General features: G+C 37.8%; 2 protein-coding genes across 2 annotated transcripts in view; both read right to left on the bottom strand.

Moving 5' to 3' along the window:
* Nucleotides 1-20,123: 20,123 nt before the first annotated feature.
* On the bottom strand, nucleotides 20,124-44,783 carry Yeats4 (YEATS domain containing 4). Its single transcript, XM_003476085.5, has 7 exons — nucleotides 44,488-44,783; nucleotides 41,888-42,007; nucleotides 39,641-39,707; nucleotides 39,456-39,550; nucleotides 33,459-33,551; nucleotides 33,286-33,373; nucleotides 20,124-20,770 (listed from the first exon to the last, which is right to left on the bottom strand). Exons 1-7 carry the CDS (start codon nucleotides 44,536-44,538, stop codon nucleotides 20,601-20,603), a joined length of 684 nt encoding a protein of 227 aa, XP_003476133.1. The 5' UTR covers nucleotides 44,539-44,783; the 3' UTR covers nucleotides 20,124-20,600.
* A 24,416-nt stretch (nucleotides 44,784-69,199) lies between these two features.
* Nucleotides 69,200-72,089, bottom strand: part of LOC100722469 (lysozyme C) — a 6,293-nt gene continuing 3,403 nt past the window's right edge. Inside the window, exons 3-4 of the mRNA XM_003475928.4 lie at nucleotides 71,164-71,242; nucleotides 69,200-70,121 (exon numbers count right to left, since the gene is read on the bottom strand). Of these exons, the coding sequence (XP_003475976.3) occupies nucleotides 70,055-70,121; nucleotides 71,164-71,242 (146 nt within the window). The 3' untranslated portion in view covers nucleotides 69,200-70,054. The remainder of the gene's footprint in view (nucleotides 70,122-71,163; nucleotides 71,243-72,089) is intronic.

The following is a 72,089-nucleotide window of genomic DNA, read 5'->3' as shown; positions in this document are numbered from 1 at the left end:
AGAAAGAGCTCTTGACATGGAAGCAGGATGCAGAGAGACCAAGGGAGGAAGAAGGTAGATGTGCCCTTGAGAGCACATCCCCACTAGCCCAACTCCTCCAAAGTCCCACCTATAAGTGTATGAGTCTTGATGGTGCAGACATCAAGGTATAATCCCTAATAAGATCAAAAGGTAGAAAAAAAGTCCAAGTGGAAAGAGACAATTGAATACATAAAATGTATTCAATGTGGCCTATCCATAGAACAAAATGTTATTTTTTCAATTAAAATATAAAGTATTAAAAAACAATGTATCAACACACTCTGCTAGGTGAAAGATGCAAAGGACTTCACAAGTCCATCTATGCCAAGCATCTATACCAAACTCACAGAGCAGAAGGTAGACTGGCGACCACTTAGGGTGAGGATGGGGAAATGAGACTGGGGGGAAGGGGAGTGAATGCCATGTCCAGTGCAGCTCTCAGAGTTGGGGAGTAGTGGCAGGAGGATGGAGAAATACAGATAAGGGACAATACACAGAAAGCAGAGGTCAGTTGGGTCCCTCTTCACTTGAGAGGAAAGGAGCTGTTCAACCTCAGCAGTGCATTTTTATTGGTACATTTGGCAGATGGCTGTCAGGTGACACCCCTTTGCTAACTAGCTCACCTCTCAGGCCCTCTGCTTTTGGGACTGGAACACCTGTTCCCCTGGGGCGCTCCATGCCCTCAGGATGTTCCTTGGCTCTGTGCTCTCAGCTCCTCCAGCTGTGAGCGATCTCCAGCTCAAAGGCTCCCACTAGTGAATGTTAGCCTTAGGACCTCTTTCCCTCTCTTGTCAATTTAAAAAAATGTATTATGTTAAAATTCGCATAGGCGGGCTGGGGATTTAGCTCAGCGGCATAAGCGCCTGCCTTGCAAGCAGGCAGACGCGAGTTCGATCCCTGGTACCGATAAAAAGGAAAAAGAGAAAAAAAAAAAAATTCGCATAGGATAAAACTTACTAGCTTGACTTTTTTCTTCCCCAGTGCTGGGCTTTGAATCTAGGACCTTGAGAACACTGAAGGTACACATTTCCACTACTGAGCTATATCCACAACGCCTATATTGGTCATTTATATGTAAATACTTCAGTATTATCCTAATACGAGTTTTGCTAGTTGTTTTCCTTACCTTTTAAGGATTTTTTTCTAAATTTTAGATTTAAAAATTCTATGTAAATGGGCTGCAGATTTAGCTCAGCGGCCTAAGCGCCAGCCTTACAAGTGTGAAGTTGTGAGTTCAATCCCCAGTACAAAAACAAAAAATTCTATGTAGGACCCTGACCTGCATAGACCAAGTGGAGTCACACGGCTTCTGCCACCCGTCCCTTTATGTGAAGAGCTGCCAGATCTCAGTCTTCAAAGTCTCTGCCTCATGTTTTCTTCACATATCCAGAATGGTCTGCCAGAAATATCGTCCAAGATGTGTTTTGAGCATCTCAGAATTCATAGATCTGAGACACAATTCGTCATCTTGCCTCTCACCTTCTAACAATGACTAAATCAGGTTTCAGCCAACTAGTCAACAGTTTTTGCATCTCTCACGTTGATCCAAGGTGCAAATCACTTTGCTTTTCCCTTTTTTATGAACCGCACAGCATTTCCTCAGGTTATTTTAACTCCCAGTCTCCCAGTTTGTCTCTTTCCCTATTGCCCTGCATCTAAATCTCATTCCTTGTACCCTCGTAATCTCAACTACGCAGGAGATTGAAGCAGGAGGGTCATGAGCTGGAGGCTAGCCTGGGCAATATAGTGAGACCTCTGCCTCAAGAAGCCCCTATTTCTGTGATAATACCTATCGCTCTACATTCAGTAGCTGAGGGAATGAGACACAATTAGACAAGAATGATTTTCCCGTTCCTCCTTAGCAATTCAATTATATTTAAACCTTAAAGCAATGATAGCTCACCTTCCCCATACCATTCTTTGTACATAGGAGATCGTTCTCTGTCACTGAAGAAAACTCAAAACCTGAGACATTCAACCCTGCAGGCCCAACCAGGTTTCAATTCTTATCTCATCATTCCTTGACAACCCACCCAACAACCACTGGACAAGTTAGTTAACCAGATAACTTTCTGCTTTTGCTGATACAAAGCCCTTCTCCTCTTCTTCTTTTTTTTTTTTTTTTTTTTTTTTTTTTTGTGAAAAGTCCTCCCAGCATCTTTTAAAGCCAACCTCAAATGTTGTACTGATAATGTCACCTATCACCTAAAGTCATGCATTAGCCTTATGGCTGGATCTTCTGTGATCTGCTACACTGTATGTTCTTTGAGAGCAGGCAGTAACTCTTTATTTTCAATTCCATCACAGGGTCCTGCATAGCACCTTTCCTTTCAGCAAATACTCACCTAAACTTTCTGTGATTGTAGGCACTGAGTCAGGTCCTGGCATACAAAGATAGAAGATGCAGAGCCCTTCTGATTGGGTTCTCATTCAAACTGGTGAGAATGACACACAAACACGTGACCAACTACGAGGAGCACAATAGAGCATACAGAAGTATAGAGAAGATTTACTTACAGATGGTAACAGAGTGGGAAGGTTTGGACTTCGGATGTGGCATTTGGACACTTCAAAGAATGATTAGAGTGGGGGACAAAAAAAGATTATTTATTTATTTAGTTTTTTGGTCCTGGGAATTGAACTCAGGACCTTGTATTTGCCAGGCAAGTGCTGTGCCACTGAGCTTTATCCTGAGCCCCACAAAAAATGATTAAAGTGAAACATAGGCCAGATGTATTTATAACTTTTTGGCAGTTACAACGATAGAGAGGTAGTGAGGCTGAAGAATTGGCCCAAATGTATTAAGGTTATGTAGTTTTCAATTTGGTATGAAATAGGTAACAATTAACTTTATTACACAGGGATGGATTCTACCAAGGAAAATATGTAGGGGCAAAGCTTGACTCCTAATTCTTGGTTGTCAACTTCCTTCAATACATACATCACTTTGTTGATGGGCGAATGTTTTAGACAAGCATTTATATATTATAGACATTTTGAAAAGAGGGACAGAGACTTGGACATCAAGGTTTGGTGCAGACAAGAAAATTTGTTAAAAAAAGAAAAGTAACATACATTATAGTGTCTGCTGTCCAAACACGACTTAGGTTTTGGAATTCCTATCCAAGGAACATGAACAGCACTATCACCTGCCAAGGTTGCAGTCACTGCTACAATAGCTTTCCTGACACCAGGAAATCTCCAGAATCTGTCCCTACCAGGAGAATGACCTTTGATTCATCTCTGAAATACACAGCTCTGTTTGACTAAGATAAACAATAAAGCCAGAAAGTTTAAATATAACTTATTCATCTTGATCATCTTAACTGAAAATCTCTTTCCACATGAAACAAGATTTCCCCATTGGCAGTTGTTTTTTTTTAAGAGACATCTGGCATCAGGAATTTTTATTGCTTTTTTTATTGTTAAAAATATTATCTCCAGCACTTACAGGGAAGCATGCAACAAAAAATGCCAACATCAAACAAAGCCCTGCTGATTTCCAGGGGATTCTTTTTTTTCAGTTTTTATTTTTTACTAGTACACTGTTTGTAGTACATAATTATTAGTCTTTGTGGGGAGTTGGTACAAGTACACATCTCCATTATTTTTCATCCCTTTTTTCCCTCTCCCTCTGCCTCCTTCCATCTCTTGATCTCCTTTCCATTTGAGAATGATCTCTCTCCTTATTTCCTATTATCTATCTTTTATTTTTACTTTTTAAAAATATTTTGGGTTTCTTAGAGAAACCATGTAATATTTGTACATCTGTGTCTAATTTATTTCACTTAACAGTGTGGGTCTCAAGGTACATCCATTTTCGTACAAATGGCTGGCTCAAGTTTATTCTTCTTTATGCAGAGTGCACTCCACTGTGTATAAATAATTTCCTTTATCCATTCATCTGTTGGTGGACATATGTGTTATTTCCAAGATTTAGTTATTATAAATTGTGCTGCTATAAACATGAGTATTGTGTACCCATCACTATAATAGGTCTTTAAATTTTCTGGGAAGACACCTAGAAAGGGGATAACTGGGTCAGGTGGAATTTCTAGTATTAGTTTTTTAAGGAATCTCCATACTGCTTTCCATCACATTGTTCTACTTTATATTCCCACCAAGAATGTAGAAAGTTTCTTCCCTTTTCTTCCAGCCTCACCAGCATTTTTCTTATTTGACTTGAGTAAACTGGAATCTTACTCTTATAATTTGTATTTCTCAAATGGCCAGAGATGTTCAACATTTTTTTCAATTGGTACTTTTTCTTTCTTTCTTTTTTTAGACAGGATCTTGTTATACATTTTGGGCTGGCTTTGGCTCACTCTGGCTGGTTTCAGATTTGCAACAATCCTCTTGCCTCAGCCTCCCGAGTACTGAGATTACAGGCATGCGCCACTGTGCCTGGCTTGTACTTCTCTGAGGACTTGCCTTTTTATCTCAGCTGCCTATATTTTGATTGAGTCTTTTACTTTTCAGCTCTAATTTTTCTGCATTCTTTATATATTCTAGATATTAGTCTTCTGATCCTCCTACTTCAGCCTGGCAAAATTTTTTCCGATTCTCTAGGCTGTAGCTTTACTCCACTGGTCATTTTCTTTGCTGTGCAGAAGCTTTTAAATTTGATATGATCTCACTTGTTGGTTCTTGATATTATTTTTTATGCAAGTGGCGTTCTGTTCAAAAAGTCCTAACGTACACCTATGTCTAAAAAAGTCCTATCTATTTTATCTTCCAGCAGATTGTTTCTGGTTTAACATTTAGATCTTGGACCATTTTGATTTTAGTTTAGTACATGATGAGATATATGGGTCTAGATTCAACCCTCTGCTTATGATTGGCCAGTTTTTCTAGCACTGTTTATTTTCTTTTTTTTTTTTTTTGTCTATTTTTTTTTTTATTGGTACCGAACTCATGACTGCCTGCTTGCAAGCACTGTTTATTTTCAAATCCATTTTATTTCAAAGTGAAAAAAACCAAAATTTCAAGACAATGTCAATCAGGGGGCAACAATGGTACATACACTGCACATTGTCATCCCCAAATCATTCATCCAGAGCTCAGGACATCTCCATTCAATTGTGCAAACAATACCAGCACCAATCTTTCTCTTCAGTGAACTTAGAGAAATCAGTAGTATAACTATCTTAACTACTTTTTTATATACATACATATATATATATTCATACACACATATTTTGTTTCAGCTTCTCACACTAGTGTGACAATATGGTATTTACACATGTGTCTGATTTACCTCACTTATGAGTATGGTCTCAATGCATTTATCTACAAAAGGCTCCAGTTTATCTTTATTTATGGCTGAGTAGTACTCCATTGTATAAAAATACCACATCTTTTTTATCCATTCCTCAGTTGATGGGCATTTAGGTTGTTTCCAAGACCTAGTTATTACAAATTATGCTACCACAAGTATGGGTGCACATATACCAGCTAGCACCATTTATTACAGAGGCTGTATTTCCTCAGTATGTTTTTGCCCCTTTGTCAAAGGTCAGGTGGCTGAATGTGCCTGATGTTGTTTTTGCATCCTCTATTCTGTTCCATTGATCACAAGCAGGAAATCGTTTCCACAAGTGGTTGCTGTTTTTTTACAAAACACTAATAAAAAAATCCAATGAAGCCAGTACATGGATAATTATCTACACAATTAAGTATGTATTAATTTGCAAACTAGTTCTAAAACATTCAGAATTACCAGTGGAAAGTAGATTTGAAAAACGAAGAGTTTGTTTGCTTTCAGTCTTTTTGAGACAGGGTCTTGCTATATATACAGGCTGGCCTTGGGCTCACTTTGTAGCCCACTGGTCTCGAACTTGCAAGGATCCTCCTGCCACAGCCTCCTGAGTGCTGGGATTACAGGCATATGCCACCAATTCCCAGCTGAAAAACAAAGAATTTATAGTCGGGAGATTTTTATTTCCCACCCAGAAGCTTTTATGCATAGTAGCTGGCCATGCTTTTTCTCTTTTCTTTACTTTTGAAGACAGGGTCTTGCTATGTAGTCCAGGCTGGTCTCAAACTTGCATTGATCCTCCTGTGTCAGCCTGTTGAATACGGGGATTACTGTCATGCGCCAGCATGCCCTTTCACCAAATGCATTTTTCCATCCAAATTAAGCATTACACACTGAAAGGAAATCAGACAGTTACAGAGGCCTTGTCATTTTAAATCCAAACTCTAGTGAAGGCACCCCAGTCATGGTGGTAAGAGGGTTCCAGAGAGAAAAACATGGACTGTGACCCAGTGTGCTTCTTCAGCTGTCCTTTGAACTAAATCCAGGGCAATCTCACCTTGCTTGTAATAAGTGCCTGTGCACTAATCAAGTACCATTTGAAAATTTTCACTATTTTGATAACCATCGGTAGACCACAGTATTACTGAGCTTTTCCCTGGGGCCAATTACTCTACCTTATGTCTCTTGAGCAGGCTCCAGTCCCCTAGCTAGAGGACTATAAATATATATTAAAAATCAGACAGAGACACACGTGCACTCCTGCCAAGAAGTGAGACAGCTCAGGGGACCTTGCCAGAACCTGTGCCTAGACCCTCTACCTGCAGAGCTCCTGTAGAGACTTCATTAAAAGGAGAAATTGCTTTTGATTCCAGAGGCACCCATTACTTGTGCTTTGTGATGGATTTTTGTGACGGTGGAGATATGAATGAATATCTGTTGTCCAGAAAACCTAATCTAAAACTAGCACAGCTTCATGCTTCAGCTGAGCAGTGCCCTGGATTTCTTGCATAAAAACCAGATCATCCATCAAGATCTAAAGCCTGATAACATCCTGACTTCTCAAAGCAGGCTGGATACAAGTGACTTGGAACCCACATTGAAAATGGCTGGTTTCTGAGGCTGGGGATTTAGCTGAGAGGAATAGGCACCTGTCTGGTGAACACAAGGTTGTGCGTTCCATTCCTGGTACAAAAAAAAAAAAAAAAAAAAAAAAAAGCTGATTTGGGTCTAAATAAAGTTTGTTTAGCCTCTGTGCAAAACGCAGAAGAACCTGTCAGTGTAAAAAGTGTTTCCTGTCCACTGCCTGTGGAACTAATTTCTACATGGCTCCCAAAGTGTGAGAAGGTCACTATAGAGCAAAAGCAGGTGTCTTTGAGCTGGGGACCATCATCTGAGCCATGCTGGAAAGGATCGCATTCAGAGACACAGAGACAAAAAAGGAACTCTTGGGAAGTTACATAAAACAAGGAACGGAGATCGTGCCTGCTGGGGAGGCACTTCTGCAAAATCCCAAAATGGAGCTTCTCATTCCTATGAAGAAAAAAGCCTATGAATGGGCAAATGAAGCAAGTGATTAAGGAAATGCTGGCTATAAACCCTCAAAATTGCCCAGATGCTTCTGAATTAGAACTCAGATTAGTACAAATCGCATTCAAGGTAGAAGCTGGGAAATATGACATATTATTTGCAAATATCTTGGTTGACAAGCTGCTTATTTAAGTGATGCAACACTATGTGGCTGAAAAACAAACGAACAGCTAACTCTAATGTGCTAAGGGCTTAGATTTTATTATGGGCTGTTTCTTTTTATTTTTCTGAATTTAAACTGGCCATTTTATATGTTTTAAATGTGTATTACCAATGTAGGTATAAACTTTTTTTTAATGACCACTGGTACAAATTTGGCAGGAAAAGAGCCAAGAGTCCAGTTTTCTGAAAATGTCTCTTAAATATTTTAGACATTCTTGGCAGTATTAAACATTTCCATGGAAGAAGAGGTTTGCATGCTGGTAATCCAACCTTTGAAGCTTTACAAAGGAAATATATATGTATATATTTACATATATGTATGTGAATGTGTGCATTTTGCATTCCATCTGAAGAAAATGCCACTTCTGTTTAAATTATTTTACAGGTTTGAGTTTTTGAGATTTGCTGATGAAATCAGTGATGAAAAATAAATTTCTCTCAAAAAAATCAGGAATTTCTTTTTCTTGCTTGATAAAAAAATTAAGCACATAAACAGACTGAAAAGCCTTTGTTGGTTGATTTGCTTTTTTTTTTTTTTTTTGTCTTTTTCCTTTTTATCGGTACTGGGGATCGAACTCATGATTGCCTGCTTGCAAGGCAGGTGCTTATGTCGTTGAGCTAAATCCCCAGCCCCGATGTTGCTTTTTTTTTTTTTTTTTTTTTTGTCTTTTTCGTTTTTTTATCGGTACCAGGGATTGAATTCACGACCGCCTGCTTGCAAGGCAGGTGCTTATGCGGCTGAGCTAAACCCCCAAAATGTTGCATTTTTTGATGGGGTAGGGAGGACAACTGATTAACCAGGCTGAGTTCTTTGTGCTTGTTTGCTCTTTGAAGCAGTTTACAGGTGACTCACTGACTGTGGCAGAAACCTAAAGTTGAAGCTGGGATGCATCAGCATTTTCCACTCTTCTCCCACTGAGGTGACACCTGTGGCCTGGGAGATGCCAGGCCTGGAGGATTTGAGTGCCAAGGCTAGTGTAATGGTTCTGTTCTCACAGAAGGGCTGACAGAACATGACAAATAGAAAACAGATGTGAAATGAACTTCCAAAGTATATTTCCAGGCTTCTTCTTCTTTTCCTTCCTCTTCTTCTTTCTTTCTTTTTTCTTGTTTTTTTGTTTGTTTGTTTTTTGAGATAGGGTTTCACTAAGTAGTTCAGGCTGGTCTTGAACTCACTATGTAGCACAGGCTGGACTTGAACTCACAGCACTCTTCCCATCTCAGTCTCCCAAGTGCTGGGATTACAGGTGTGTACCACCACACTTGCTTTGAAACTGTCATCATCACTGTGTCCACTGGAAGCTCCAAATATAGGCGAGCACTGCTAAACACAATAGGAAAATGTCCTGAGAAATGCACTGTTAGGTGATTTCCTCATGCAAACATCATAGCATACTAACACACATCTAGATGGCGTGGGTCAGACACATGAAACAGCCTCTTAATGGTATCCAAGAACAGTGAACCACAGCCCTACAAGGCTACTGCTGACAATAACGCAGCACGCTGTTTTATGGAAACTTTTTCTCTTCTATGAAAAAGGGTGTACTCTAATGATTAAACGAATAGTAAATACAAAAGCCAGTAGCAGTCATTTATTACCAGGAGGTACAGTGTACTGTACATAATGGTATGTGCTGTACTTTTCTATGACTGGCAGTTCAGTTGGCTTGTTTAACCAGTATCACCACAAACACATGAGTAATGCATTTTGCTGGGACATTACAATGGCTGTGATGTTACTAGGTAGCAGGAATTTTTTAAGTTCCTTTTAATCTTTTGGGAACACTACGTACTATATGCAATTTGTTATCGAAATGTTGTAATGTGGCATATGACTGTACTTTTTAACGTTAAATGTTGGGTTGAAACCACCGAGTATACTGGATTTATGCCCACTTCAGTTAAAATACTGAGGGGTACAAAGCCCACTGGGAAAATTAATCCCATGTTCCCTCTTACTGCTTTCTTTTCTCCTGGCTCCTGTGACTGCTACACTGGCTTCTGTTCCTTTTATATGTGTGTTTAAACTGTGCCTGAGTCTACATACTGCTTTTGAATTGCTCTTTCATTGCTCTTGATTGCCCGTATGCATCCCAGAATTTGAGTGGGATTTCTGTTTTATTCTCCCGAACTCCATGACTATGACACTTTACTGAAGGTAATCTTCCTTGCCACGTTGTTGATATTCCCATAAACAACTGGTGGTAATACTTTCCCAAAAAAGAAAGCTATGTAAGTACAATGCATTCCCAAAGGCATGATGAGCAATCAACTGTATCACCCTGGTTAATTCCAAAACACTCTGCCTTCAAAGTCTGGGCATTTACTCAGTGGGCCAAGCCAGCACTCACCCTCGAAATCCTGAGGATTCTCTGTTTAAGAAGTTGGGGCATTAGCCTATAATGCTAGCGCTCAGGAGGCTGAGGCAGGAGGATTTCTGCAAGTTCAAGACCAGCCTAAGCTATACTTTGAGTTCAAGGCCAGCAACTACATAGTGAGATCCTGTTAAGGTCTGTGTCCAGATGTCCCCCGCAAAGCCTCATGCATTTTTAGATAGGGCTTTTTGGAGGTAGCTGAATCTAGAGTTTGTAATTGATTCATGGGTCAATGGTGAGATTAAGGGTGCTGGGTGAGAGTGGGTGATTGCCTGATCACTTCACTGATTGGATCGGCACTGCCCTAATCACAGCAGTCTGGGCAAGATAAAAGGGAAGAACGAGGCTTGTTTCCCTCCTCCTCACTTGCCACTTTTGCTGTCTTCTGTAGCCATGAACGAGATGCCCCTCCGCCACACCACTCTGCTTTGGAGACAGCTGATCATGGACTGAAACTTCTACAAACCGCGAGATAAATAAACCTTTTCTCCTTTGACTGTGAGTGTTGGGTATGCTGTCCCAGCAACAAGTAACTGAGACAGACCCTGTTTAAGAAAAAAGTGAAGCTTGAAGACTGTCTGACTTCTAGACATCATCAACTACAGAACTACTTACCATCTGTCTTTCTTTTTCTTTTCTCCCTCCTTCTTTACTTCCTTTTTTTTTTTTTTTTGACAGGGTCTTGCTATGTAGTTCAGACTGGCCTTGAACTCATTATGTGGCCCAGGCTGGCCTGAAATTCATGGCAGTCTTCCTACCCTCAGCCTCCTGAGTGGTGGGATTACAAGCAAGTGCACCACACCTACTGTTTTAGATACTTTCCTGTTGCTGAGACACAATACGTGCCACCTACAATTTAAGGAGAAAAGGTTAACTTTGGTTCACAGTTTCAGACGTCTCAGTTCATAGCTGGTCGGCTCCAATGCAGAAGCAGCATGGCACAGGGGCATGGTGGAGGAAAAGCTGCTTATGTCACGTGGCCAGGAAGCAGGGAAAGACGGGAGGAGTGGCCAGTATACCCTTTCTTTTAGGTCCCGTCCCCGATGAACCATCTCTTCTGACCAGATCCTACCACTGTGAATACAAAGTATCAAATGCACAATTTATATGTAAGGTATCTGTTGAGAGTGATGATGATCTTTTTTTTTGTGGTTCATGTTTGTGGTGTATCATGAATACATTCATTGTGGGTAGTCGGTATATGTACCCTTTTCTGTCCATCCATCTTTTAGTCTTCTTTTCATCAAAGATCTAGCTCTCTATTCTTATTATTTTTATTTTGCTGTTTATTTATAAATTGAGCTCATCTAAGAGAACTATACATTTTTAAGCATGTGTGCCTCATTTACTTCACTTAACATTATGGATTCAAGGTGCATCCATTTTCCTACAAATGATTCAAATGCACCCTTCTTTATGACATAGTAGTACTCTATTGTATAGAATACCACACTTTATTTGTCCATTCATCTGCTGATGGACATGTGGGCTACTTCCAAGATTTGCGTGGCTATGAACATGGCTATGCATATACTATTGTAAGATGATGATATCTTTTTGGGATGATATCTAGAAAAAGAATAGTTGGATCAAATGAAACTTTTACTGTCAGGTTTTTGATGAATCTTCATACTGATTTCCACAGTGACTATATTAGTTTACATTCCTACCCAAAATGTAGAAGCATTCCTTTTCCCGCAGCCTCACCAGGATTATGTGATTTTTTAATTTTCTTCTTCTTATTTTGTCTTTTTGAGACAGAGTATCACAATGCAGTTCAGGCTGGCCTTGAACTCATTTTTGTAGCCCAGGATGGCCTCAAACTCCCAGAGATTCTCCTGTATCAGCCTCCCAACTGCCAGACGACAGGCATGCACCACTATGCCCAGCTCTAGTATCTGATTTTTTTCCAATTTTTACTTTTTTATTAGTACATGTTTGTAGTACACAATGATAACATTCCCTGTGGGAAGCTGGTACATGTACACACATACCTGATTCTTCATTACCTTCTCATTCTCATCCTTCCTTTTTGCCTTCCTCCTCTTGGTTTCCTTTTCGTTTGTAAAAGTTTTACTTCCCTATTAACTGTCTTTCATTTTGTTCTTCATTTATATTTTTGGTTCCTCATCAAGAGAAACTAAAAAGAGAAAATGAGAAAAGAAGGAAAAAACTGGAAACAAAGTTTTTGTAAGTGGGAATAGGAGGGTTTGAAGGGGGGTTGGGGGAATGGGGAAAAAAGTTCTACTATGTACAGGTACAAACCCCTATCATGAATGAGATATTATATGTATCTAAAAGTTACCAATAAAATCTGGAGAAAAAAGAAAAGAAATAGGCTCCTAATGATTATTCCTGCTTCTACCCCAGCCCCATCCAGGCCAGTCAAAGGCATCTTTTGCCAACTTACATCAGGTCCCACTGTATTTTGGGCTTCTGATCTCACTTGGAATAAACTAAAGTCCACATACTGGACACCAAAACCCTATGGTGTTTGCCGTCCTGGTATCTACTGGCTATGCCAATTTCCCCTGTTCATGCAGGTCCAGCCACACTGGGCTTTTGGGTGCTCCTCAAACACCACACATACGTTTGCTTTGAGGGGTTTACCCTGGCTATTCTTTTGGCCTAGGTCACTACTTTCAAACATAATTGTTCAACCAGTCTTTCACTCCTGCATACTGCTGAAATGCTACCTACTCAATAAGGCCTGGAGAGCCTGGTGTGGTGGTACACACCTCTAATGTTAGCAATCTGGGAGGCTGAAGCAGGAGGATTGCAACTTTAAACCCAAATGGGAAATTCAGTAAAACCCTGTCTCAAAATACAATATAAAATAGGACTGAGGATATACTTCAGTGTGTAGGCCCTGGATTCAACTCTTCCTACTCTATTAAAATAAAAAAATAAAATAAAAACCTCAACTTATATTACCTTATTTATGTATTTATTGTCTTTTGAGACAGGGTCTCCCTATGCAGTTCAGACTGATCTTGAGCTCACTTTGTAGCCCAGGCTCGTCTCAAACTTGCAACGACCATCCTGTCTCAGCCTCTTGAGTGCTGGGATTACAGGTATGCACCACTATGCCCAGCTTCACATTTCATTTTATAAGAATGCTAGTCATACTGAATTAAGGCCCACCTTAATAACCTCATTTTAGTTTAATTACATATTTATCTCCAAATACAGTTACATTCTTGGGTACTAGGGGTTATGGATTCAGCATAGAAATTTTGGAGGGGACACAATTCAGCTCATAGTAATAGGTAAGTTAGACATTAATAAATCTGTTTTAAAAATAACTATCATAGTGACTTATCTCTGGGCCTCAGTACTCAACACACATGATTTAAAGGAGAAAATCTGCTCAAATTTTAGTCTTGAGGTAGCTGGCTCCAAGGCAGGATGGCATGGCACACGGCTATAGTGGAGGGAAGCTTCCCACAGCATGGTTTCCAAGAAGCAGAGACAGTCACGGGTGACAGGCCAACAGCAATCCTCTTCTTCCATTCAGATCCCCACCTCCTAAGAGTAATTCAGCTACGATGCCCCTATAATCCAATCCCCCTCCAAGGGTCCCACCTGTGCTTGTATGAAACTTTAGGGGGACAACTACATAAAAACCACAGTAATTTATATTAATCATGCACTTTCTAGGTTGAGTCCTATGCTAAATTACTTACATCACCATTTGATCTTCTCAATAACACTATAAGGTAAATATAATATTCACCTTAAACATGAGAAAAGTAAGGTACAGAGAGGTTAAATAACTTGCCTATGGTCACAAAGTCAGAAAATAACATAGCAATAATTCAAACTAAGTAGTCCTATTTCAGAGCGCACACTTCTAAGCTCCTGGCTAACACCTATACTGTTCACCTAGGTCAGGCTCTATGAAGCAGCTCTCTGACAAGCTTTGTAATCTGAATTGTATCCAAAAGAAAACTGCTGGGTGTGTTGGTGTATACTTGTAATCCTAGCACTCAGGAGCCTAAGATAGGGAGGATTGCCTTGAGTTTGAACTCAGAATGGGCTACCCAGTGACATCAAGGCCCTGGCATGTGGTAGGGAAGAGGGGATAAGGGATGGTGAGGAAGGGAGAGGGGAGAGCGGGCTGAGGCTCCAATAAATTAAGTAACCTGCCCAATTTCCTGCAGTTCAAAATGGGAGTTTCCCCCAAATCCAATTGTTTCTAAACATTATGGCATTTCTAAATTTGCATAATTACTCTGATCATTTGTTTGTTTGAGATCAGGTCTTGCTCTGTAACCCAAGTTAGCACAGAACTGGCAATGCTCCTGCTCCAGCTTCCTGAGTGCTGGGATTGCAAGGGGTGTGCCTCTGTGCTCACTTTCAATGTTTTTGACAGGAGAGTTCTAGAGCAGGAAAGAACCCTGGCACGCAAAAATAGTAAAAATTAGTTGTGGAATGAGTGAGACCATAGTGAAAAGTGCTGACCTGTGGTTTTAACTTCATTGGATGGACAAAGAAATCTGCTCATGCTGGAGAGCTGAGCTGCCTCAAGCCTGAGAGTAATTAAAATTTAAAAACACATGCCCTCTTTGAGGTGGCAATTTAATTTATAGAAATGTGTTCTATTGCTGGTCCGATGGCAGTGGGTTATTAGAACTTATTAACATTAGTGTCACTAAAGTTGGTATACCACCCCCCCCACTGCTAAATTTGACTGGCTTTAAAAAAGGAAATGTGTTGTATGGAAATACATGTGCAAAGATAGTCATTACAACACTGATTGTTATAAAGAAAGAAAACAATTTAAATGTTCATCAATAGCCAGATGAATAAGTAAGTGGTCAAATACTGATACAGTAGAACACAGGCAGTTGCTAAAAGAAATGATGTAGGCTTTTGTACTTATTTGTGAAGGTGTCTACATCAGCCAGGGCTGTCAGGAGCACAAGTCACAGCAGACAATTCAGTGGATGGAATTTAGCTGGAATCAATTTCAAAAGTTTAGAAGCAAACTTTTTGTGCATGAAGCGTGGCAATCCCTACAGGCCTTGGTAGAGGTAGTGGGGAGCTGGGAGGGCAGGGCCAAGATTATTCTTCCAAGTGGTATCTTCCGCTCTTTGCTTCTCTTTCTGCATCCGTTTCATTTTCTCTGTTGACCAACTTTGCTCTTTAAATGCATGCAGCTGTACCAGCTCTAGTTCAGGCACCAGTAATGGCTGAAGCTCATCCAGGAGATGATCCGATGGTTCAGATTGGGTTAAGCACTGGCTCAAAACCAATCTTAAGTCAGATGAGGGTTAGGGCCTCACATAACACAAACATAGTGCTAGGACTCATTTCTGTAAAGATCAAAGTTCTGGCCGGAGGTATCTAAGTTAGGAAGATACTATCTACTACTGACAATGTGGGCAGCTGGGTTGATACTGATGCCATCTACCAGGGAACAGTATTCATCGTGGGGATATGAGTGAAATAGGTAACCTGAATTTTAGACATGTCCAACTAATGTATCTGCAGACACCCAAACATATTATCTAGAAAATAACTGAATGTAGAGTCTAGTGCTCAGCATGGCAATCTAGGCTAGAAATCTAGCCTTAGGACAGTTAGTTCAAGGACAGTTGTTAAAAGTATGAATAAGTACAAGTGTTGAAAAAGTTGGTTTGGGGTAGAACCTCAGAGAATAAATACCATTTGTAGTCTGGCACCCCAGCACACACCTATAATCTCAATACTTTGAAGTAGGAGCAGGAGGATCAACAGTTCAAGCTCAGCCCGGGCAATTTAGTGACTAAGCAAGACCTTGACTCAAAATAAAAAATATAAAGGATCTGGGGATTATCTCAGTGTGACGGTCCAGGGGTCAACCCTCAGTACTGAAAATGACAATACAAATAAAATCAATTATAGGCTGAGCAGAGGAATGGGTCATGCTGCAAAAGACTGAAAAGAACTGGCTCAAAAGACTAAAGAAAAGAGAGAAAGGAAAAAAAGGAAGAAAAAAGAAAAATAATGATAAGAAAGGGAAAGGAAATTCCAGGTAAAAGAAAGTGGTTAATTTCTTTCAAATGCTGCTGAGAGGTCAGATAATCCCTGACAACTCTTACATTTGTATCTGGTCCCAAGGAATCTGATGATGTGGGCATTAGAGTGAGGAAAAAGCCAGTGCGATGAATCTAGGAGGCTAAAGAATTAATTTCTCGTGACATTATGCAACACTCGTGAAATAGGAAGGCTACAAGCCTTGGGTGATATTAAACAGAAGAAACCAAGTCAGTGTGCTTCCCTTTTAAGGGTAACCTGGACTAATTCAGGACATTTACAAGGGGTTAATCACCAGCTGAGTTCACAAAGCAAATCATAGAGCTCCCTCCTGGGGCCAGCATTTCTGATGTTGCTCTAATCCAGAGAAAGGAGCAAGAATCAGTCAGAGTCCTTGGGCTCTGTCTGGCTCACTGCCTGGTTTTATATGGCCTGTGAATGGAGAATGTTTTTCTGCACTTTTTCAGTGTTTGAGAAACATTGAAATTAAGGAAAATATTTTGTGATGTAAAAACTATATTCAAGTTTCAGTGTCAAAAAATCAATTTTTATTTGAACACAGCACTTATTTGCTTATGCTTTCACACTACAAGGGTTAAGTAACTGGGGCCAGCGACATAGCTCAGCATCACAAGCATCTGTCTGGCAAGTGCAAGGTCCTGAGTTTGATTCCCTGTACCAAAAGGAAAAAAAAAAAAAAAAAACAAAAAAAAAACGTAACTGTGATTGGGACCTTAAAATATTTGCTGTCTGGCTCATTTCAAAAAAAAAAAAAAAAAAAAAAAGTGGATTCCTATCCTACAAGACTGGACCATGGTCCTGGAGCTTTGAGTTATTCTTTACAGATACAAAATACTCACTAGACTCAAAAAGTTTTATAAATTTGTATAATCTCCTAAAATCAGAAAGGACAACCTTAGCATATATAACTAGATCCATATGAATAGTACCATAACTAGAAGTCTTTGTTTTTGACATGCAGTGATCTATGTACTTATCTGGCACAGACTGAGACACATGGGAAACACTGTGCCCAGCACTGGACAGACTAGCATAGAGGGAGTGAAAGCAAAGATCTGAGACTAGATTGGTGCCTTGCTGTGGAACAGGCCCAGGAGGGGCACCAGGAGTTAGGTGGCAGAGAATAAACAAAATGCCAGCAACAGTTTATGGGGCACTTATTAGATGGGAGGTCTGCCAAGCACTTCACATACAATTATTAAGATAAACAGGATGATCAAGGATGGGAACACATAAAGTTCATCCTAGAGCTGGGAGGCCATCAATTCCAGCCTTTCCTTTCCAGGTGAATGGATAGCCAAAAAAGAGAAGCAAACACCAGGATGTGGTAGCTCAGAGAAGGCAAGCTGACTTTAGTCTGGGAGGAAGAAAATATTAACACAAAGAAAGAGGGAGAGTGTGAGATTCAAGGCGTATTTAAGGAGTAAGAGGAAGATCCTACCAGTTGAAATGGAAATTATACATAAACTAATTTTTTTAACTTAGAAATTTACTTTCAATTTATCATGAAAGCCCACAAAGCTATGTCCAGCAGGGAGCATTCTTTGGTTCAACTAGATATTAATTCACAGTCCTACTGTGGACCACATTCCCATACTCCAAAGGCTACACGAAAGGAAGCACATATTGCCACCCATGTATGGGAAGTACTCCCAGGATTCCTTGCAGCTAACAATTGAACATTGCAGCTCACATTTAATCCAAGATATGCAACATACCAGGATGGAAGCTGCCTTGATTACTCATTTACCCCAAGAGCTGATATGTCTTCTAACAACTTCATGGTACAGTTTCCAGGGTTTCCATTTGAGATTTGCTGATTATAAGTGACAACAGGTTAGTCCAAGAATGTTACTTCCTGCTAAGGATTGATAGTTCTCTTACTCCAGATATAGTTTACCAAGGGGGGCTTTTTTGCCACATATACTGTTGCCTAGTAGCGCTATTGACGTATTATCCTACCAAGCTGCATGAAAGACAGAAAGTTAATCAAGTCAAATTCTCGGGCAGAAAAAGCATTTATCCTTTACTCATTCTCCCCAACACCTACTCTACTTCAAATAACTCAATTTTTCTAAGAATTTACACAAAATTGTATACATGATGGTAGACATTTCATTTATATTCAATTTTTCACTACTAATCAAAAAGCCATGAATATCCTTATGCAATATGGGAATATCTCCTAACAGTAAAATTACTTACCTAGTAGATAAATTTTAAATTCTGATAGCCACTATTCAATGGTTAGTAATCTTTTTTTTTTTTTTTTTTTTGGTTTTTTTGGTTTTTTATCGGTACCAGGGATCAAACTCACGACTGCCTGCTTACAAGGCAGGCGCTTATGTCGCTGAGCTAAATCCCCAGCCCCAATGGTTAGTAATCTTAATGCAAACCAACTGTTTGAGTACCAGTCTGTAACTGCATACTTGAAATATTTAAATGTTGCCTCTACAATGAGAAAACTCTTTTATTAATTGGTATTTTCCTGATTACTTGAGTTTATATAAGTGTTTTCAAATTTTTTTGAACATCATTTGTACTTTTTCCTTTGTGAATTACTTGTCCATATTCTTAGCACATTTTCTATTAACTTTTTCAACTGATTTGTGGGATAGAAATACAGTTAATATAAACATAAGTATTCTTATACTTGTACTTAACCAGAACCTAATCAGTTTTGATCAGTACAGCTTGGCTGATGTTGGGGCTCTGACTTCCTAGTACGTAACCTACAGCAAATCATTTAATCTTCTTGGACTTCGATTGTTAAGTGGTAATAATGATATGTACTCACTGGATTTTCTTTAGCTAAGACTGGAGCACACACTCAGTAAATGGTTAACAGTATTATTTTTTAAACTGAGGTATAATTTACACACTAAAGTATACACACCAGTTCTCACAAAATTTTTACTTTTATTTGGACCTATTTGCCATACATAATGATCATATTCATCATACGGTATTTGTATTTAGATATAGTTTTATTTTTTTTCTTTCCCATTTCCCTTCCATTCTTTTCTTTAAATTCCCCCTCCCTGCAAGCTGGTTTTTAAAATATCATAAAGTTGACTATAAACCACTGGCACTTATCTAATTTAAGAAAATTTTCATCAGCCTCAAAAGAAACCCCAAACTCAGTAACTCCCTATCCTCAGTTCTATCTTTGGTTTATCCTCTTCTGAACACATCATACACACGTATTACAGCATGTGGCTTTGGGGTTTGGAATCTTTCAGATTGTAGCTTATTTCAGCACTTCAATTTTATTGCTGAATTATCATTCACTGTAATGATAGACTGTATTTGATTTATTCACACACTAGTTGACGGACACTTGGGTTGCTTCTACTTGTGGCTATTATAAATAATGCTGCTACAAATATCCACACACAAGTTTTGCCTTTTTTTGGTACCAAGAATCAAACTCATGAACTCATGCTTGCCTCACAGGCACTGTGCCACTAAGCTATATCCCTGGCCCCACAAACAAGTTTCTGTGTGCACGTGTTTACAGTTCACTATACCTAGGAGTAGACTGGGTGAGCCATATGGCGATTGTTTAAGTTTTTTTCCTTTACAGTTCTGGGGACTGAACCAGGGCCTTTGCATTGAGCCACATCCCAACCTTTTTTTATTTTGAAACAATTCCACTAAGTTGCCAAGGCTGGCCTCAACCTTGTGATCCTCCTGCCTCAGTCTCCTGAGTAGCTAACATTACAGGCATATTCCACCATATTCAGTTTGATGACACATTTTGAACTCTTGTATACACGTATAACATAAAGGTAATCCTGCTTGTGTGGACTTTATGAAGATGGATGATCTCCCATGTCAAGATTTCCCAAATAGAATGAGACTTTTTTTCCCTCACTTTTTGTGGTCTATCCTCACTCTCCTATTTTGTGGGAACTTTTATCCTCATGGGCCTGGTAGCCATCCAGCGAGAAGATATACCTGAACGATGCCTGCCACACTTGTAAGTGCCACCTTCAAGCCCCAGAAGGCTAGCAGAAATTTCAGACAACAGAGTCCTTTGTACCACCTTTATAAAGCTTGTAAGGGCAACAATTTAAAAAGATATAAAGCATGTCTTTAAGATGTGGAGAACACTAAAGGGATGTTAACTGTATTGAAGGAGGTTCAAAAATCAAACACATCACGAGACAGAAACAGGTCCAAAACTACATTTATTAAATACTTACTACTTGGGCACATCATATACAAAAGAGGTAGAACAGAGGCAGATTAAGAGTTCAAAGAAATAAAATACACATGCTTGGAATCTTATCATTAATTCTAACTACTACAGAAGTACAAAATGTATACAGGTTATTTATTCATAATGATACTTTGATGCTTGCCAAAAGGAAAATAAGATACTCATATAATCCAATAAAAATTTTTAAAAACTGTGCTTAATATTATAGAATCTTCCTAAAATGGATTGGTAAAATGCTTAAACAGCATCCATTCTTATTACACAGATATTTTCCATTAAAGGCTGAACAGAATATTCTGACTCCATTGCTGAGAAATCCATAGTTGACAACTATGTTCCTCTAAGATACACCATGGCATCTGCATGAAGCCCATTTCTTCATGAAGTTCACCTTATTAACACATTACCACGTTCTCTTCAGAACTATTTATATGTCTTTTGTCTGATCATCTTCTTCAAGTTTCCTGATTTCATTTTTTAAACAATTTATAGTTTCACGACTTGCTTTTAATCTCTCCTTAAGCTCTGCAATCTCAAAGCTTGTTTTTTTCTTGGCAGCTTCTAATTTTTCTCTGGTTTTCACTTCAAGTTCTGCAACTAGGAACAAAATATTTGTACTAAATTATTTTTCTTACATGTTTAAGATGTGTCACAGAGTATATGGCATTTCCTTAGGTCGATGTTTCCATGATGAAATGTGACAACATAGGCTGGGGATTTAGCTCAGTGACATAAGCGCTTGCCTGGCAGGCATGAGATCATGAGTTCGATCCCCAGTACAGCAAAAAAAAAAAAAAAAAAAAAAGGAAAGAAAGAAAGAAAGAAATGTGACAACATAAAATATATAACATTAAACATACATGGTTGGGAGAAGGTAAGAAACTCTGATTTCCTAACAGAGGATCTAGGCTGTTTTCTACAAACAAGAATGAAATTCTGTCCACTAATTCACAGCTAAGAGGTATTATTTTTTGCTTTTGTCTCTCTATATATTAGTTTGGAAACAAGCAGGGATACAAACCCAGGGGATATCAGCTAACAAAAGAGCTAACTAAAAGCTGGTTTTTTTTTTTTTTCCTTTCCATGCTTGAGATTGAACCCTTGGCTAAGTGAATGCTACACAAGCACTCTGAGCTGTGTCCCCAACTTCTTTGAAACTTACTTAATGAAGTCACACTATCAAAATAAGCTGGGGGCCAGGGGTATAGTTCAGTGCCTACCTGGCAAGCACAAGGTCCTGAGTTTGATTTTCAGTACCATAAACGGTAAATAAACAGCTGGTATCATTTTTACTTAGTTTTTATTTTTGAGATAGGATCTTGCTAGGTACTTCAGGCTGACCTTGAGTTCACTCTAGCCCAGGCTGACATCGAACTCACAGCAATCCTTCTGCCTCAGCCTCCCAAGTGCTGGGAGTACAGGTGTGTGCCACCACACTGCTTTGCTTTTTCTTTTAACTCTCTAAATTTGAATTCCAGCTATTCCATTTATTAGTTGTGAACTCTTATTTCCTCTTTCTATGCTCTTTTCCTTACTTACAGTACATATAATGGCAACTATCTTGTAGTATTTGTTGAAAAGTTTTTAAGTGAATTTTTATGTACATATACATATGGTACTCAGAAAGTATTGTGGTACATGAAGTCTTACAAGCATTATAATGAAAAAGGAATTAAATAATATACGAAAATTTCTAGCTGGATACATAGCATGTTGCTTAAGAAAACAGGATACATCTATTTTAAAATGCCTGTTGATGGCGTAGCATTGCTTTTTAAAAAAATGTTTGCTTTCACCCAACATCTCCATCTTGTGGACATTTTTGGTAACTGCTGCTGACGACTACTGAAGTATGTACAGTTCCACTTTAGGCAAACTTAAATTGGTAACTAATTGGAAGCAGGATGATTTAGTGAAAATAAATCTCAACTTTGAAACAAAAAGATTTGAGTTCAAACATGCTCTTAATCTCTTAATATGTGGACATCTCAGCCCTTCTCCCTCCATTTCCTCTTTCTCTTCTTTTCTCCTCCTCTTCTTCCTTCTTTTTCCTTTTCTTCCACCTCTTCTTTTTGTTTTTTTCTTTTAAATGGAGACAGTCTTGTGTGGTTCAGGCTGATCTTAAACCAGCAGCCCAGATAGGCCTCAAACTTGTGGCCATGTTCCTGTCTCAGCCTCCTAAGTGCTGGAATTACAGGTGTGCATCACCACATCTGGCTCAATGTCTTAATGATATGGCTAAAACTACATGTTTCTCCAAGGATTTATAGGATTAAGTGAAATAATTAAAGTTACCTAGCACAGGGAAACATGAAATAAATATTAATGAGCACTGTTATGGCTTGTGTCTAGATGTCCCCCCAAAGCCTCACATTCACGGGTGGGGCTTTTTCAGAGGGGACTAGATCTAGAGTGTGTGATGATGGGTCAATTCATGATTCAATGCTAGGATCAAGGGCACTAAGATTAAAGGTGAGAGTGCTACCTACTCTAAGTATCTTGAATACAAAATAAGGGACAGAAAGAGCTATGGTCGCTCCTTGTTGCTTTGATGCCTTCTGCCCGCCATGAATTGTTTCTCTTTGCCTGTCTATCATGCCACCCTGTTTTGGAGCCAGTCAATTATGGCTTGAAACTTTTGCAAACTGTGAGTTAAGTAAACCTTTCTTCCTTTTACTTAGGATGTTTTGTGGCAGCAACAAGTAAGGTAAGTACTTTTGTTATTTACCTCACTGTGGGAAATTTGTCTGTTGTGTTACTTTTTGTAACACTAATTATATATTGCCAAAACAATCAATATTGTCTTTGTAATTTCTTTGTTTTTATTTAAAAAATTGTATTTTTAAAATAGGTAAAACATGCTAATAAAAGATTAGGAGGTTGAAAAGGGAAGACAATAAAAAATATCCCAGTTCCCAACCCTACTAACAATGTGCTTTCTCAGCCATACAACCCTTTGTTCTCTCTGCTAGCTCATGTGGTTTCATTTTCTTCTCTTCAACATAAATCCAACATTGTACACTACAAATTGTTCTGAATTTGGATATTGTCTTTTTTGCAGAGCTGCCTCCTTCAATGATTGCAGACAACCTGCACTGAATGGATACATAATTTACGTAAGTCTGTTTCCCACTGATACTACTTTCTGAGTGTTTCCATTTCCTCCTATTATAACAAAGTGGTACTGTATATGCTGCACATAATCATTTCAGGCATCTTGCAGGATAAATTCTTGTAAGTGAAATCATCAGGTTAAAGGCTCTTTGTACTTGTAATTTTGGAAGAATGCCAACTCTCTCTTATAGGATCTACCAATTTACAATCCCTGCATATCTGCTTCCCTACTGTGTCAGTATGTTGGTTTTAATCTCAAAGCTTAAAACACTATTTCAGAGTACTTTTAATTAATACTTTGAATAATAAATTACTTTAAAAAGTAATAGTTTTAATATTCTTATTCCTAAAGCTGGCCAATTTTGTTTCCTCATTTTTCTATTGGTCACTGGCTTTCCTTGTTGATCTATAGGAATGCTTCAGGTATCAGTCATCCGTGACATGGGTAGAACATTTTTTTCATGAAGTGCCTCTCTTTAGACCTTGTTCACATTGCTTTTTATTTTAACTACACAGAAATTTTTGTTCCTTTACCCTTTCTATCATTTCACTGAAAAAATAACTGAGTGATACCTTGTTAGTTGCTGGAGTACAGAGGTAAGAGACAGGCAAGAAAAAAAGTGCAATACAGCATCATGAGATGATTGTGGGGATTCACATTAAAGGGAAAGAGTATCTATGTATCAAGGAAATCTGGAGTGAGTCTTAAAGAACAAAGAAGAAGGGTTAGAGATATAGCTCAATGGCACAAATGCCTGCCTGGTAAGCGCGAGGTTGAGCTCGATCCCCAGTACAAAAACAAAGGATGACGTAGATGAAATAGACATGGGAGACCTTAGAAAAATAGGGGACTTCCAGGAGAACATGGTGGATAGATAAAAGCAGCTATGGAGGCTCTCTGAGATAGCCAGCTTAGAATCCAGGAATGATGTGGTGTGAGGAGTCCTAAGCAAGGGGAGATATATCCTGCCGATCCAGGAACGAACTAAGCTGAGAGAAACCAACTGGAAATGCAATCCCGATGCTATGACGGGAACAGATAAAATCTCAGCACCGAAGCTGGAACCCAAACCTCTGGAAACCGCGATTTGAATTTCCTGCCGCCGCCGCTGTGTCTGAATCAGCTCAGCAGGGATAGAGATGCAAAAGCTCTGAGCAGGAATTGGCGAACTGAATTGAGAACGGAACTGGCGGGAAGCCCTACATCGACCCTTGGTGAGTGAGAGGAATGGGGAACCCTTCTATAGACTACGAGGCTCCAACAAAGGACATTCTGGGACTGGGCAGACTAGCCGGAACAGAACACTGCAGTGACTTTAGTCGCATATTCCCCTCTCAAGTGGGATTGGTGGGGAGCACCTGCTTGGGTGAAGCGACAGACTAAGACCTAGTAGGCTAGCCCAAACCAGGTCCCTGTGCCTGGCGGTATACCCTAGCAGTGAAGCCTTCAGTAGGTTGACCTGGAGGGGTGGGCCCAACATAGGCTGCCCAGGTCTGTTTCTCCCTAGTACACTGCAGTGGGCAGGAACACCTAGCCGGTGGATTCAAACAAACTGTAACCCACAAAGAAAGAAACTGGGCCTCCTATATACGCCTGTATGGAAGGAACAAAAAATGTGAGAAGAGGTGGCAACAAGAAAGGATCCTCGGTCCCCAATCCTGAGAACACTGATCCAGGAAAGGTAAATGCAAAGGAGAGTGAGGACAGAAAACATGCAATATCAGACACGGCACCAAAAGACATACAGCGATTATCTCTGGAGCCTCATAGACGAGTTCAAAAGTGAAGTATTTAATGAAGTAACGCAAGATATAAGTAGAATAGTTAGAGAAATGCTAAGCACCGACCAAGAAAAAACAGATGGTGGAATGGAAGAACAGAAAAAAAGGGGAGAATTGTTTGATGGAGAAAATAGAGAAAACATAGAATACGTGAAGCAGGTTCAAAGAGATTACCAGGAAACTAAAAACTCTATTGAAAGCTGGCATAACAGCTTGAAAGAAACTAAGGATAGATTATCTGAACTGGAGGACAGATTTGTAATGTGGGAGCATGAAAGGAAAAACTTTTTAAAAATAAGAAACAAACAGCAATAATACAAAGGCTAGAAGATGGTAAGAGGATCTATAATTTAAGAATTAAGAATGTAAACGAAGAAGTAGGGACACAAACAAATTAACTACAAAGGCTATTCACAGAAATAATCCAGGAGAATTTCCCTAATTTAGCAAAAGGTAAAGGTACTCAAAATGTATGAGGCATACAGGACTCCAGCCACCCATAACCCAAACAGAACTACACCCAGGCTAATAATAATCAAAATTCCAGAAATCCAATATAAGAACAGAATATTAAAAGCCGTCAAGAGACAAGAAACAGATCACTTACAAGGGAACAACGATCAGAATTACAGCAGGCTTCTTGCCACAAACCATCAAATCACGAAGAGCACGGGGGTGGAAATAATTCAAGCTTTGAAAGATAATAACCTCCTGCCAAGATTAATATATCCTGCACAACTGTCCCTAGAAATTAATGAAGAAACAAAGTGTTTGCAGGATAAAGAGGAACTACGGGAATTTGCAACCACCAATTCAACTCTACAGAGAATACTGCAGGACATTCTAAAAAAGAAAAATACCAGGATTCCAGAAACAGTGGCAGAGAGGCCACAATGAATGGAGCAGAAAGCGAAATGAAGATGACAAACTGACAACTAATGACAGAAAAAGAACTCAACAGAAATGATGCAGAAAAGGTTGGATGGTATGAACAGCTATTTTGGAGAAAACAAGACATCATAATAGCTAGTGCTGATTTAATATCATCTTGTTTTGAAGTCCCATCAAGCTTTTGTTCTTCTGTCTCCACTGGTCTTAACATGTTGTATCTTATTGAATTTTATTATATGTGATAATATAAACAAAAACTTTTATAGACAAGGAGATTATACAGAAACCATTGTTCATTTTCTGTTAGTTGGTTCTAAATGCCCTGTAAAACTGTCATTCTCTTGAATGGTTTTACATTGTCTTGATGTTTGATGCTACAGTACATGAAGTTATACTCAAAGATTTCAAGGAAAGAGACACTATGGTAACTACTTTTATGTCGGGTTACTGTGTGCTGAAACACTATTTTGCTTAAATGGTTATATTGTGACCCGTCTGTTTTGTTGTTATGCCCTGTTTTATCTTAATCTCCTTTTTTTATTATTTTATTTTTATCCTTTTAATTAAGGGAAAAATAAATAAAAAATATCAGATATATTATAATAACCCATTTTGATTTCCTATTAACTTGATTTGAAACCCTGCATTGCTCTCGCCATCTTGTTTTGATTGATTTTCCTCTATTCTGTTTTGCTTGATAGTATCAAGTTTGAGAGTATAGGCAACAACTGTGAAGACAGTAAGATTCACTATGACATCCATTCTGGTTTGACTATTATCTTCTTTTGAAGTCCTGTAATGTCTCCAATGTTTTGGTTTTATTGGTTTTGTTCTTTACTGTTTTGTTCAATTTTATTATAATTGATGATATAGGCAATTCTTTTTAAGATAGCAAGAGGCTATTATGGTAACCACTGTTGATCATCTTGTATTCTGTTTTTACATTATGTATTATATCCATCCTTTTGATTTGACTGACTCTGTTTTGCTATGTCACATTTGGTTTTATTCTCTTCAAAAAAAGTAATAAGAACTGTGGGAGTAATAAAACCCAAAATGTGTAACTGTCATTGTAAAAAATAGAGGAAAAGAAAGTGCTCCAAAGGGTATAACTGCATGTATATTTAAGTATATAAGATAGATAACCGCATTACTGAGTTTTGTTGGATCATTGAACAGAACTGTTTGCAATCTCACTGTTTGAATGTCCACTTTCTATGCTTTAATTTTGTAACAAACAACTATTTCTAAGATGACAATATGTAATCTATTAACTTGTGATTTCCTCCTGTTTATTTTTTCTGAAATTCTATATAACTTGTACCCTTTTTCTGTTTTTTTTTTCTTTTTCTCCTTAAATAAAATTTAAAAAAAGAAATACCATATATACATTTGGAAAACCATGAGAAGCCCTGTATAATTTTAACAAGGAGTTTTAAATATAGTCAGGGAGACCTGATTTAACTCAATTGGCAGGATAGCATTCACCGTGATATAACATAGATTCTTGCATACAAGTGAGTCAAAATTCTTTATTTTTGATGACTGCTGAACTCTGAAGGGTACAGAGTTCAGCATCTGGAAGGAGACCTGGGTTAAACAACAATGAGATCCTGGAGGGTAATATTTGTAATATTTAACATTTCCTTAACTTGTTCCAGTTCTGTTTCCTATAATATTAAATGGTAATTTAAAATGTTTCTGTTTTTCATTTCCCAATAAAGTCTCAATTAGAGGAAAACAATCCAAAGAACTGTTACTTTTGTACAATCACTTTAACTTTATTAGTTAATATGAACCTTTTTTTTTTTTTTCCATCTTTTTGAGACAGGGTTTCACTATGCAATTCAGGCTGGCCTTGAACTCACTTTGAGCCCAGGCTAGCTTTGAACTCACAGCAACCCTCCTGTCTCAGCCTCCAGAGTGCTGGGATTCTAGGCGCCACCATGCCCAGCCAATATGAGCCTTTTACACAAAGAGAACAACTTACTAGTTAAGAGGACACATTCTGTATCTAAATCCATGCTCCACTGGGTAATTCTGGGCAAGTTATGAAACCATCTTAGGGTATCTAATTACAAAATGCAGGTAAGTAAATTATAGTACCTTCCTCCTAGGGCTGTCATGGATAGTCAGTAAGTTAAAAAGTTGTCTTATATACAGTAAACTCTAAATAAATGTCCATTTATCTTTTTAAAAATTATTCATAATTCTATTGGAATTTCTTTTGTGTGCTGGATGTAATGGTATCAGTATCTGGGAGGCATAGAGGGGTGTGGATTATAACTTTCTGTTTAGCCTGGATTACATAGTGAGATGTTTCAAAAATTATACCAAACCAAACCAAACCAAACCAAACCAAATCAAACCACCCAACCCACCCCACCGCACCCCTAAAACTCCTTTTGCTAATCTGAGAGGAGAAATATAGTTACATATTATTGTTTGGTTTGTACTTTTCAAATTAATAGCAAGAAAAAAAATACTTCCTACTTATTTCTTCTTCTACCCATCTATTTATGTCTTTTACCTTCTTATCTACTGAAGTTCAGGTTTTTTTTTATATTTATCAATTTTAGGGTTTTGTTTTTGTTTCTGTGGTGCTAGGGATCAAACCCAGGGACTTGTGCATTCTAGGCAGGGGTTCTTTTTTTAAAATAAAGATATTAACCCTCTGCCATTATTTTCTGAAAACTTATTTCTCTTTGCCCTGCTTCTAATGTTTTTTTAAATCTCCTTAAGTTTAGAGTCCACCCTAAACTAGGTATAGTGATGCATGCCTCTAATACCAGGATTCTGCAAAGCTGAGGCAATAATTTTGCAAATTCAAGACCTGCTTCAGCAACTTAGGGTAATTTTATTTTTAGTCTCTCTCTGTCTCTCTGTCTGTGTCTCTGTCTCTCTCTGTCTGTCTCTGTCTCTCTCTTGTACCAGGAACCAAATTCAAGACCTAGTGCTTCCTAGGCAAATGCTTATGTTGCTTACTCTTTTTGAGACAGGGTTTCACTATGAAGTTCAGGTTGGCCTTGAACTCAGTCTGTAGCCCAGGCTTTGAACTTGTAGAGATCCTACTGCATTAGTCTCCCTAGTGCTAGAATTAAAGGTGTGTGCCACCATACCTGGCCTCTTTTGGGCAATTTAGCAAGACAGAAAACAAACAAAATTCCCCCAAACATAAAAAAAATACAGGTCTGGGGAGATATCTTAGTGCAAAGCTCCTATGTTCAATCCCCACCCCCTCAAAGAAGTTTTCCCTAAGCCCAGGTAGACCATAATTTCTCTATTTTTTAAGAAACAGGTGGACTGAGAGACTGATGATGTAATCCAGTGGTACAGCACTTGCCTAACATGTAGTAAGCCTTGTGTTTGATCCCCAGCATGGCAAAAACACCACCATCAATAACAAACCCAAAACATAAAAAATGCTTAATTATCTTAAGAATTTGTTTTGATAAGTACTACTAAGCAAACTGTCCTCCCAGAAGCTTACCGATTGTATCAACACCATTTATGGAATTACCTCTCTATCTTATTTGATACTGCTAAAAAATGAACTGAGGATAATATAAAACATGTGATTTATTTTTTAAAACTTCTGAAATTTATAGAGGTCTATACATAAGCTTTAATACATCAAATAACCTTTTCATAAAAGATATTTGTATCTACTTACTATATGTGAGTCCAACATACTAGTTTTGCTGATAATATAAAAATGCTGGGAAACAAGCTGACTTAAATTTTAGAAATTTGTTTTATAAACTGGATATAGATCTACTAAGTAGAGAAAGTGGCCACTAACAAAATTCAGATAGTAAATAAATGCTTTTTATCTTTTCAAAATGATCATACACGTATTTATTTTATGTTCATGACAAAGTAGGCCAGGCAAGTATTTTTAAAGACAGAAATTTAAGTATATAAACTTTCAATGACTGTTGACAAAATTATATATCATGAAAATATAAATCCTGCAACAATGACTAGTGGCTAAGCATAAAACCCCATGTTCCCTGCATTACCATCCTTCCGTGCCTTCTGTTTGAGGTTCTCTTTTCTGCCTAAGGGTAAACTAGTTTATTCCCTCTCAGGAAAAACAAAAACCCCCAAAACCAAAAACCAACTCTCTAATCCCCTATCCAGGTTCTGGGCTGCTGGAAGGGCTACTGCTGCCCTTTACAGCCAAGCTCATGACAGGCTTATCTTTAGCGCCTGTCCCCAATTTCATCGCATTGTTTCCTACCCGTATCAACTGTCCTTCCAGTTTGCTTTCTCGGCTCTTTTAAGGTCATCAAGGACCTTCACTGTGGCATCTCCTCTGTCTCACCCTCACCTTAATGAGATGTAGAGTACTAGACACACCTGATGACTCTGGTCCATGATCCACTTCCTTCACTGGGCTCTAGGACATGACACACACCTGCCTTTTCTTTCTTCATACCTGCCATTCGCCCCTAATTCTGTCAGCTGATTACCTCCTTCATCTCTGAATGTTAAGAGTGATTAGGGCTCTCAACAGTCCTTGGACTTCCTTTTTTCACTGTGCCTGTGATACCATCTGATTTCACAATTTATAACTCCATCCATATACCATTAACTTCCAAACTTATGTCATCTGCCTAGACCTCTCCTTTAATACCAGAATTTCTGGTACCAACACCTCTGAACACCTCCAATTATGTGTCTTACAGCCATTCCACGTCTGGTATGTCCAAAATTGCAGTCTTCATCTTTCACCTCAACCTGCTCAACCCAGAGTTTCCATCTCTACAAAAACCAATGGCTTGGGGCTGGGGATTTAGCTCAGCGGCATAAGTGCCTGCCTTGCAAGCAGGCAGTCATGAGTTCAATCCCTGGTACCGATAAAAAGGAAAAAGAAAAAGAAAAAAAAAAAAAAGCAATGGCTTTTTCTGGGCGGTGGGGGATAGAAGGGATTTCTTAGGCCTAAAACCTTAAGTTGTCTTTTGTTCATTTTTTTTTTTTGTTAGTTTATTATTCACATCTATTTTACCTATCTTCAAAATAGGTCCACAACCTGCCTTCCTTCTCACTGCTTCCACGACTCTGGCCTAAGCAGTATCATACTGGAATTCTTGAAACAGCCTCCTAACTACCTACCTATATTCTGCTTCTACTATTTCTGCTTTAGTTTCTTTTCCACACAATGGCCAGAATGATCACTTACAAATGTTAGTTGGATATTACTCCCCTGTTCAGCACCCATAAAAGACTTCACATCCACTCCTGTTTTTTTTTTTCCTTCCATATTATCCAATGTGTTTTTTTTTTAGTTTATTAGTACCTGTGTATAGGACATAATGCTTGCATTCCTTGCAGGGAGTTGGTCCACACATATCACACCTCTTAATTCCTTTGTCCATCCCCTTTCCCTTTCCCCTCTCCCCCTACTTCGTTAAATCCGAAGTGCTCACAGCTCCCCAAAGTCCCTGATGACCTGGTACCCCATTAACTTCTCTGGTCTCACCTCCCATTCCTTTTCCAGTCTGTTCAGCCATGTAGCTCTCCTGGCTGATTCTCAGGCATGCCAGGCAGGATCACTATCTTTTTTTTTTGTTTGTTTTGAGACAAAGTCATGCTGTGTAGTTGAGGCTGGCCTCAAACTTGCAGTGATCCTTTTGCCTCAGCCTACTGAGTACGAGGGTTACAGGACTGTGCTGCCAGGCCCAGCACTCAGGCACACTCTCATCTCGGGGATTTTGCCCCTGCATCTCCCGTAACAGGAGATACTCATCTCTCAGATTACTATTTTACTCCTCTAGGTCCCCAAACGCTATAATCCCAGGAAACACTTACTGACCTATTTGAAATTCTGATCATTATCTTCCACCAGAAGTGCTACCTGCACTGTATTTCTCTGTACAGCACCCAATCACTACCGGATATGCTACTGAACTCTTTATTTAAGACTGTGATTTTCCTGCTAGAATGTATGTTTCATGAGGGGAGAGATTTTTGTATCTCTTCCTCAGCACCTAGAACAATACCTAGCTGATAGTCGCTACTCAATGTGCAATGTATTTTACTTTGTTTTTTTCTTAAATCTGAGACAGGGCTTCACTATACAGTTCAGGCTGGCCTTGAACTCACTTTGTAGCCCAAGCTGATCTCAAACTTGCAATGATCCTCCTGCCTCAGCCTCCCAAAGAGCTGGGTTTACAGATATGCACTACCACGCCCGGCTTTATTTTATGTATCTGGTAAATTCAAGGGAAGGATTGATGATCAGTGACATCTGTGTTAACACGGATATGAAATAGGTTTTTTTTTTTCCCTTTGGTACTGGGGATTAGACTCTCAACTTTGTGTTTGCCAGGCAGGCACTTGTGTCGCTGAGCTAAATCTCCAACCCTGAAATAGATTTTATTTTGAATGCCAACTATAAATGAATGCCAGTAGATGAATGGAGTGAGGTATAGAGGATTGTGAATCCACATGAGCTTACAATGGAAATATAATTATCAATATAGAGTTCAGGTACTTTATACTCCAGATTATCTGAATCTATATATAAAATGACACAGCTAGAAAATATGAGATAACATAGTTATCAGTATATAAAAGAATTGCTATGTTATGCCAAGTTCTTCACAGGTTTTATTAGCACAGATAGGTAAAGTAAAACTAATAAAGCTACACCTATTAAATGTAATTAGGAAATAAAATAGAAACTATTTCAGAGTGTGAGAGGATTTTACCGATGGGAACAATTTAAAATATGCTTCTCACATGTTCTACATAACATATACTTTGTCCTTTTTGTTTTTTTGGGGGGCAATACTAGGGGTCAAACCTGTAGGCCCATGCAGTCTAGGCATAAGCTCTATCACTGAGCTACATCCCAAACCCTTTATGAAATTTTCTTTCTTTTTGTGGAGGGGTACCAGGGATTGAACTCACAACCTTGTACTTACCAGGAGGGTTTGTGCAGCTGAGCGAAACCCCTGGCCCTCTTTATGAAATTTTATTTTGAGCCAGAGTTTCGCAAAGGTGACTAAGCTGGACTTGAACTTGTGATTTTCTTCTTTTTTTTGTGGTGCTGGGGACTGAACTCAGGACCTTGTGCATGCAAGGCAAGATCTCTACCACTAAGGCCTAGCACCAGCCCCAACTTGTGATTTTATTGCCTCGGCTTCCCAAGTAGCTAAGACTGAAGGCATGTGCCACTGTACTGTGCTTTTTACGTCCAAGGAAATTCGCCTAGATCATTAAAAATATGTATTAACACCACTAATCAAATAATCCTTTCATCATTACACAATACATTAGTTTTCAGGATTAAATAGGAATGAATACATGGCACTTACATTCTGTTTCGTGCTTATAGGCCCCTAATGTTAGCTGCCGAGATGTTGTTAATAATTGTTGCATCATTGCCGTTGGATCTTGAAATATCTTCAGGAATAGAATGGAAAAAAGCTTAATAACTCCAAAGTCCTCCAACTTAAAACTGCTTTTAAACTCTCTACAAAAATCTTACCATTTCATCATAGAACTCAGAAACAACTGTCTTTTTCCCCAACATTGCATTGGTGTCTGACTGAAAAAGCTTCAACAAATGATACAGGGTTACCTGTAAAATAAAAACAGATGTCACATCTGTACAGTGGTTTTCATCATCATCATGAAAAACTCATTTTTAAAACTGAATTAGAGACTGGAATTAGTAAACGTATCAAATTCAGATCTTCTTTCAACTGAAATTTATTGTGGCAAATCACCAAATTCTGCACTTCTATTTTTTCTATTTTATTCTTAGGTAGCACCATCAATATGCATCTACTTAACATGAATTTTTCAAGAAGGTTAAGAAAGGACCTATTTAAGCATCTCTAAACAGGCTGGAAATATAGCTCTTGGCAGGTACAAATTCCTGGGTTCAGCCAGCTACTGCGGCACACAAGCATCTCTACAGAGCAAATATATTCAAAAATAATACAAGATACAGCTATGAAAACTAAACTTGAAAATCAAAATATGAATTATTTTATTTAAATAAGTGAAAATGGATTAACTGTTAATCATCTGTGAAGATTAGAGCTTACCAATTCACTGTGGGAAGAAAATATTTGATACTTTAAAAAGGAGTAACCAATACTAACATATTTAGCAAGACCAAGACACTCTCCTTGGTGGTTGTGGAGGGAACACCTGGATGAAGCTCCTTGAAAGAAGAGCAATTACCTCCATTTTGGCTAACCCTGGCCCTATTTCCATGTATTAATATGCACAGAGCTTGCTAGGATTTTTCCCTTATCCCTTCAAATGGCTTTAAGCAATGTAAATCAGCGTGGTAGACTGATGCATGTCTTTGAAGCAAGGTGAGAGGTCTATGTTTCCCTGCCCCCCACAGTGCCCCCACAAATGTGCGAGCCAGGTGGGAAAGAGAGTGAGGCTCCACACTGCTGGCTGGGACTGAGGACTGAGGCTGAATGACTTCCCAGGGGATAAAAGACTACACATCAGAGCTGAAGCACGGACCCCAGAACACCAGACACTATCTCACATTGTCTTATGCAGATTACTTTTTCTGCACACCATTCTCTCTGTATACTGTAGAGGTGATTTCAGGCCTTTTATCTAGCCCAGTTCCCAGCACTCACACGTTTCTCACTACTCTCAGTCCTTATCCTAGAGTCACTCCCTTCTGGGTTTAGCCCTGGGTCGAGGTCTTTGTTCTGGTTAACCCTCACCCCAGCTGGATTTAGGATCCTTTGGTTCTCCACAGCCACTGATACGCCTCAGTGTCTACATTTTCCCTGTGAGTTGCACTGGAAGTGGTGGATTGATATTAACTCTCTACAATTCCAGTAACTTCTCTGTGGGATTACAAATATTAACTTTCTGGACCGGGACAAGGTCTGAGAAGGGCTCACAGGGTAAACAGGATTATTATACAAATGACATAATAAGTAAACACAAAGCTGGTTAGTAATAGTTCACTTGACAAGAGCACCATGTCTACAAATACTTAAAAACAGGTGTTGTAAGACATCAAAGAAAACACTTTGCAGCACAATGTGATTACTATAACAAATAAAACACAGTTGGCAAACAAAAGAGTTCATGTTGAAGTTGTACAAACCAAAGGTCTCAAAAATTTTTTCCAAAAGGGTAGTTAGTATCATTACAAGGACAACTACTTCAAAATAATTATTTCCCACTCTGAAGAGGTGGGAAAATACATGAATTCTTGCAAGTGAATCTAAACAAGCATCGTTAACTCCCCTTAAAGATAAATCTACTTACACAAATGTCAAACTTCTCTAGATATGAGTGGCCAGTGGCAGTACCCTGCTTAAAGAACATCATCTAGGTTCAGGATAGCATATTAGGAGTTCAGAAGGGGCTGCAGGTACACCTTAGTGGTAGAGTGTTTGCCTAGCATACACAAAGCCCTGAGTTTAATCTCCAACACTGAGGGATAAAAAGAACATAAAAAAGAGAAGAGAAATGCAAAGACCTCCATTAAAAAAAAAAAGTACAATCTGAAAATGAGACAGCATTAAGTACAGCCCATATTAAAACACATAATTTGCTGGGTGTGGTGATGTAAGCCTGTAATCCTAACAATCATGAGGCTGAGGCAGGAGGGCAGCTGTGAGTTCAAGACCAGTCTGGGCTACAATAAGTGAGTTCAAGGCCAGTCTGAATGGCATAGTGAAACTGTCTCAAAAAGACAAACCGAACCATAATTTGGCAAATTTTTGGAATAGAAAGAGATGCTACCGTGGGATAATAAATCATAATACAGAAAAACTATAGCTTGAAATCTTAACGAAGAATGAGGTGGGAACCAGAGCTCTTTAGAGCCCCAGAGAGGTTCCAAATTGAGCTGGCAGTGAAATCAAGACACTCTGGATAGCTGGGCCTGTTGAACCTCCCTTCTTAATTTTCATGGACAACAAAGCACATCTCCCTCCTTGATGCTACAATTATTCATCCCAGCAATCAAGTATGGAAAAGAAATGAAGAGATTTTCGGATGGGCAATGACTCTAGTAAAAGTTTACTTCTCAAGCATCCTTTGTGAAAAAATTCCTTCAGCAAAATGAAGAAAAATTTTCAAGTACAAGGTAAAAAGGATCATACAGCTCCATTTGGAGTTGACAAGTATTACCTAAAATTTAAAAATTCAAAATTAAACATATGAAACACACAGGGGTAATTTCTAGAGGAACTACAAATAATAAGTGTTTTTTAAAAGTGGTTTTCCTGGGGAAGAGATGGAAGATGAGAAAAGAAGATGGCGAGCTGAAGAGTGTGGCCCCCAAATACATTGAAGTCCTAACTCCTGGTACTTATGCACACAACCTTACTTGGAAACAGTCTTTGAAAATGCCATTAACTTCAGGTGAAGTCATTCAGATGGCCCTAAACCAGTATGGAACTCTTTATGTGATGAGACACAGAGACAGAGAGGGCACTAAGACCATGAGACAGTGAGGCAGAGGTCAGAGTTATGCTTCCAAAGCCAAGTACTCCTTAGGCTTCCAAAAGCTGAAAATGGCAGGCAAAGGTCCTCCCCAGAGGCTTTGGAAGGAACACAGAAGTCTTGATTTCAGACTTCTAGGTTCCAGAACTGTGAAAGTAACTTACTGTTTTAAGGCATCCAGGCTGTGATAGTAGGAAACTTAACACGTGAGGACTTCAACTATATTTAGGAAATCTCTTGAAATAGTACTCTCATGAAACCAAAAAAAAAAAAAAAAAAAAAACTCTCTCATGGATCTGACTTTACAAATGAAAATATTTAAAAATTACATCATAAAACTGTTTCCTGTATGTTCTATTCAGACTTCCAGAGGCATTCAAACAGATATAGGTAATTTAAAAAAAGACATTTTTAATTGTGAATGCTGTATGACAATTCCTAGAGCAATGAAACTGTCTATAACTACCTACAAATTCTTCTTTCCAAGAACAAAACTGAACCTTAATATTCAGCTTTTAGAGACAAGGATTTTGTTTCTGAACAGTTTAGAAATGGGATAAAAGTGAACAGAAATAGATGTTACTCATGTCTTTCTTTTGTATGTTAAATAAACCTTTATAACACCTTTATAAACCTTTATAAATAAACCTTTATATGAGCCAACTACTGAAGTACAATAGTATCACTACACTAAAGAAACATTACAACACTTTTTAGAGAATGAAATTTAGGCGTACGTACATCTGAGTGGGAATACATGAACTAGATTGAACACTATGGAGGTGTCATACGCCGTATTAGTTTACCTTTCTAAGAAAAACTGTCTCATAAAGAAGTTACAAGATGTAGTAATTTCAGAGACATTTTCCAGTTGTTGGGGGTGTGGCGAGGACAACAGATTAGGAGTACAACTTCTTTATTACTAACAAAGAAATGATGAGAGAAAAAGCTGCACAATTAAAACAGAGGATCTGAGGATGCAGTTAAGTGGACAGAGTGCTTGCTTAGCATGCAGGAGGCCCTGGGTTCAATCCCCAACACCGCCAAAAAAGCAAAACAAAGCAATCTAACAAAGTTAAAAGGAGCTTTTGTTTTAGAACACCATGGCCTCCTTTTCTTTCCTTCTTAATGTATGCTGAAATCTGCACTAGTTTCCTCGATAAACTATTTTCACTGAGGTCAGGCAGGTCACCTTTGTATCTTTCACAATCCTTTAAACAGTATCTTGTAAATGATAGGTTTATTTCATAATTTCTTGATACACAGTACATGTGAGAGTGTTCTAGAAGAATACACTGGTCGATTTGGAAACCCCATACATGAAAAATATGTAACTGAGCTATGAATGTTTATTTAGGAGAAAAGAAAATTAATGTATAAAGTTATCAGTAAAAAGTTCAAGGAAGCATAAAAGTACCAAATTGAACTACCCCCAAACTGAAAAGAATGCTTCTCTTTAAAAACAGAAATCAGTCTTCTAGCAATATGATAGCCAGTGATGATTTTCTGTTGTCTTGCTTTGAAATGTTACTTACATTGTTTTCTTCTGATCTGTTTTGTTCTTAGTTTTACTCTCTTTAAAATAAAATTTAAAAAAAATCAGTCTTCTATACTGGTGATAGGCAAACCCAAACTAGGTTTTCATTTGAGAGACTACCTGAATGAATTTCTATATAGGAAGAATAAATCACATGCCAACGGGTACCTGTCCTCACTATGTATCAAACCACCTGGGCTACTGGTCCCACTCCAAAATCTGCTGAATCAGACTCTCCACGGGAAAAGGTCCAGAAGTTCAAATTTTTTATTTTGCACCCCAGATATTTCTGATGCATCTAGTTAGGTACTGGTTCTCTGAACCACACACTCACTTGATATTGTACTCCTTTAAACTCAATTTTAATAATGCGATATGATAAAATGTAAATACTTAGTATTCAAAGGAATGAGCTGATTCTAACAAGATGAAGATGGTGACTGAGTCAGGTGTGGTAGCCTAGCAATGCAGTCTCAGAATGTAGCAAGCCGAGGCATGAGAACTGCAAGTTTGTTCCCGGCCTAGGCATCTTCATCGCGTCAGAATAAAAAACTAAAAGCTCAGTATGAAGTGCAAACTCCTTGAGTTCAATCCTCAGTACCATAAAATTTAAAGAGACAGACAGAGACAGAGACAGAGACAGAGACAGAGACAGAGACAGAGAGAGAGAGAGAGAGAGAGAGAAAGAGAAAGAGAAAAGAAAATTAATAGTGAATGTTAAATCTCACTCCCAATCATGTAAACTTAAGAGTTATGGCTGAGTTGTGACTCACGTACAGGTGCATTTTTTAAAGTCTTAGTGATTTTAGTAATCAAAAGAAAACACTGTAGTATTGGTGGCAAACCTATGAGACTCGTGCAGCACCAGACTATTATCACTGAAAGCGCTAAAAGGCTCATCATCATTGCTATAGAATGTTAGGCTTGTATAAATAACTTGGTTCAAAAACTAGCTCGCTTACAACTAACTGAGAGTTTCTGATCACAGGACTTGACCCCTGAGTCTTAAAATCCTCATCTCTAAAATGAAGACTATCACTAACCTCTGGAAGTTGCTGAAGAATCAAAATGAAAACATGGAGAAAGTCAAGAGATGAAAAAATCAGTGAGATGAATAAATGAATCATCATAAGTAAGATAAAGCTGCTAGAAAAAACAAAAATACTGTTGCTAAGGGTTTGAGTACAAAACAGTGGATATTCCCTTCAGACAGCATATCAACGCAGCCTTTTTATTTCTAAGAATGAAATGAATTAAAAAATTTTTCTGCCACAATTATCTGATTTCCTTGGTTTCCAATAAATGTTCATATTATATCCTTTTTCTTCTACACTTGAAAAGGGAAAAAAGGTTTTGAAAAGCATTTAAAAATGGAAAAACCTTAACTTATGACAAGATACATCATGCCATTAGTTCCTATATCTAAATAAAAATAGTTATTCATTCAGTATTATTACATTTTCAAATTAATAAAAATTCTATTTTCTATTTGCAAATATTACTCACGGGTCTTTCATTAGGGTCAATGAAAAATATTTTGATGATTATTTCGAATTCACCCCATCCTGTTTCAGTAATTTCATATGGAGGCTTAGTAACAACTAAAGAGAAAGGGGGAAAAATTATAAATTACTGACTTATTTTCTTTGCTCTTTTAACTTTGTATATTATGAATCAAGATTGTACAATACCTCTTAAAGGGTTGCCGTAACTTTCATGTAATTTAAATTGGATTTTTTTCACATATGCTGACATATCCTAAAACACAAAGAAATTAATTAGTTCTATCACCCACATATGAAAACTATCAACCATATATATCTAATTTTATAAAATATATTTTCCTTCAAATTTTATGGAATTTATTTATTTATTTTTTTGGTCTTTTTCGTTTTTATCGGTACCGGGGATCGAACTCACGACTGCCTGCTTGTGAGGCAGGCGCTTATGCCACTGAGCTAAATCCCCAGCCCCTGGAATTTACTTTTTTAAAAAACATGAATTGGGAAGTAATACCTGGTTTTGCTTTTTTTTTAAACAAAGGAAACCTATGTTAAATCCTTTCAAAATACACAATATGCAGGAATATATATTTCCCCATTCACTTGTTTTGTAAACCTTGTTGTTATATACCTTAACTTAATAACAGTCTCAGTTTTGAGTTTTCCAAAGACAATAAATTTCTGGAAGTTTTATTGAAATAATCATATAAACCAAAGCAAATCTATAGTCAGAGAACACAATTATATTACACTAAACTAAGAACAAGAAATTCAAAGCAACATAAAACTGTTGAATATGAAACTACTTTTCTTAATATTTTGAAGCATAGGAGCACATTATTAACTATAGCACATAAAAGGGCTTCTGCCAGTAAAGTGGCTTTTAAAAATATATAATTCATGGTGCTGGGGATTTAGCTCAGCGGCAAAAGCACCTGCCTTACAAGCAGGCGGTCGTGAGTTTGATCCCTGGTAGTGATTAAAAAAAAAAAAAAAAAAAAAAATATATATATATATATATATATATAATTCATTAGAAAGAAAGAGCACATACAACATAGTACAGTTCCACTCAGTAGTAACGTTTACTACCTTTATGTTTTCAGGGTTCTTGTTATGTGTTTATGTCTACATACAGTTAAATAATTAAATTGGGATTATTTATACTGATAACCTGCTTTATCATTTGTTACACTGCAAGAATTTTTGTGATGTAGATTTTTATAAGTATCTTTGAAGTCTCTTTTGGAAATACTTCAATCATTTCTTCTACAAATACTTGAGCAACTACTAATACTGCCACACCAGATGCTTATTATACAATGATAAATAAAACAGTCTTACCCTCAGGCACTTGGAATTTATTGTGCAATAGGGAAAAGACTGTAAAATTTGCACTCAGTGTAATGTGCCATGAAGGCATCAGGCAAAACTGCACAGAATGGACACCTAATTCAGTCTTTAGAGACTGAAAGTAACTCAAAAGAAAATGACAATTGAATAAGACCTAAAAGGATAAACAGGAATATCTGAGTAGGAAGGAATGAGTGAAGAGGTTTAAGGGTTCGTAGGATAATCATCAATTTGAGAGTAGTCTAGTACTTGTAGGGTGCATGATATGAGAAAATGCTAAAGTACAGACAAATAAGGCCACAGAGATAGAATAGGGGAAGATCATGGTAACTTTTCTAAAAAAAGAAAGAGGAAATTTAACTATGGATATATGTCTATAGATTTGCCTATTTGGACATTTTATGTAAATGACACCACACACTAAATACCATTTTATGTTTTCTTTCACTTAGCATAATACTATTTTCATACATGTGCTAGCATGTATTAGTAATTCATTTTTTTTATTGCCTAGTATTTCAATGCATGACTATCCAACATTTTATTCATATAGTCATCAACTGACAGACATGTTGATTGTTCCATTTTTTGGCTATAATGAATAACAGTATTTTCATACACAAGTTGAATAATTTAGTCATTCAATAAATATCTGCTGAATATCAATCTACAGGCTGTTTTCAAGGCAGTGATTCAACCATAAAACAAAATCACCAGTAACCAGAGTTTATAGCAGATCTGCTTATATATTTTCTGGTCTATTACCACATTACTACTTTATAATTTGTTGCTATTCCTGAAACACTCCTGGTTACTATGTTAATTTAAGATGTGATGTTTGGAAGGTACACTTGTACTGTATTTATAGAAGTATAATTCTTGTTACTTAATTTTATTGGGAAACATTTCTGGAAAATTAACTTTTTTGAATCAAACAAAGATGACAATTCTCATTTATTCTTCTAATTTGTTAGGGAGGGCTAATTTTTTTTAGCAAGTTACTATAAAAGAAATTTACAAGTTTATCTTCAAGCAGAACAAATTATAGCTCTGAAAAAAGTTACAGGAAAAACAAGTACCTACCTCATTTCTATATGGTTTTACATAAACTGTCCACTGATGGGTGTGCCCATCCTCTTCTCTTTTCTTCCCAAAATAGCGAGCGACATTACCATAAACTATTGGTTTAACGATAGTAACCCCCTAAAAGAGAAAGTTTAAAAAAAATCAATAAATACTGTACCATTAACTAAATAGAGCTCTGAAGCTTGTTTTGAGGAGTGGCAGTCTCTAGGTGGCTCCTTGGTTCAGGGTATGATTCTCACACTGGATGTGAAAGAAATAGCAGTCTCACAACCTAGAGTTCAGTTAAAAACAGGAATTTTTCTCAGATCAACCTGCAACATTCCATTCCATATGAACACAAATAACTGAACACCCGATTAATTACATCTCCTCCTTGACAATGTTTTCATTTAATCACCACATAAAGCATTTATGAACCTGAAAACTAGGTATTTGAATAAAAATTGCAGTTTACTACTTATGCATTTACTTTAATCCATATTACAAAAAAACCCCTATAACTAGAAATCCAAACCTACAAATTCTTGTTTAGGAAGATGCTTTTAAAAGTTGAACAGATTTAAATACACTGTATTACAATTGGATTCAGATATGACAAACATGGTGACGTGCCACGTGGATAATTGAAACTTGGTAAATACTGGCTAGTGCCATGTTTGCTACATCTGTGCTCAATTCTTCACTGTACATTGATGTTTCTAATCACATCTGATTAGCACAAAGACAACAAGTGCTGATAAGATTATGGAAAGGAAAAGAGATTAAACATTTCAAGAAAAAGGAAAAAACATGCTATACTGAATCTGAGACCAAATGTCCAATAGCAAAAATGTATCTGAAGGACAAATACCAAGATATACTGTGTATGACAAGTGCTTTGCCCTTCTGGCCAGAATTGCCAATTTCAGTGATTTGCTAAAATGAAAAACACAAAGGTAAAAGAGGACAGGAACCTGGTATGTGTTCTCTTGGTCTTTTAGAAAACAAGGGGTTGTTCCTCTGGCCACATACATGTGAATCTACAAAATGGGAGATATTGTGGGCATCAAGGGGATGGGTACTATTCAAAAAGTATGCCACACAAATGTTACCATGGCAAAACTGGAAGTGTACAATGTTACCCAGTATGTTGCTGACACTATAACAAGCAAGTTACAGTGATTAGGGGAAGATAGTTGCCAAGAGAATTAATGTGTTTTGAGCATATTAAACACTAAGAATGGAGATAAGCTTCCTGAAATGCATCAAGGAAAATGATAAAAAAATAAGGAAGCCAAAGAGAAGGGTAGTTAAATTGAACTGAAGTGTCAGCCTGCCTCACCTAAAAAACACAATGAGACAGGGTCTCGCTATGCAGTTCAGGCAGGCACTGAATTCACTTTGTAGCCCAGGCTGGTCTAGAACTGGCAAGGATCCTGCTGCCTCAGCCTCTTGAGTGCTGGGATTAGAGGCATGCATCACCACACCCGGCTATTTTATATTTTTCTACTGCATAAGTTTCCCATCAGTCCAAAATATTGCCTAAAAGCTTGGGCAAAATGAACTTTTCCCTGGCATCTCTTTCTTATTCGATTAAATTTCAGCAGCTTTTGGAACTTTTGAAATATTCTCATTTTGTATGTGATAGTAAAACAGAGTGATAGGTATATACACAATACAATAAAAAATAATGTAAAAATGATACTGATAATAAGCACTCTAAAAGTTTACCTACCGGGTCAGGAGTTTAGCTCAGTGCGGTAAGTGCCTACACAAGATGGTGAGTTCGATCTCCGGCACCAAAAAAAAAAAAAAAAAAAAAAAAGTCTACCTAACGATTAAGGACCACTACAAAAGTGAGTGTTTTGAAGAAAAATTTTCTTTCTTCAGTAAGTTTAAAGAAGAGAAGGTGTAAAAATAGATGTTGTATCAAGTACTTGTTGGTCCTGCCTTAAATACAGTACTAAAGGGGAGGCAGAAAGGTGCAAGGGAGATGGGTCACAAATATTATGTTAGACTCAACAATAACTTCCATTAAAACAAAAGAAACTGACATTTAATAAATGTTACCTATGCACCAGGCACTGTATTATGTTCTCTGCATGTCTTTTTGTCTTAGTCACAACTTTGGGGCTTTGTGAATGCCAGAACTCAGTAATTCTCCGCTCTGATACTTCACAGATACGTATTTGGAGATCCTTCCTGCCCGGCATTTGTAAATTTTCGGGATACGAGCTCACGAATCATTTGTTACAGTTTCACAATAACTGGTGCCATCTCCAGTTTACCGAAGACCTAGGCTGGGAGCCACAGTGCAGCAAGGTGGGACCTGCCAGCCCCGGGGGCGGCCCGATGCCCGGGCTGCCACACGGTGTCTCCCCAAGCCAGCTCGCTCGCGTAATCTACCTTGCAGGAGGGAGGTGGCGATGACGCGGGAAGTCGGGCCCCAATGAACTCTCAGTTTTCGCTCGGTGGTTTACACTTGTTCACCACCTGATGCCTCGGTTCGAGCACGAGCAGAGAAGGCGCGAAAGGGAACCGAGCGGTCCTCCCAACGCCGCGCAGGCAGGAGTCGGGGTGGGAGAGCCCCGTGAAGGGAGGCGCAGCCGGGCACTGACCTTCACTCTCCCGCCGGAGTCAGGCCCAAATTCGGCCATTCTCTTGAACATATTGTCCCACGGAAGAAGCCGCCGCCGCCAGGAAAAGAGACCGGGGTCGGCGGGGTCGCCGCTCCCCTCAGAGGCTCCGCTCCTCCCGCTCGGGCCCAGAGATGGGTTTCTGGCCAAAAGAGGGCAAGTCACCGGGGTTCTCGGTGCAGAGCAACTGCCAACCCCCGGCAGGCGGAAAGACGGTAGGCCATTCAACCGCGCGGAGCTGCGGAGCGGAAGGCGGAGCAACGGCAGAGCCGTGCGCAGGCGCAGTGAGCTCGCGCCCGCGCGCCCCCGTGACCCCCTCCCCCTCGCTCTCTCTCCTTGCACGCCGCGCACGCGCCTCGCTGCTGCTATAACCACCGGGAAGGTCCCCTCTCAGAGCTCCAGAGCCAGTTTGGAGACAGGAAATACCCAATAAAGGATTGTAAAATTCCTCAAAATTTAAGACGCTGAGTTTCCTCAGTGAAAGATTCTGTCAGTCAGCCAGCTGAAAGTTGAAAGCAGAGCCACGTCAAGGCTATCTTTGTGAACTCTTGAGAACATGAGGATAAAGAAATCTACACTGAAATCAGAAGAGCTTCAGGTTGCACAGAAGCAACATTGGAATTTAGGGAGCAAAGTACTACTCGACATTCTGAAGGAAAATTATTTATGATTTAGTCTTTAATACCGAGCCAAGGTCAACCAAATATGTACATGGAATTTAAGTTTCAGGCATGCTAAATCTCAAAAAATGTCATGCCTCCTTTCTCAAAGAATGTTCTGGAGATGTTATCCTTTAAAATGAGGGAACAAACTAAGAAAAAGGAAATCGTCGGGAACGCAATAAATATGAAGCAGAAAATAAAGTGATGACTGAAATAAAGAGCCAGGTTAACAATTTTATGCATAGAGAGCATAGCAAGCAACCTGTCTGGGTTCGGCTGAAAGTCCCTGGGAGATACTGCTTCGGAAGGATAGAATTGACAAAATTCCAGTTGTGTCTGAAGCCTCATGAGAAGATCTAAATATTAGACATAAAGTTGGGGAGTTGAAGTAATTACACATACTCAGAAAACTAAGCAGACTTAAAGATCATGCCGTTGTTTGATTTAGAGAAAACAAAATCTTGCTCAAGAAAAGGAAGTAATTGTATTCAGTGTTACATAAACAACGTGTTGCTGTAACATAAAATTATATGGTTACATTTGGAAGGATGGACTTTGGAGAAAGGTGTCATGGATGATGGGACTAAGGAGGAAATAGTTTAAGCTTTGTGCAGGAAATCAATATCCTAAAATTGAAAAATAAAGGAACACTATAAACCTAATATTTAAAAGCAGGAAAGTAATTAAAATTATTCAGCTAAAAGTTGATAGTTACTACCGATTATAATTTTTAATAGTTCCATTCAGCAACTTTTGAGAAAATGAATTGTCAGTGATTCCATTAAATAGGGTTTAGCAATACCTAGTGTCACATGAAGAGCTCAATTGTGATATGTAGTACCACACAACAAATTAGGAATTGAGTTTTTTCAGTACACACACAAACACACATATTTTTGGTTTTTTTTTGAGACAGGATCTTACTATGTAGTTCAGCCTGACCTTGAACTCACTATGTATCTCAGGCTGGCCTCAAACTCATGGCTATCCTCTTGCCCAGCCTCCAGAGTGCTGGGATTACAGGTGTGTACCACCACACCAGGTTTGAGTTTCTTTTGAACACGATCAAATATGTTTTTTTCTGTTCATAGACTAAAAGCAGAAATTTGGTTAATTATGTTACATAATTGGGATACTTAAAAATATTTATCAAAAACGCTGAGACAAATCTCCAGTAAGCATTGTTTTCCCCCTGCAGTCAATTTGCACTATTCCTTGGCTGTTTCTGCAGTCAGCCTCTAGTGTTGGGCTATCCAGACACTTCTTTGATCTATACTGTGTCTTTCTCAGCTGTCACTTTTCAAGTATTTTTCTCATACTTTGATTTACTTTTTGTTGATGAAACTCCTTTTTTATTTCGTATATATTTGTCATACATAATACCTCCATCATGGAGTATTAATGTATACACATATCACATCTTTATCCTTTTTATTCTCCTCCCATCTGCCCCTCCCCAAATCCCCTTCTCATCTCAATAAGGTCTATTTTCCTGTTTCCTATCATCTGTTTAAATTAATTGTACCTTGGGTTTCTTATATAAGAGATATCATGTGATATTTAACCTTCTCTCTCTGATTTATTTTACTTAGCACTATGAGTTCAATTTTCCTGGAAATTGTTTAAGTTTACTCTTCTTTATGGTTGAGTTACTCCATTGTGTATATGTAACAAATTCTTTTACCTACTCACCTGTTGTAGACTTACAGTCTGTTTCCAATTTTGGCTATTATGAGTTGTATTGCTATAAACATGGGTATACAAGGATCACATAATAAAATTCTTAAACTGTATGAGGAAGATTCCTATAGGAGGTATACATGGGTTTAATGGAACCTCTACTTTTAGTTTTCTGAGGAATCTCCATATTGATTTCCATAGTTGTTGCACTAGTTTACATTCCTATCAATAATGTAGAAGGGTTGTTTTTTCTTGCAACCTTGCCAACATTCGTTGTTTTTTGAGTTCTTTAAGATAGCCATTCTTTTGGTGTAACATGGAACTTCAGTGTTATTTTGATTTTCATTTCTCTAAGGGCCAATGATGCTGAACACTTTTTTAAATGTCTGTTGAACATTTGTATATCTATTGAGAAGTGCCTATTTATTGCAGTTGCCTGTTTTTTGATTCAGCATTTTATTTGGGGTTCTTTTTGTTATTGTTGTTCTTTATATAATTTAGACATTCGTCCTTAGTCTGAGGAGTAGCTCACATTTGTGTTTTTAATTACGTTAGTGTGATTCAAGGAGCCAAACCTAAAACTGCCCTTGTGTAGAAACCCTCTGCTGCTTCCCTATGGCTGGGCTCTGCACTACATTTAAAATGGACTAGGCAAGATTTGGAAGCTCCCAATCCAAGCTGCTATATTATATCTGTGGGGTTGCAGAGTTAGAAGAAAATGTCAGAATATATGTGTATATGGAGGAACACACTAAATAAGCAATATATTACTTCTATTAACAGATATTTACTTGAGTATATATCATGTGTTTGGGATATGGAAATGCGAAAGAGTGGAAAACAGTTCTGTCCTCTTTCCTGTCAGGACAGTAGGTCAGCAGTGTGCCAGAGATGTAACATGGTAAAGATGACATCCAAGAGAGCAGCCACTGAGAGCTCTCAGAGCCTGTGTGGAGAGCACCTTTGTGTGATATAAGAGTATTTGGGAGATTGGTTATAATACCTGGAAAGTCATCGAATAATTAATATAGTAAAGGTGTAGTTTAAGGATATTTAGTATAATGGATGCCAGGTTTGTTGCTGTCTGTGAAGGGAGTTAAAACATAGTAATGTGATTAAACTGTAATGAATCCTGTGATTTGAGATGAGAATTGGAGATATTGGTGTGAATTTATGAATTTCAATATAAATTGATAGCTATAGAGATAAATATACTTTAAATGTGCATATCCTCTAGTTGTGTCCACCAGTACAGTAGGAACTAGAGACAGGGATACTGTCATCTTAATCAGGTGTTCCCAGTGAATGTCAACAGTGACAGGGCAAGTCAGAACTACGTAGTGTCAAAGAAGACTTAGGAAAACATCATTTCTGCAACATTCTTGGCTAAGAGACTTTCAGGCCTGGAAATATAGCTCAGTGGTAAAACTCTTCCTAGTTTGTGTGAGGACAGGGCTTTCATTCCCAGCAATGAAAAAAATGAAAACAAAAGCAAAGAAACAGAGAAACTTTAGAGACATTTAATGATGGCCCTGGTCTGGCCACTTCAGAAGTGCCAACATTAAAGAGTCAAGAAAAAAATGCCAGCTGAAAAAGTTATCCAGATTGAAAGAGATTTTAAAAACAGACAACCAAATATACCACCTGATTCTGAGTTAAAACTTTTTGCCTTGAAGGATGTGTTAGGACAACTGAAGCAATGGCATCTGATGGTTGGATTATAGTAATGTATCAGTATAAATTTTCTGATTTGGATGATTGTTTGAAGTTATGTAGGAGAATGTGTTTGCAAAAATTACATACTGAAGTGTTCAAGACTATTGGACACTAAATCGACAACTCACTCTCGAATGCCTCAGAGAAAAGACCTCTCTACTTGCAAAATTTTGGAAAGATTATCTCAATCTACTCCCACTTTTTGTTGGTCAGTGCTGAGACTTGAACCGAGGGCCTCACACATGCTAGAGAAATGCTTCCATTTCATGTTTTTAAATTTTTTTTTATCAGTACCGGGGATCGAACTCACAACCACACACTTACAAGGCAGGTACTTATGCCGCTGAGCTAAATCCCCAGCCCCTATTTCATGTTTTTAAAAAACAGAAAAAACTTTGCCCTCTTGGAAATCATATTTTAGTGAGAAAAAATAAACCCAATAGTCCTCTCTTATTCATGGAGACACGTTTCAAGACCTGTTGTGGATTCCTGAAACTGCAGAAATTATCAAACCTAGTATATACTATATTTTTTCTTCATATTCATAGCAATGATGAAATTTAATTTATTAATTAAACACATTGATGAGTTATCAATAAATACTAATAAAATGAACCAGTGACTATATTAAGTAAAATAAGAGACATTTGAGTATAAGCACTGGATACTGCCTTTGTCAATCTGAAAACCAAGTCGGCTACTCAGTGACTAACCAGCAGGTAGCACATGAATGTGAATACAGTGGACAAAAGGATGATTCCTATCTGCACAGGACAGAGCAGAAAGGCCCAAAATTTTATCACATTACTCAGCATGGCATGTAATTTAAAATTTGGCAAATGTCCCTTTGGTACATTCACGCATTTAGTTGTGAAATAGCAGACAAAGAGCCAATAAGAAGGACTGAGAACAAATAGTCTGCGAGGAAGGATACAAGTGAGGAGAAGCGGCAAGAAATTTTAAAAGTATGAGGTGGTTTTCTTTGTCAAGTGTTGCTGGGAAATCAAGTAAGATGAGCACAGAACAGCCACTGGGTTTTCACCAAGGAGTCACAGGCCATGGCATGAGCAAGCAGGGTTCTCTGAGTGAGGACGGAAGTCAGATTAGAAAGGGTGAGAAGAGAATGAGAGGAGAGGAGGAGGAGAGGGGTGAGCCCTGGCTTTCTCCCCGCAAGTCTTGCTGTAAAAGGAACAGAGGATGCAGCGGTAGTTGGAGGAATCGTGGGGTGAATGCAGTGTTCTCTCTAAGGTGAGAGGTCACAGGGGCAGTTTGTCCAGTGACAGAAGTGATGCAACACAGACAGAGAACCAAAAGAGGTTGGAGCAGTGAATGGGACGGACAGTAACTGTACGTGGAAATGCTGCCTTTGATCGTTCATATAAAGCTCATAGCAATTTATTTTTTTCTTTTTATTGGTACATTTGTAGCACATGCTGACTATATTCATCGTGGAGAGTTGATACATATCCATGACCTTGCATAGCAATTTATAAAAGAGGAAAATGGAACCAATCTAAATTCTTAAGAGAAAGAGTTGGATCAATAAATTACAGAATTTTCTTATGGTGGAATTCTATTTACCCTTTAAAATGATACAGATTTCTGAATGCTGACATGGAGATAATTTGTGATATATGAAGAAAATTGTAAAGCACTATTTAAAATAAAATATAATTTTTAAAAAAGCTAGCAATGGTTACATTTGGATGTGAGTACATATAAGCATAATTAACTATATTTATATACATGATTGCTGTTCTAAAGTTACCAATGCTTATTAATCTCTGAGTAATAAGATTAAAAGTGCTACTTTTTCCCTTGTCTGTATTTTGTTGTTGTTTTTGACAGGGTCTTGCTATGTAGTTCAGGCTGATCTTGAACTCACTATATAGCCCAGGTTGGCCTCAAACTCACTGTGATTCTCCTGCCTCACCCTTCCAAGTGCTGGGACTACAAGTGTGTACCACCACATGCAGTATTTATGCACTATTTTGTACTAATGAGTCTACCTGTTGTTTCTACTTTAATATGAGTTCTGGAGTACTATATTTCCATGCGATAGCCATGTATCTAATGTTCTGTATTTTTTTTCCTTGAAAAATGAGTTTTACCATGAGTCAAGACTAGCTTGAATTACAGTGTGAGCCCCAAACAAACAAAAACCCAAAACAAAGACATAAAAAATGAGTTTCATTGCAAATACATAAATCTGTATAAGTTCATTTGTCAAGTGTGATAATTACCTAGAAGCTACTTTTTTAGAAATGCAAACTAATGAATTTAGAGGTAAAGTACCATACTATTTCTAGTTTTAAAATCTCTCCATAAAAGAGCACACACACACATGCACACACACACACATGCATGTGTATGTATACATACAAATATATATGAAGCAACTGGCAATATATTAACAACTCTTGAAAGTGCACTAGTATTATATTACTATATAATTTTCTATATATTTGGACCGTTTCATAATAAAAAACAAAAAGGATCAAACAACCAAATTATTCTTAAATAAATAGGTGGAATGGCATTGTTTTGGACAAAACTTGAATAAGACCCTTCATGATGAATATAGATCATCTCAGAAACTTTTGTATATCAAAAAATAACAACTTTTTGTAATACCAACTTCTTACTTTCACTTAAATTTATGTGGAACTGGTGATGGAGCCCAGGAGTCTAGTATGCTAACAGCTGTTCTATCACTGAGCTACATCTCCAGCTCTAATTTTTTTTTATTTAAAGAGAAAAACAAACCAAAACAGTAAAAGGGTACAAGTAATACAGAATTTCAAAAAAATAAACAGTAAGAAATCACTAGTTAATAAATTACATATTGTCATCTTAGAAATAGTTGATCAAGTTACAAAATTAAGCATTCAAAGTGGACATTCAAACAGTGAGACTCAAACAGTGTGTTCAGTGATCCAACAAAAACTTAGTAATATGGTCATCTATCTTAACACACCTAAACACACTTGCAGTTGTGTCGGTTAGAGCACTTTTCCTCTCTTAAATAAAGCACTTTTTTTTTTTAAATCGGTACCGGGATTGAACTCATGACCACCAGCTTGGAAGGCAGGCACATATTGCCACTGAGCTAAATCCCCAGCCCCTCCATCTCTAATTTTTGATCCAGGGAATTTCGAGGAGAATAAAAATCACTTTCCAGAAGTTGACATAAAGTTTTCCACGTTCTTAAAGAATCATTGTAAGTTTTGTTGTTGATAGTGAATCTCTGTTCTCTAAAGCCAGATGGATCCTGCCATCCCTCCTAGCACCCTGTCTCACCCCTGGCAGGTTTACTGCAGCGGGCATTAACAGCTCTGGGGTTTTGCCTCACTGCATCAGTACTGGCTACTGATCTGAAATAGCCCCTAACTAGTGCCTCTATCTCTGGGATTGTAATTTGTAGCTTGGGTGTCATAATTACTCTTCAATTTGGCCAAACATACATTTGAAAAGAAATTAAGTTTAGCAACTAACAACAACAACAACAATAGTAAGTGATGTATAATAAATACCAATTCAGTTTACCTTTACCTAATTCTAGTTTACTAGTGACTTATAAGCACAAATATGTATTTAACATCCAAATCTCTTGACATTTCCTTTTTTAGCATTTTCTTTTTTTCCTAAATCTTAAGATTGGACCAAGGTACTCAGGACCTTGTGTAGGGTAATCAGGTGCTCTAGTGCTGAGCTGTATCCCCAGTCATTTTTATTCTATTTTGAGACAAGTTCTTGCCAAGTTGCTCACACTGAACTAATCCTCATGTCTGTGTTCTGAGTATCAAGATTACAGATCTGTACCACAATGCCAAATGAAAAGTGCATTTTATTACAAAAAATAAAGATTTCACTGAGAAAAAAATTATAATATCTAAAGGCAAATTTGAATGTCAGGTTAAAAATCTTGAAAATAAGAATTAGAGAATAGGAAAGACTATTCTGTGATTTCATCCATATACCTATTTACTCACTCATTTATTCAAAAATAGTTATTAAGGGGGGCATGTTTGACATCAATCTGAAAAGTACGAGAACCACGTTGACAAATACGGAATAAGCTATAAAGTCACTTTTCTTTGTAGCTTATCATGAATGTTATAGAAAAAAATAAAAAATTAAGTCAACCTAGAGTAATAATGACTTACAAAATATTTTGCAGAATTTCAGAGGTTTCATACAAACAGTGACTAAGAAGAAATAGATTTCTATTGTTCTTTGTATGGAAGTTCATAATTTAAAAAAAAATTTTTTTTTTTTTTTTTGCTGTGAAAAGTCCTATATCATGGCAGGAAAATTTAAGGAAAGAAAGATTCTTCATTGCTCTAATTCTCCAGCTTCCAAATTTGTCCTTCGATGTATCATTTACTCAGCCTCCAGAGGCCATCGAGTCTGAGGCCACTAGCAAATCTAGTGGCACCGGAAGAGCATGGCAGGTCCTATGTGACTTACATATAGTGTTTTCCTTTCCCATCATTCCTTCACACAGTATCTCCGATTCTGTTCATTGCAAGGATTTTGTTTATCGCAAAGATGGATCGCCCATGGAGAAGAAGAAGCATTTATCTACTCATACCATCTCTGACCCTTGATTGTCTCATGGTGGCTGTCTGTTCCGTACATGGATACCTGGAGGCAAGCAGGAGAACACACTTACAGTTCGGTTGGCCAATTCCAGTGTAATTGTCTATTTTCGATCTTGTTAGAGTTCTGGCCAAATCACACTCTGTAAAGACCTTGCTCTGGACGGTGACAAAAAAGAGAAAGCTCATCAGAAGGCAGACCTTTATGTTGACTGGGAAAAGGAACCAGCAGGTAGGTTACTCAGAGTCAGTATTTAATGACATTTGGCTCACTGCCTGCAGGTGAAGGACTCATGTTTTGAAATGTACACAAACCAGGAACTAATGAAGGATCTGCCCACTTCAAAAGGCTTTTTTTTTTTTTTTTTTTTTTTTCTTACTGTTCTTGTTTTGTTTCTTGTTGGAAGAAAAATGGGCCTTGCTGCCCATTCCATGTTGTAACATAAAAGGTCATTATAAAGCAGTAAGACAGTAAAAGTCAAGCCTATTCTAACACATATATTTAACTAAATGCTACTTGAAAATAATCACCTCAGGAGGCTGTGCACTTCTTAGAAATAATGCTAGTAGTTTTTTCTTTTTCTTTTTAAATCTGCACGCACACACACACACACACACACAAAACATGATGAATCTGAAACAGAACCTTGTGTCTGCTTAGTAAGAAAAATTCTGAGCCATATAAATTGTCAGCACTTTGCAGTAACCCTTCTGTTTTGTCAGTGGAAGTTTCTTTTTTTTTTATTTTAAAAAGCAAAATAGAAAAAAAGTATAGAAGTCATACAGAATTTTTAAAAAATTAGAAAATTAATACTAGTTAATATATTGTATACTGTTATCTTAGACATAATATTTCAGGTTACAAGATCTAGGTATAATAAATGATCAATCAAACAATGACAGCACAAATAGTTCTTTTTGATGAATTAACAGAGATTAGTGGTATAGTTATCTATCTTGCATACATATGCATATGTACATTTGCTATGTATACTTATATAACAATCTTTGGTGATCTTTTCCTTCCTTCTTTTTCTCCTTTCCTCTATCCCAGTTATTCTTCCTTTTTGAGTACTTTCTTACTCTTTCATTATTATACTATCTATTGTACATTGTGATCTTAATACTCTTTAAATTTTTAATTTTTATTATTTTCTTATACTAGGGAGACAATGCAATATTTATAAATGTGAGTTTGATTTATTTCACTTATGAGTGTGGTTCCAAGTTGCCTTCATTTACCTATAAAAGCCTCAAGATTATCCTTTTTATAACCAAGTAGTATTCCATTGTATTAAAATACTACATCTTACTTTATCCATTCTGCAGTTGATGGTCATTTGGGTTGTTCCAAGATTTAACTGTTACAAATTGTGCTGTTATAAACATGGGTGCACATATATTGCTGTGCATGAAATTTTCAGTTTTTTTGGGAAAATACTCAGAAGGGGAATACCCGAATGAGACTTCTAGTCTTAGTGTTTTGAGGAACTTCACACTGATTTTCACAGTGGTTGCAGCAGTCTACACTCCCACCAACAGTGGAGAAGTGTTCCTTTTTCCCCACAGCCCTACCAACATTTGTTATAGTTGATTTCTTGATGGCAGTCACTGTTTCTAGACTGAGATGGGATCTCAGTGTTTTTTTAATTTGCATTTCTTCCATGACCAGTGATGCTGAACATTTCTTCATGTATTTATTTGCCATTTGTATTTCTTCATCTGCAAAATTCATGTTTATCTCAGATGCTCATTTTTGGAATGGGTCTTTGAATTTGGAGGCCTGATATTTTTCAGTTCTCTATATGTTCTAGATATAAGTCCTTTATCTTAGGGACAGTTGGCTAAAATTCTTTACCATTCTGTGGGTTGTCTTTTCACTCTGTTGGTGATTTTTTTTTGAAGTGCAAAATTTTTTTAAGAAAATAAGATACCAGTTGATTCTTCAAAGTACTTCCCATGTGGTTTGTGTTTTGTTTATGAACTCTTTGCCTGCTCCTGTGTCTGTAAGATTTCTACCTAAATTGTCTTCCAGTAGGTTTAGTGTTTCTATTTTAACATTTAGATCTTTGATCCATTTTGACTTTAGTTTAGTGCATTGTGATAGCCATAGGTCTAGTTTCAGTCTTTAGCATATGGAAAGTCAATGGCAATTTCCTTCTGCTTGATTACTAAAGATTACCAGTTTTGACTCTCAGTCTCTGGAGATCTGGTCCAAAAATCAAGAGGAATCCAGTTTTTCAGATGAGGCCTTATTTTGTTTCTTTATAATAAATAATGAAACAAGTTTTGGAGGTAAAAAGAACAAAAAGATTTAGTTTTTGATCTCTTTCCTAAATTAATGCTGAACAATATCCAGTTATTATTTATGAGGGTGTTAGTCTTCTAATGATTAATTAAAAATTAAACTTTCTTTCAAGTATTTGAGATGTTATGAATTTATTCTTCCTTGAGGTAAATATTTGTCTGCTACCAGAGTCAATTGGTAGCAATAAAGTGGTTGAGACTAATTATACTTCAAGGGGAAGGATTGTTATTTTCGATCCTTTTAGTGATTTTACTTGAGGCAGAATTTATGTGAAGTCATTTTTTTTTCTTTGTGGCACTGGGGTTTGAACTCAGGTTTTTCACAGAGCAGCATTCCTCACTATTTTATTTGTTGTTTTTGGGACAGAACCTTACTAAGTATTTAACTTGCCTAGGCTGAACCTGAATTTGTGGTCCTCCTAAGTAGTGACAATCTTGAAATATGATTTGATTATTTTCTTTGAAAAATGAACAAGCTACTTAAAAGTAAAAGAGTAATTGGCATGATTTTGAGTCAGAGATTTATCTCCACCTAGAAACTGTGTGTATTGCATATATATATTGATGCAATATATACATTTTGTTTTTTTGGGAAAGGTGTTGTTATAAGATTCATTTTTATATACAATGGGCAATAACTTATTAGTGATTCATAATGCATTCAGATTTTGCTTCACAAGATAGAGGAAAAACTAACTGCTGAATGTGAGGGGCTTCAGAACTGACAAAGGACCTCTCAGAATTTTTACTGTCCCCTAAACTGAAGCACACTTTTTTTAAAAAAATGTTATTTTAAGCCAAAAAGCAAAAAAACAAAACAAAACAAAACAAAACAAAAAAAAACAAACCAGAAAAAGGGTACAAGTAGTACAGAATTTCAAAAAAAAAATAAACAGTAAGAAATCACTAGTTAATAGATTACATATTGTCATCTTAGAAATAGTTGTTCAAGTTACAAAATTAAAGCATACAAAGTGGGCATTCAAACAGTAAGATTGCAAACAGTTCTGTTCAATGATTCAACAAAACTCAGTAATATGGTTATCTATCTTGTACACTTAAATATACATGCAGTTATATCCTTTAGAGCACTTTCTTTTCCTCTCTTTTTTACAATAACAATTACACACTTTGGGTTTTATTTCTCCCAAAGTTCTTATTATTATTTTTTTGAAGAGAATAAAACAAAATGTGACAAAATAAAATAGAGTCAGTCAAATCAAAAAGATGGATATAGTACATGATGTAAAAACAGAATACAAGGTGATCAACAATGGTTACCATAATGGTCTCTTGCTATCTTAAAAAGAATTGCCTATATCATCAGTTATAATAAAATTGAACAAAACAGTACAGAACAAAACCAATAAAACCGAAACATTGGAGATATTACAAGGCTTCAAAAGAAGATAATAGTCAAACCAGAATGGGCATCATAGTGAATCTCATTGTCTTCAAAGTAGTTGCCTATACCCTCAAACTTGATACTATCAAGCAAAACAGAATAGAGTAAAATTAGTCAAAAAAAGATAGTGAGAGCAATACGGGGCTTCAAATCAAGTTAATAGGGAATCAAAATGGTTACTATAATATATCCTGCTATTTTAAATTTATTTTTCCCTTAATTAAAAAAGTAATTAAAAAAAAAGAGATTGAGATAAAAGAGGACACAACAACAGCACAGGTCAGAACAGAACAATTTAAGCAACATAGTATTTCACCACAAGACAACCCAACATAGCAATAGTTACCATGGTGTCTCTTTCCTTAAAATATTTGAGTATAACTTCGTATACTATAGCATCAAACATATCAAGACAATGGAAAACCATTCAAGAGAATGAAAGTATTATAGAGTATTTAGAACCAACTAACAGAAAATGAACGATGGTTTCTATATTATCTCTTTTGTCTATAAAAGTTTTTGTTTGTACTTTTACATATAATAAAATCCAATAAGATACAACATGATAAGATCGATGGAGATAGAAGAACAAAAGCTTGATGGGATTAAATCTGCACCAGCTATTAAAGATGTCTTGTTTTTTTCAAAATAGCTGTTCATACCATCACAGACAATGAAATCAAACAACCCAAAATAAAACCATTCCAATTAATGAATGAAAACATTATAAGGTTTCAAAGCAATATAATGGGGGATCAGGATTACCACATACTTTTATGTATTGTTATCATTTCTTACACTAGGGAAACTATTTGGTGAAACTGAAGCATACTTAAAAAGACAAAGATTTGTTACACTTTATGTCATTCTGAAGAATGTGCTATGGGAAATATCTTCAAGGTGATGGACTATAGACAGAGGTCGATCTCTGCTCCCTTCCAAATCCCATTAAAATAGCAACAAAAAATTACTTCAAGGAATAATAAGCTGATAAGCACAAAGGGAAACTAGAAGAGATGGCAATATATGACAGATGCCAATGCAATTTTGTAATCAAGAATGTATGAGTGATAATTTAAGATAATGGGGCGAGCTGAAACCCAAGTGTCCACAGAAAGGGAAAAGCAATAGAAAACAAGCTGCTTCTTGCCCTAGAATTTGGAAAAGCCTGGAAAATCAGATTGCTGCCCCTTCTGATTTCAGAGGGAGAAGGGTGGAAAGATGTTGAAGAGGAAGAATCTGAGGTTCTTGAATTGAGAATCAAGGTTCCCCTAAAGTGTTGGGGATCTGTCTCAGTGGTAGAGATCTTAACTAGCTGGGAAAAGCTTGGGTTTGATGTAAGAACCATGAAAATATAACAATAAAAATAAAAATGAAAGGCAAATGTACAAAGTTATAGACAAATATACAAAGCTGTAACACAGATAGGGAGATTAACTAACAGTGAACTTCTTGAGCCATAAACTGGGTCCCTATTTCTTTACCTCTCCCAACCCAGCTCTTTAATTTATACTTTCCAAAATTACCTCCGAGGAGCAAATAGGATTCTTCCTCCTTATTTTATTTTATTTTTTGTCTTTTTGAGACAGGGTATCACTATGCAGTCCAGGCTGGCCTTGGGCTCACTTTGTACCCAGGCTGGTCTTGAACTTGCAACTATCCACCCATCATAGCCTCCCAAGTTCTGGGGTTACAGGAGTGCACCACCATGCCCAACTACAATTCCTCTTTGAGGTAAAGTTTTGAACCAGTAAAAACACAGCCCCTGGGGCATAACATATTTTTTGTCATAAAGGGCAATAAACATAGGTGTGTCAAGCCCACCTTTACTCTTTGGAATATTTCTATTGATGAATTACTAATTTTAATTTTATGAGTTTTATTATATTAAGTGATGAGTACTTAAAAGGCAAAAATATCACAGAAATAAAGTGTTATAGCTTTAGTATTTATTGTTTATGAAAATATCAAAGTTTTCATTGACTGATTTTTGGTGTACAAAGTCTAATAAAGAGAGAGAATGGGACCACACCAGGAAGTAACCCAGTCTGGGAACCAGCACCATGCGTGGCCCACGTACCAGACTGTATCAACCAGGCCCCAGCCTCTACCTGTCAGTCAGCACCATTCATGGACTGGGGGGAGAGAGAGTAGAGCCACACCAGCAGGTAGGCCCAGTCTAGGGGCCAGTGCTATGTGTGGGCCACAGCCAGACTGGATCGGTCAGGCCCTAGCCTCTCACCATGAGTCAGGACTGTTCACCAACCTGGAGAAGAAATAACAATGCCACTCCAGCAAATAAGCCCAATGTAGGAACCAGAGTCATGTGCAGGCCATCACCAGACTGGGAAAAGCCAGATCCCAGCCCCTTCTGGCGCAAAGTACCAATCCCTCTCTCTCTCTCTAAGCAGCCAGCTTATCCAGAAAAACAGGCTGTGATGATAGTTATCAAAGTGAAATGTAATTGGATGCCCATGGTGCTTTGGTGCTTCACTAACATTGCAGGGCTAGGGCCAGTGGTCTGATCATGGGTTCAGAGGATAGTGGTACACAGTGTAGCATCTGGGGGCGGGGGGTCTCCTTCTGAGGATTGCAGCCATTGTTGACTCCCTATGGTCTGGTTTTGGAAGTCCTATATCATTTCCATTGTTTTGTTGGGTTGGGTTTATTCTTTTTTGTTTTGTTTGATTATCCAGTGGCAGGAGCAGCTATTTCAAAGATAGCAAGATATATTATGGTAGCAATTTTGGATTTATTATTGGCTTGTTTTGAAGTTCTTTATTGCATTCAATGTTTTGTTTTTATTGTTTCTCTTCTCTTCTGTTGGGTTTTTACTATGTCTGAAATTATCTGCAGGTATTTTGAAAACACTGAAAGGCATTATGGTAACTATTGTTGATTTTGTAATGTTTTGAAGTCCTGTGTCTCTTGCAATGGTTTTTTTTTAAATTGGTTTTATTCTGGGGCTGGGGATTTAGCTCAGCGGCATAAGCACCTTGCCTTCCAAGTGTGTGGTCCTGATCCCTGGTACCAATAAAAAAAAGAAAAAGACAAAAAATAATTTAAAAAAAATTGGTTTTATTCTGTTTTATCTTCTTTAAAATAAAAAAATCCAAAGTCTAATAAAGAACAATAGAAATAAATTTCTAGATGAACTACAATGAAAATATCAATAGCACTTTACAAAAAAAACTTTACTCCAGTTATCATACTGTTGTGGTCATGGTTTATAAGGGAAACGATTTAATAGAGGATACATAATTCATGGGTTATTTTATAATATTTACCCAAAGAGTGAAATGTAAGAGTGTGGGAGATCTGTCTACACACTAGAGACCTGAAGAATCCAGCTGAGGGCTTGGATCCCATGGTAATGTCCTGCGTGTGTCCAACTCAAGACCTAGAGCCAATAGCAGTGTCCTCCATGAGTCCAGCTGAAGGTCTAAAGCCCATGACAGTGTCTCATGCAAGTCTATATCAAGGATCTGTACTGAGAAAGCCTAAATAAAGGTCAGTGGGGGAAGCTAGAAAGTCTGCACCAACTGGGATGACGGATCTTTGCTAGCAGGCCAAGGGGTCTGTACTGGAGCCAGAAAGCGATGCTCGAGATAATGACCAGACCTCCCCTGAGAAAACCACAGCCATCCTCAGCAAGAGTGAGGACCCGAGCTCCTCTGATGAAACAGTTGAGTTCATATCAGGAAAACCAGTGCAACAAGCTTATGTGGGAGAATCAATAGAACACCCTCTTCCCCTCTAGTTCTCTTTTCATGTTGTTGGCAGCAATCCTCATGTGGGCCTTCCACACTCAGTGCTACCCTGACTCAGTTCAGCTGAGTGTTACAAGTTGACCATCAGTTAATCCACCACACACAGCTGAGGTTTTATGGAAAACAAGCCAAACATAGGAAGAAACAGCTCCAAGGAGATTTGAGAGACAGGTTATTATGCTGGTGAGGCTGACTAGGATTTCTTCCATAGAGTCAGAGCCACCCCCTTACCCCAGTGGTGTTTCAGAGTTTTTATTGGTAGAGCAAGCAGGAAGTACAAAGGCAACTCATCCTGCATCCTGATTGGAGGGTTGGGTGACATCACGGGTTTAAACATTTCAAGTTACCTTGCAAGGTAATCAGTTAAAGAAATATTACACAAAGGAATGAATGCTTTGTTATCAGACTCCCCCAAACGTGTCCACTTGGTTTTGGCAGATATTTTTGGGTGGCTTTCTTAGTGGGCTTTTGTTTAAAAGTTTAACTCTTCTTCAAAGACAATCTTCACATGTGACAATAGCACACCCCCTCACACATATGTCACTTATACCCACAGCACATGTGTTTTGCTTTCCTGGCCTTTTTATAGGACATACTTGACAAGTGACTGGTCTTGCTCTTATGTCAGGAGTTTCTTATTATATTATGCAATGTGTAATTTATAGGAACATAAAATATCAATAAAATAAAGTATTAAATTCTTAATATATATTACCTGTTTAGAATAAACATTATCATTTTCATATCAGCTGTGTGCTTACTTGTGAAACCTAACATATCAGAAATAACCTATGTTATTGTAATAATAATGTAAATAAAAACAAAAGCCTGTGAAAAATAATCTTTTCTTTAATTGTCACATCTAAAGTAGTCTTCATTCATGGAAACTGCATATTCCGTGTACATATCTCACTTTCACTGACAGAATATGCATCTAGTTTTCCTTTCCTATGTGGCAGACCACTCTTATTGATAATAGGGGAAAGAAACTCCCAACCTACTAGTTGTCCAGTATGAGTTTGTGTTCTCTAAAATTGAAGAATGAATTTCAGGAACAATAGAAGTTAAGAGCAGAATATATTTATTGAGATAAAGAAAGCTTTTCTCTGAGACAGACACAAAACGGCTCATGAATGGGTTACCAGAGAGAGAGGGAGGAGGAGGAAGAGACCTTTAATCTTTAATGCAGGCATGGGAGAGTATAGCGGCTCTCAACAAAAGCAAAGAAGCGGGACTGCTTTTAGTTTTGGATGGGGGAGGAATTTGGGAGGTGGGCAAAATGACATATCAATGGCTGATTTGAAGGAGCATCTGCCTGTGCAAAACAGGAGACAGAAAGATTTACTGGGGGTTGGGGATGGAGGCTTGGGGTGGTTGTGGAGTCTTAGGATCGAAGAGGCTTGCACAAAAAGGGAGTGAGAGGTTTATTTCTGGAACTAGGAGAACACAGAAGTTACTCTTGGAGAGATAAGTTGTTTCTCTGGGTCGGGTGCCAAGTTGGGTGAATGTCTTATTATAGATAGATAAGCCCCAGGCTAGCAAAACCTATCAATTTTATAGAGTAAAATCATGAAGTGAGAGAGGTTCAAGGTGGGGGGAAAATGGGAACTCTCAAGGTGGGCATAAGGTAGGATAGAAGTATGGTTATCCAATAAGATTAATTGCTCAGGTAAAATCGATTAAATTGGGGACAAATGGGGAGGTAAGTTACCTAGCAAGGGGATGTGCTTAAAGAGCAGAGACTCTTTCTGTAGGGGTTTGGGATGGTAACTCCTGGCTTCCTCACGGTGATAGAGACCTATTTAGATTATCCATCCTTAGGGAGTGGGTGTATTTATTTGATCTTTTGTCTTGAGGTCTGGCTTACAGTGGGAGGTGTCTGCCTCATGGTTGCAGTGCGTCTGGCCTTCTGCCCTGGCTCTAGCCCCATATGACTACCTATAATATTTCTAATTAACTCAGCTGCCTATATTATCACCCCTCTTTCTGTTTTGTCAAAAATCTGCCTGTTATGTTTTACAATGTGCATTTACAGGAAAATAAGATATCAATAAAATAGAATATCAAATCTGTAATGAGCAATTAGATATCAATATTTTCATATCAGCTGCATATTTGCTTATAAAACCTAAGCGATAACATCAGAAATAAAAACTTATGTGAACTACAGTGAAAATACAAATAGAACTGTATAATAAAAATAATCTTTGCTTAAATATCACGCTCAAGGCCGTTTTGTTTGTTTGTTTTTGTTTTTCTTTGGTACTGGAAATTTAACTCAGGACCTTGCATTTTCCAGGCAGGCACTGTGCTGTTGAGTTATGTTGCTGGTTTTCAAACCTGTCTTCACACATGAACACTACATGTTGCATACACAAGTATCACTTACATTGATGGCATATATGTTTTGTTTTCCTGCCCTCTTTATCTTTTTTTTTTTTTTTTTTTTTTTGAGACAAGGTCTCATCATGCAGTTCATGTTGACGTTAAACTTACTATGTAGCCCAGGCTGGCCTTGAACTCACAGTGACCATCCCCGCCTCAGCCTCCCAACTGCTGCAATTACAGGTCCGTGCATTTAATCTATACACCAGCAAACTGTTGGATTTCATGCCAGTGGACTATTGCAGAGATAAGTCTTCCCAAGCAACTTCCTGAATCAGGAAGGAGTTTAGTCTGTGTAGAATTAGAAGTGGGAGGTACAAAGCAAGTGACCAAATGTTACATGATTAATTACATATATTGAATCATATGTTGACAGACAGGCTAGGCTTGAAACAACAGAAATATTCAAGAAAATGGGGTGGGGACGCTCTTACAGAATGAGCACAGTTAAGGACATTATCATAATATAGAAATGGTATCACCATAATACAGACATGTTCTGGAGAGATGGCCTTTACTGAATGAGCATGAATCAGCTCAGGGTGCCTTAAGGCATAGATAATTACTCTGACTTAGTGCTCATCTGCAGCTGGGCTGTGCACACCATAAGGGACAAATGAATTTAGCAGAAATATCAAAGCAGCAGCTTGGTCAGAGGCCTCCAAAACGTGCTTGCCCTAGTATAAATTACTGTATAATTGTGGCGGTGGTCTAACACAGCAGAAGGCCAAAGTGGGAACACTTACCACTTCCTCCTTCTTTTTCAGCCCTAATTGCAGCTCTGTTTGCACACAATGAAAATTCCAGTCAGTTCCTCACCTGTCATCAGTGTCCACCCCATGTGCCACTTCTGATCAGAGGTCATATAACCCTCTGCCTTTGTGTTTCCAGTTGAAGGAGATAATCCAGCTGCCATGGATTGTGTTCTCTTTTTCATATCCTCAATAAACATGTTCTTTTCTTTTTTGTACTTTTCACTTCTCTACTGAGCCAGAAAACTCTAACAGCCTCTAAATTGATTGTGAAATATCTATAAGTTTATCATCTCATGTATATGTTTCTATATTACAACTGTCCCCCAACTGTATCACATACCATAGCAGGCTCCCATGGCAGAATACTGGGCCTCAAATTGTTGTGGCAAAATTCCAAGCTAAACTAAACTGAAAGGAAGACTTTTTGCACCAAGGGAATAAGAAGGCAGTGACTAATCTTTATCCTGGCGAACTGTTGGCTCTTCATGCCAATTGACTGTTGTGGGATAATTCCTCAAAGGCCCCAGTGCTCAATTTACAGAAAGCTTAGTTTTTATAGAATTTAGAAGTAGGAGGTGCAAAGCAAGTGACGAAATGTTACATAATTGTTACATGCATTGAGTCATATATTGACAGGTAGGCTAGTCTTGAACAGATTTTTTGAAATAGAGGAATTGTTTATCATGATATGGAAACACTCTGGGGAACAAGGGGAGGGGGCCCTTATGATATAGGGTAATGAAATTCCCAACCTACTAGATGTCTGGTACAGGTTCGTGTCCTCAAAAATTGAAGAATGAATTTTAAGAACAATAATGTTTAACAGCAGAATATATTTATTGAGAGAAACAAAGCTTCTGTCTGGGAGAGAGACAGAGGGGATCCTGACTCTGTCTTTTCAAGGGACTTTTATAGAGCAAAACCATGAGGTAAGATGGGTCCAAGATGGGGAAAACATAGGAACTTGCAAGGCAGATGGGCATGAGGTGGGAAAGAACCAATAAGATTAATTGTTCAGGTAAAATTGACCAAATTGGGGACAGATGGGGAAGCGAGATCATGTAGTAAGTGGGCATGCTTAAAGAGCAGTGATTATTCCTGTAGGAGGTTAGGATGTTGACTCCTTGCTTCCTCAAGGTGATCCATAACTATTTAGAATACCAATCCCTGATGTTTATACTTAGGGTGTAGTTACATTTGTTTTGCCTTTTGTCTTGAGATTTGGCACATAGCAGAAGTGACTGTCTCCTCCAAGGTTGTGAGGTATCTGGTCTTCTGCACTGTCCCCTCTGAGGACCCAGCCCTGTCTGACTGTCTATAATATTTCTAACTAACTCAGCTGCCTGTTAAAAGATGATCTGCTGAGAGCAAAGGAGAGAGTAAAATTATTATAAATAGCTAAGTTAGAAATACTATAAGCAGTCAGATAGGGCTGGGTCCTGTAGAGGTCAAAGCAAAAGACAACTGTGGCTGGAGGCATAATCACTAAAGGGAAGACTTTAAGGAAAAGAACTACTCATCCCTATACTTCTTCTAGGGAGGAACAGCAGTAATTGATAGTCTAAGTAGGTATCAATCATTTTAGGGTGGAAGACTAAACCTTAACCCAAGGACTTCCAAGAAAGTCCTTGTCTGTCTCAGATGTGCTTGTGCCATGATTTGTTTCTCCATTTAATCCCTAGTTAATCAATATTACCCATGTAACTATACTTATTTTATACTTACTGGTTGACAACAGTTTTGCCCCACCACATATCAATCCTGTATTTTGCCACTGGATCAATATTTCCTAAATAACTACTTGTATTCTTATTGATCGTGCAAGAGTTTTGGCCCAGACAGGACACTGTAGCTGGTAAAGCCTCAGGTGGAGCCAAGGAGCTCCATCTCCCCCACTCCTAGGAATTTACCTATGGCTCTATCTTCCCCACCCCTGGTGCCAAACGAGTGCCAATGAGATACCTGTGCATTCCTAATGCCCCCTCAGGCTCCACCCCAAACCTAAGCTACATGTAAGCCTCCACTCCACGTGTCCCATGGAGAGATCGCCGGGGGGGGGGGGGGGGAATGCTACCCCCCAGGGGATCGAGGTGTCTCTCCTCGAATTCTTAAAATAAAGGTCATTTATATTTCATACTTCTTATCTTCTCAGCCGCCACCCCCATAATTCTATCAAATTGATTATGGTTCTGTCCCACCTTAAGCCCATCTTACCTCCTAGATTTGCTCAATAAAACACCTTGTGGGGTTTGGGGTTTAGCTCAGTGGCACAAGCAATTGCCTGGCAAGTGCGAGGTTGTGAGTTCACCCCCAGTACCAAAAAAAAACCCAAAACAAAACAAAACAAAAAAATAGAACAAAACAAAACCAAAAAAAAAAAAAAACCAAACCCAAAATACCCTTGAGAAGCAAGGTTGATGAGCAACCCTCTTTCTGGGCCCTAGTTTGTCTCCCAGACAGAAACTTTCTTTCTCTCAATAAATTTATTCTACTCTAAATCTCAATTTAAGAGAACATGTACTTGACATTTTGGCCATCTAACATGTTGGGAATTTCATTCCCATATATCAATTTTGGTGGGTGGGCCCCCACAGGACATTGAAGAGAGGTGACTGGGATGGCCAGGCCACCTGAAAGACCCAGGTGAGATTAATGGATATGGATTTAGGTGAGATTTCTCAGCATGCTTGTGGATGTTTCTCCAGCAATATCCTACTGGTATTGTGTAAATGGAGAAGCAGAAGAGTACGAAGTCCTATTTTGTTTTTTCAAAAACTGTATGGATACTTTCCAGTCAAATGCTCTACCAATGAGCTACACTCCCCTGTATGGATACTTTGTTTTGTTGAGATATTAGATGGGTCTAAACAAAGATAGACAAGACTTGTATTGCATCCTTTTAATGGTAATTTTTTTTACAGTGTGCATAATTTTACTCCTATGGTTAATTAGTACTGCAAGCTTATCTGTTTTAGATTTAGTTGGAACAACAGCTCACTGAATCTGTCTTTAATATCTTCATTGTACAAGTTCCATCTAAATGTTCTTTCAAGGTAAAGCAGATTGATTTATAAATTATGAGTGTATTTTTAAAGTTGTATGAATTAACATTTCTCAAAAAATACTTGAACCAAAAGTCACATCCATTATGAAAACCAAATTCTTAATTCAGACAGTCTCTATTTTTAGCATTTTGGCATTCTGCTCCTTAAAAAAACTTTAGGAAGCATTTGGCATAAACCTCTCATCTCTCTCTTTTGTTTTATAGTGTTTACCCAAGCAGAGTTAAGAGCATACAGACTTCTCCCTGTTTAGTCAATAAGATATAAAATGTTTTTTATTTTAATTATAACAATGACTAATGAATGTATTAAATAAAGATATCTACTATTTTCTGATCATTGGGCCAATAAGATTCTTACTACAGGGTCCAAATCTGGTATCCGGCTTCTAGGTTTTTTGTGGGGGGCAGGCATGTGTGTGGCCTTGTATGTGTGTGTTGGAGACAGGGTGTTACCATGCAAAGCAGACTGACCGGTAACCTGCAGTTATACTCCTGACTCAGCCCGTCAAGTGCTGGAATACAGGCATATGCCACCATGCCTGGCTCTGCCTCTGTTTTGCAGACTTGAAGAACTTTGGTAGCGATGGTTTCAAATAAGAAACATAAACTCTGAAGTAGATAACAGGAAGTTAATTTATACCCACAAAGTTAACAGTGTTTAGTAGCTAGAATATTTATATTGGCAATTTTATCTTATAGATACATCTATGGAAGAAGCCAAATCTTTACCTAAAGGGTACTTGAAAGTTCACCAAATACTATATACTAAAACAGACTGAAGGACATATTTTTAGAAGAGTTGGTGGGACTGAGAATCATGACCTCTCGTGGTTGTGGGCTGAAATTCTGCAGGTATGGCTGGAGACTACCGGTACAGACTGGTTCAGTGTTTGGAGCCTCTTTTTATACCTAGCTTAGCTTTTTAAAAACATGTTAGTATTACCTATTCCATCTTTTGGTTATACTTTGCTGTTGAATGTTTAAAACCAAGTGAAAGTAAGAATTGTGCTAATCAAAATTAATCTACCCATGTATTTGCTAAGGTCAGTTAAGTTTCCCCCGAGGTAAGTTACTTTTGGAACTATGTGTTCCACTATGTGGAGCTCGTAGCTCCTCTAGATTTTTAAAATATACTATTCATGTTATTGCTAGAATGGATCATGATCTTTGCTTCACTGTATGAGTTTCCTTGAAATCACAGGGACTTTCCACTCTTTAGTGAGCCTCCTTTGTGAAAAATGTCCTTGGTTGACTGGAATTCAACAATTCTCCTTCTCAGGTGCTTGGGTGACTCTGAATTTGCAACTTAATTTTAGAGGGGTCCCATCACAATGCAGAGGCTGGTTGACCTTGAAGGGAAAAGTCCAAAATATTGGTTGTCCTCTAAACCTTTTATTTTTTTAAGCTTTAATCACTAAGCCCCAGTTGTTAAAAACTCAGAAGGTTAACTATACCAGTCTTGAAGTAGGAGCATTAGTTCTTAATTCTAATTAATATGATCCTTTCTGAATATCGGGAACTTTGAAATGCAAAGTATGACTCTAGATTGACACAGTATCTTCTGAGGCCCTCCTTGCCCTGGCGTGTGGGCCAGTTTTGGAATCTGAAAATCCCACTTCCTCTGTCAGTGAGGCTGGGGGAGCTAGATGAAGGCTGGCCCTGGAAGGAGTCAGTGCACAAGACTGCATGGACTGCAACTGCGGGAGAGGCAGACACATCTGCTAGGGCCAGACCGCAGGACAAAGATGAAAGGAATGCCCCCACATACTTCCCCTAAGGACAAACAACAGTGACTGATATTCTAAATCCGTATTTATTACCTCAGGAAAAACAGCCTCCCAAACCATGAAAAAGCCCCTGCTATGTTTCATGCCTCCTTGCTACAAGATTTGCTTTCCCATTTGAACTTCACCGAATCCAAATTACCTAGGCAATTCTGCCTATAATCTTATTGGTTGACCATCGTTTTGTTCCAACTCATGTTCACCTTGTGATTTCCCATTTTTTCCCACCTTGGACCTGCTTCGCTTCATGGTTTTGCTCTATAAATAAAGCCCTGAGAAAAGGCAGGGTCCTCAGCCACTCACTCAGAACCCCTTCTGTCTATGTCTCTGGCAGAAGCTTTCGTTCCCTAATAAATATGTTTTCTGCTCTTAATCTCCATCCTTCCTGGAATTTATTCTTTGATTTTAGAGAACATGATCTCACACCAAACATCTAGCTGGTAGAGAGTTTCTTTCTCCCATATCAATTTTGGCAAATGGGGTCCCCACAGGGGAAGAAGAGTGCCAAGTCCTGTGTTTTTTGTTTTTTAGAATACTCTATGTATACTTTGTTCACTTGTAATATCAGCTAGGTCTAGAAAAAGACAGACAAGACTTGTATTGCATACTTTTTAATGATAATGCTATCTTTTTTTTTTTTTTTTACAATATATGTAATCCTGTGGTTAGTTAGTATTGCAAGCTCATGAGTTTTAGACTTAGTTGGAATGTGTGCTTCTTAGGTGGGGAAGAGTAATGGCTCATTTAATCTGTCTTTAATGCTTTCACCATGCCAGATCCATCTAAATGTTCTTTCAAGGTAAATAAATTGATGTATAAAGTGTGAGTGTATTTTTAAAGCTGTATGAATGTAGCATTTCTCAGAAAATAGTTGAACCAAAGGTCACAGTCATTGTGGATACTAAATTCTTAATTCAGACAGTTTCTAGTTCTATAATGCACGTTGGCATTCTGTTCCTTAGAATGTTTTATATTGTTCAGTGAAGAGTTGTTAAACTGTTTTAGTAAGTGACTAAAGAGATTAAGGCATCAGATGCCTACACAACAGATGTTTCACTGAGATCCATTTGTTTTAGGATGGTCTTTTGCTCTGTTTGAAAAATGTATGATTGGCAAATAATGGTACTATTCTAGCTTAATTCTTTAATGCTAAAGAGCTGAATGTACTGGAGATGTCTTGGAAAATCAAGAATTTAGGCTGATTTCACTAGCATTAGTTCTATCTGGTACTGAAAAATATAGAGGTAATAGCAAGTAATGAACACATTGGTGAACCTAAGGCTTTGAAGAAAAAGTAACTTGTTCAGGTTCTGTGAATGTTATTTGTAGGTGAAACAATGTGAGTGTGATCTTTCACTTAACTACTTCTCCCTTCATTTGTAAAAGAAGCAAAATGAGCTGCAAAGTTAAAATCCTGCTGTTACACTTGACAGCCCCTAAGATACTGAGAAACATCTTGCTTTTGACAATGGTTTTTCCATGCCTCCCTGTAAAGAAAAGTGAAAAACACGTAGAGTTACAACATGTCTTCTCTGTAATAACCATATTTCAAATACTTGAGGGCAACAACATATTTTGTCAGTAAAGTAATATAGGCTATAGCTCTACCTTACTGCTGTACACTAGCAAAAAGAGCTTCCTTATGTTTGTGTTATGCCAAAGTACCTGTAAGGCAAGGTACTGTTCTTTTTTTCCTCTGGGTGACCTAATTGATATGTTAATCAATGCTCCCCTCTGTAAAGAATTGTAAATCCCTGGGAAACTAACCTAATTGACATGTTAACCATTGTTGCCCTCTACAAATAACAGATGTAGTGCTAAAATAAGTTGACAAAGGATTGTTAATTACTGCTAGACTACTCTGTCCTCTGCTAAGGGAAACAAAGGTCTTCCTCATCTCCTTAGCACATTTCCTGATCCATGCCCATAACCCCTTACTTTGTAAACTGTGGTATCTACAAAAAGGCTGGACAGTTTTGGGGGGGGGGACATACAGCTTTTGAAAACTCCAACTGCACTGTGTCACTGGGTCCAGGATAAAATAAATCAGTGCTGCTTTTTTAAAAAAATATGTCCTGCCTCAATTTTTTAAACTCTAGTTTTGGGGGCTCTGGGGGGCTCGTTTGTGGATTACAAGACTTGCTATTGCTATCTATTGACTAGAGATATTTAAATAGACTTCATTCCTCCCCAAGTCCTTAGCAGTACACAGAATGCTGAAATATTGCATTACGTTTATTGCACATTTACTTATCCTACAAATAATTTCAAGATATTACAAGGAACTACTATAGTGTGTAGAACCTTAAGAATATTAGAAATCCCCTAAAATAAATGGTAGATTTGAAAAGGAAGATTCTGAGTAAGGTAACGTAGATTGTTTCTTGAGAGATGGAGAAAAAAACATTGTTTCACATAAGTCAAAAGTATAAGTTTTGGCTCCCAGAACAATGCACTTTTGTGTTTACAAGCTCTTCTAGTTGCACATATCATCAAGAAATGTTTCATCAGTTAATTCTTAACACATACCATTCTTTGATGCCTTTTGGATTGTTGACCACCTTCTTTGCACAAGCCACCGCTTTAGTGATGTCATTTTGCAACAAAACTGAAAGAGAGATGATGAGGAATGAGGACTGTATTGGAGCTTCACTTTAAGTTAGATTAATCCAAATGAGTAAAAAACGCCTTCATTTATCACATTTGGCATGAAATAAAGCATTCTGCTTCTATGAGCTAATGTCATATGAGGTCATATAATTCACTCATATTACTACAAATTGCCTACTTCTGTTTTATCCAGTTCTACTGATAATTCATCCTAACAATAAGAAACACATATGTATGTATGCACAATGCTGTCCATAGCAATTTATAAAAGGAAAAATATAGATAAGTGCTTAATAGCTAAGAGTTGGATCAATAAATTATGGTATTCACATGTTAAATCTATTCTACCTCTTTATTTTCTTTTAATTTTAGGTGCCAGGAATCAAATCATGACCTTTTACTCGCCAGGCAGCCACTGTGCCATTGAGCTATATCCCCTGCCCATATTCAACCTCTTTTAAAGCTATAACAGATTTACACTTGTTGATATAAAATAATTTTATGTGACAAGTAAAGAAGTATATATGGTAAAACTTAATTTTTGTAAAAACACATATTGCTTATGTATTTGTATACAGGCTCATATGGGCATGGTATAATCTTATTTCTGTGTACTTGATTGATTGACAATTATTAATTGATAGATAATTATTGATTGATAGAGAATTATTAATGTAGAAAAAAGTGCTCTTTGTCCACCATCCTGTAATAAAAGTGCCTAATAAAATTCTCCTTGGAGATTCTGCTAGTGATAATTTATCTTAAAGAAATAAGAAGTTCACTCAAACACATATACACAATGTTCTTAGCAGTTCATAAAACGGGAAAATGGAAATAAACTAAAT

Source organism: Cavia porcellus, unplaced genomic scaffold, assembly GCF_034190915.1.
Source record: "Cavia porcellus strain 051 isolate PalLab524CR breed Dunkin Hartley unplaced genomic scaffold, mCavPor4.1 scaffold_8, whole genome shotgun sequence".
Lineage (NCBI taxonomy): Eukaryota > Metazoa > Chordata > Mammalia > Rodentia > Caviidae > Cavia > Cavia porcellus.
The sequence above is the reverse complement of the archived record's forward strand: the minus strand, read 5'-3'. Positions and strand labels throughout refer to the sequence as shown.

Bases quoted from the DNA above. Each gene is read 5' to 3' on its own strand.
- Yeats4 (XM_003476085.5), bottom strand. From the start codon at position 44,538: ATGTTCAAGAGAATGGCCGAATTTGGGCCTGACTCCGGCGGGAGAGTG. The intron at 39,551-39,640 runs GTATTGTACAAT...CTTTCTCTTTAG, and splicing joins TTACGGCAACCCTTTAAGAG to TTGTTACTAAGCCTCCATAT. The intron at 20,771-33,285 runs GTAAGTGCCATG...TTTTGTTCCTAG, and splicing joins CTATAAGCACGAAACAGAAT to TTGCAGAACTTGAAGTGAAA.